We start from the raw sequence: 71,358 nt of genomic DNA on the forward strand, positions 1-71,358 counted from the left end.
GTTCACTGGAGAAAGAATGACAGGCACTTTACGTATTTTACGTGTAAACAAACCAATGACAAAAAAAAACCAACAATAATAGTGCAGATTCAGAATCAGGAACATTACAATTCCCAATTCACAGAAGAAAAAGCCCCGAGGCTCATGGCCACCCAGGTAAGAGTAGCAAACTGACTGTGTGCGGAAGCTGCGATCCGCCTGGATATCGTGCATTTGAATTTCCAGACGCCTATCGACACTTCACGTTTACTGATATCTCCACCCGAGGGTTGACGGTTTTTTTTTAATGTTTATTTATTTTTGAGAGGGGGGGGGGGAGCATGAACAGGGGAGGGGCAGAGAGAGGCAGACACAGAATCTGAAGCAGGCTCCAGGCTCTGAGATGCCAGCACAGAGCCCGATGTGGGGCTCGAATTCACAAATCGCGAGATCATGACCTGAGCTGAAGTCGGACGCTTAACTGACTGAGCCACCCAGGTGCCCCTCAAGGGTTGATGCTTTTTTTTTTTAATTTTTTTTTAATGTTTATTTATTTTTGAGACAGAGAGAGAGACAGAGCATGAACTGGGGAGGGGCAGAGAGAGAGGGAGACACAGAATCGGAAGCAGGCTCCAGGCTCTGAGCTGTCAGCACAGAGCCCGATGCGGGGCTCGAACTCACAGACCGTGAGATCATGACCTGAGCCGAAGTCAGGCGCTCAACCGACTGAGCCACCCAGGTGCCCCTCAAGGGTCGATGCTTTTAACAACTCTGTGTACATATTATCAAACCCAGTCATGGATTTTAAGTGCACACTCATCCAAGTGCACAACCCAGTGATATTTCGTAGATGTTCAGGGTTGTGCAATCACCGTCACCATCCAATTTGAGAACACGTGCATCACCTCAGAAAGGTCCCCTCAGCCCCTGCACAACCACTGCTCCCCCGCCCACCCCCATTGCCTCTCCCCTCCGACCACTAACCTACTTCCTCTCTCTCTCGATGTCCCTGTTCTGCATGATTCATGTAAATGGAATCATAGTATATGTGGTCTTCTGTGACTCACTTCTCTCTGCATCATGGTTTTGAAGCCTATGCCGCTAGCCATGAATCAGTACTCTGTTCCCTCCGTTCCTTTCGATTGCCAAATAATATTCCACGGAGGGACATTCTGTGTCATTCGTACTGAGCATCTAGTTTGTGTCCACTTCGGAGGTATGGCGCTGTGAACCAATGTTCATGTGCGAGTCCTTGTGTAGACATATGGTTTTACTTCTCCTGGATAGATATCCAGCAGCGGAATTGCTGGCTTGTAAGATGCATTTATGTTCTCTAATAAGCAGGGCCAGTATTTTCCAAAATGGCTGCACCAGTCTTTATATTCCTTCCAGCCATGGATGAGGGTTCTGGTTTCTCCACACTTTTACTGACACTTATTCGTCTGTCTTTTCTACGACAGCCATGTGATTTGTTTCATGAATTAACTTGTGAATCTGACGACACCCCACAGACGGGCCGCCATCACTCCCATTTGACAGATGAGAAAACCGAGGCTCGTGAAGAGTAAAGCGACTTGCCCAACGTCCCAAGGCTGGTAAGGAGCAGTGTTAGAGCCTGACCCACATCTCCCTGCCACCGAGACAGGTCTGCCCCTAAGCCCCCTCATCTCCTGCCCTGTATGGCCTGAGGCACCGCCCGGGGCCTTTCTACACCATCCATCCGTTAACCAACACCTACCACGAGCCGGCACTGACGGGGCCTCAAAGAGCTCATACACTCGTACGACATGCTTCCCACACCTAAGCGTCACACTGAGGAAAAAGATCCGGGAGATGTAGCCATCTACCCAGGGATCGGCAAATTTTTCTGCAAGAATGAGATAGTAAGTATTGCCAGCTTTGCGGGCTAGGCGGCCCCGGTTCCAGATATTCCACTCTGCCTTTGTAGGGCACAGACACAGGGTATGTGCATGAATGCACGTGGCCGGGTGCCAGTCCGACCTTGTGAACTAACACAGGCAGCCGGCCAGGGTTGGCCCACAGGCCAACCCCTGATTTATCCGTTGTCACACGGCTAGCAAGCCGATGAGTCAAGACTTGAAGCCGGTCGGCCTGACATTTTGGAGTGTGTGCTCTCTCCGCCCCTTGCTGCCTTGGTACATACCTACCCCCCATACTGACTTCGGGACACTCTTTCCAACTTGGGCGCACAACCGGTCCCCCTCCATAACTGCTCGTGATCGCCTGGCCCTGCTAAGTCCTATGCACACAGTTCGACCACTAGCAGCTTTCTCGGGCCCCAGGCCCACGCAGTGTAACAGGAGCCCAAAGCACTGGCCCAAGACACCTGCTTCAGGCCCCAGCTGCACACTGTGGGCCCTCTCCCAGCCTCCCTGTTCCGATCTATAAAATGGGGCCAGGAATGGGGCCTGCGTCACGGGTCGGTTTTGATCGCTAGATGTCTCAGTGTAGGGGCACCACTTTCCCACGGGGCCTGTCACAAAGTAGGCTCTCGGTAATCGATCGCGACCGGCATGCAGCCCCCCCCTCAAGGAAGTGGAATTACTTTCCTATCTGCACATTTTTCAGTATCTCACTGGGGAGAGCAAAAACTGCATTGCAGTGAAAAGTTCCTACATAATTATTGCTGGCTGCACCGGCTTGTGCCAAATAGTTTTGCAGAAAGCGGAACAGCCCTGAGGACACAGTGTAATATGCAGTAGTAATAATAATGATGATAATAGTAATAATAATAATAATAATAATAGTTCCCATTTATTAGGCACTTAGTAAAGCAACATGCTAAGTGCTTTGCAAACATGCTCCCATAATAGGTAGCATCTGGACAGACTTTTTTTTTTGTTTAGTATTTTTTTAATGTTTATTTATTTTTGAGAGAGAGAGACAGAGCACAAGTGGGGGAGGGGCAGAGAGAGAGGGAGACGCAGAATCCGAAGCAGGCTCCAGGCTCCGAGCCATCAGCACAGAGCCCCGTGTGGGGCTCGAACCCACGGACCGCGAGATCATGACCTGAGCCGAAGTCGGACGCTCAGCCGACTGAGCCACCCAGGCGCCCCTGGACAGCCCTTTTGAGCTGAGAACACATTTTCCTGAGTTCTCACTCACATGTGCCTGCCATCCTTCAAGAGGGTGGCCTCTGTGTCCTCTCTAGGTTACAGACAAGGAAGCTGAGGTGACTCACCTGAGCTGCCATCTAGAAGTGGCCGGGTTGGACCCGTACCCAGAACTCTGAACTCCAGAGCCGGCTCCCTCCCCTCACTGTGCCGAAAGCTTCGCCCTACCCTGGACAGGTCTCCATCCCAGGGTTTCTCCATCCCAGGGTTTCTCCACGCCCTCTCCCTGTGGCTGCAGGAAACACCTACCAGGAGCATTCATGTTCAGTCTCGAGGAATCGCCTCTCCTACAGAGCTGCCTGCTTTAAAAGATCAAGTGGGATGGGCACTTGGGTGGCTCAGTCGGTTAAGCATCCGACTTCAGCTCAGGTCATGATCTTGTGGTTCGTGACTTCAACCCCACCCCACCACACACACCGCCTCCGTTGGTCTCTGTGCTGACAGCTGGGAGCCTGGAGCCTGCTTCGGATTCTGTGTCTCCCTCTCTCTCTGCCCCATCCTCCCCCCCGACTCAAAAATAAATAAATATCAAAAAAAATTTTTTAGTAAAATTAAAGATCAAGGGGAGGGGCAAAGCTTAACCCAACGTAGGGCCCTCCTGTGTTGGGACCACCGAAAGGCACCTGGTGCTGAAGGACCACACCCAAGTCTCCGGTGTCCGTGTGTCCTGTGACTTCCAGCCTCATAGTCCTCTGTGCCCTGACAGTAGAATCCCAGTGTGGCACTTAAAAGGGGAGGTGCCTGAGCAGCCACCCCAGAGCTAGATTGTTCTCATAGGCTTGTGCTCTGGGGAAATCTAAGGACAGCAGATGATTCCCGTCTCCCCAAGCAGCTCCTGCTGGGGTTGGAGAAATCTGTCCTTGTCAGGTCTCCTAGACTTGCTGGAACCAGCCTGCTTTCTCCTGCCGCATGACGGCCTCAGGACAGATGGCCATCCCTGCTCTTCCTCTGTAGGATCTCTGCAGCGTCCATTCCCTCCACTGGATTTCGTCCCTGGTAGCATTTCCAGCATCCTCAGAAGCAGCCTTGTTCTCCCCTGACCACTCTTGCTGGTGGCTGCTTTGGGGGGACACAGGCCAGGCTTGACCACGGAGGTGAGGGCTGATCTCCTCACCTACAAAATGGAAACGGTGGTGCTCTCGGTGTGGCCATGACACTCACAGGCAGTCGATGTGAAGCGGTGTTTAGACAAGGATTGTGACGTGTGGCTTTTCTGGGAACCCTGAAGCTAGGCACCGTGTCCTGCTGCCGTGCCCCCTCGCCAGGTGCCTCCTACTCACGCATTGGATGATATGAACTGTGACTAAATGAAATTATAACCATTTTGCGCTGCTGGTGGGAATGCAAACTGGTGCAGCCGCTCTAGAGAACAGGGTGCAGTTTCCTGAAAACGTTAAAAACAGAACTACCCTACGACCCAGCAATCGCACTCCTAAGAATTTATCCAAAGGATACGAATAAATGCTGATTCAAAGGGGCACATGCACCCCTATCGACAACAGCCAAATTATGCAAAGAGCCCAAATGTCCATCGACTGACAAATGGATAAAGACGATGTGGTACATATATACGATGGAATACTACTTGGCGATGAGAAAGAATGAAATCTTGCCGTTTGCAACAACGTGGATGGAACTGGAGGGTATTATGCTGAGCGAAATAAGTCAGGCAGAGAAAGACAAATATCAAATGAGTGCCCTCATATGTGCAATTTGAGAAACTCAACAGATATACATACGGGAAGGGAAGGAAAAATAAGATAAAAACAGAGAGGGAGGCAGACCATAAGAGACTCTTAAATACAGAGAACAAGCTGCAGGTTGCTGGAGGGGGGCGTGGGGGGAATGGGTTGATGGGTGAATGACATTAAGGAGGGCACTTGTCGGGATGAGCCCTGGGTGGCATATGTAAGAGATGAATCACTGGGCTCTACTCCTGAGGCCAGGACGACGCTGTGTGTTAACTAACTTGCATTTAATTAAAAAATTTAAAACAAGAAACTTTTCGGTTTAAAAATTTAAATTTAAAAAAACATTTAATTTTTAAAAAAGCAGTCTGTGCGGAGAATCCCACGACCCCTCCCCGCCCCCCAAACTGTGTGCAATCTGGTTCTGGCTGTCAGGACTGGGTAGACGTGAACCCATTCCCACGGGGGAGACGTGCGAGGGGATTCGAGGAGGGGAGCACCTGACCCCTGCAGAGCCTCCCGTGGCCTCCACCCAAGCATAGTGTCACTAGACAGAACATGCATTCGTCCCGTGGCTCCCTCCGTCCGGAAGGCCATCTATCTCCTGCCCTCGTGTCCTAGAGCGACAATTATCACTTCTCCGGAGCCCTCCCTGTCTCCCAGGAAGCTCTCCGCACCCCGGCACACGGTTCTGTGCCCCTCACACAGCGCCCCGGCACAGTGTCATGTGAGGGTCGGTCACCTACCACGCCCTCCACTGGGTGGTTACAATAATGACTGACAGCCACCGTTAGATGAGCACTTACTACGCGCCAGGCGCGGTGTGGGCTGATTCACAGCCCTGGGCTCCGGCCACGGCCAGAGCGACCCTGGTATCCCCAGCGGCAAGCCGGGTGCCCGACGCCTCTGTCAAACTCAGCTGGTGTTGGCTGCACACGTGAGTGAGTGAGGGGGAAAGTGAACACACAAATGAATGAAATTACCCAGCCCTGGTCATATCCCAGGCCCGGGGAAGCCCTCCGCGCACGGGTGTGTGACCCCCACCCAGAGAGCCACGGACGGCCCTCTCAGGAGAAAAACAAAGTTATCAGCTGTTGTTTGACAATAATAGGGCCTCCCAGATCCCTCATTTGTTGGGGAGCCAGATGGCAGCCGGAGCCCGGTTCCTGGTCCGTGGCACCTGAGAAAGTGTCCTTCAGCACCTCGGGAAATGGCCTTTCCTCAGATTGCATCATCTCCCCTTCCCCTGGGGGACTTCTTGATCTAATGACCTTGGCGAGCAGGGAGACTTGGGCCAATGCCAGCCTCCGAGACTTTCCTCTCTCCCCCACCCCTGTCTCCTTCCCTCCCCTCTCCCTCCCTCACTCCCTCCCTCCTTCTTTTCTTTTGTTTCCTTCCTTCCCTGTTCCCTCCTGCCCCCTTTCCCCCACCCTTCCAACCCTTTCTTTCTCCCTCACTGAGCAGGTGATAACCAGGCTGCGACGCCCTGGGGCCCCTGGAGGACTGGGACCCACCCCTGCCCTCGGGGTGCCGAGTAAGGAACTTCAGGAAGGCTTCTCAGCGGAGGGGTCCCCACTCTCTGTCCTGACGGGCTGCAAGGACTGTTCTGGGCTGTCACGGCCCCTGCTCAGAGGCCAGCACGCCGCTGCCCGTGACCAGGCTCCTGTCGATGGCCAGCGTTCCATGGCCTCCCTGACTCAGAGGGACCCGGGGCTGTGCCCCAGCGAGCGGGCAGTCGTGCTGTCCTGGTGCCTCTCACCTTGCAAAGTCTGCCTCCCGGCACCCTGCTCTTCTCCACCCAGCGGCCACTCGCAGCCAGCTCCCCTCGGCTCCCTGCCCAGCCCCTGGCTCAGTGCCCAGCCTGCTCCCCACCTCCCAGCCCTCACCGCCCAGCCTGCCTGTCCTCCGTGGCACAAGCCAGCTGCCCACACAACCTTCCCACCACACCAGGGCTCTCGGTGAGCCCCCCTCTGCCTCTGCTGACCCCCCCTCCCTTGGCAGACCTGGAGGGGAGCCCCAACACCGTATGCTCCTTCCTGCACTGAGCCCGCAGCCTTCCCTGAATGAGCCCCCTCGGCACCTCTTCTTCCGCGAACCCCTCCCCAAGGCACACAGGCAGCAGGACGCCAGTAAACCTGGAGGGTGCTAGCTGCTGAGAGGGACAACATCATGGCAGTCCCACCAGCAACAAAGGAGCAGCCAAGTGCCAGGGACGGTGCTAAGCACCTCACATGGGCCCACCCGTGCAACCCCCAAAACCACCCATCAGTGATGGTCTTTGTCACGGGGGAGGAAACAGCTCACTCGGAGTCACTGCTTATGACACACGTCCAGGTATCAACCTCCGAACGCTCTGCACCATTAGACTAGCCCTTCTTAGGTGCCGAGTGCGCTCCACTGCCCCTTGGCCATCTGCCTCCTCCTGGAAGCCTTCCCTGACTTTCGAGGCTGGAGCACCTGCTCCTGTTTTGCATGCACACAGGAAGTCTGCTCTCTGCAGCCCCAGACCCCCCAGACCTATATGCTCTCCAAGCATCCCCTGCAGCCCCTGTATGCAGCATGCCGTAGCTGCTCAGGAAATCCCACGGACCTAACAAAAAGACAGAAGCTCCCCGGGGCTGCGGGCAACGAGCACAAGAGACACCTGATCCCAGGGACCCCACGGGGAAGCTCCAAGGGAGAGCCCTTTGAACAGAGCTTGGGGAGACAAGGAGGGTTCAAACAGAGCCGGGCCGAGGGCAGCCAGCAGCCACACGGGCGTGCACAGTGGTTAGACGCCCCCCCCCAGAGTGTCCCCCAGGCGGTTTAGGGGTGCCACAGGAGGTGGACTGAACCCTCAGAGGAGGTTTGAGGAGGATCCTGAGTGTCGAAACTCTCCCCTCCTCCCCCAAACCCGAGGTCAGAGGTCAGAGACCACAAGCCCACTTTTAGTTGAGCTGCACAGTGCTTTAAAGATATTTCTGAGGGGCCCCCCGGGTGGCTCAGTCGCTTGAGCGTCCGACTTCGGCTCAGGTCATGGTCTCGCAGGTCGTGAGTTCGAGCCCCGCGTCGGGCTCTGTGCTGACAGCTCAGAGCCTGGAGCCTGCTTCGGATTCTGTGTCCCCCTCTCTCTCTGCCTCTCCCCCACTCACGCACACTTGCAGACACTCTCTCAAAATAAATAAACTTTCATTAAAAAATAATAATAATAATAAATCAATTAAAATCTGCACTTTTGCCTTTTCTGAAAAAAAAAATTTAAATGTGGCCACATTGGGGTCCCTCCCTGTCAGCCTCATCAGTCAGCTGCAGCCCCGGGCGGTCCCACTGCCCACCCCCCTCAGGGCCTGGTTCCTCCAGTTCACCACAGTCCCCTGCATTTCCCAGCCTCACCCACAAGCACACCGTGGGGGACCTTCCTTCTTCTTGCATCATTTTGTAAGCAGCATCCCCTGGCCAGCCTCACTGGGGGTCCCTGCCTAGCCCCGAAGACATTTAAATGAACCCAGTCACTAACTTCACCTTGGAGCCGGGGCGGGGCGGGCGGGGGTCCACACTGGAACCCTAACTTGGATGGAATCTGAGGCTGCCTCCCAGACTCCGAGCTCCCCGACCCTGACATGAGTTTGCCTTGCCACGGACAGACTTTAACTACCCCTCGGCCGGGTACATCAGCAGGGCCACCGTCCTCAAAGGACATTTTGCCCGTCCACCCCTGGCCTCTTTTCCCTCCTCCAGCCCACACCACTCTGCCATCTCACTTCTCTCTCTCTCTCCTCTCTCCCTCTCCCCTCCCAGACCCAGAATATTTGGTTGGGTTGAAACTTGGCACCAGAGTCCTGAGCCTTAAGGCAAACATTTGTCCTAGAATTTGCTAGAAGTCACTTGGCTTCTCTTAGCCGGATAATGGCAAAACCAAACAGCCACCCCCTTCCCTGCACCTTGTCAGCACCTCCTCCCACCTCCCCAGCCCCCATGCAGCTTGGCTAATTGGAGGCTCCCGGAATTTCCCCGGGAAAGACACAAGAGCCTCTCCTGACACACAGCCCCACAAAGTCCTGGAAAGCTCAGGAGTCGGTGAGTCACTGGCCAGGCCTGCGGACCACAAGGGGGCCCGCCCATCAGTCACAGAGGTCGATGGGCCCCCACCACCTGCAAAGAGAGCTTCTTTGTGTTACCGGGGGCGGGGGGATCGTTGGAAAGCTTTCCCTTAAAAATTTTTTTTAAACTAAAAGTTAAATAAAATAATTAAAAAAATTTTTTTTTAATTAGAAAGGGAGCCCCTGGATGGCTCAGTCGGTTAAGCATCCACCTTCGGCTCAGGTCATGATCCCACAGTTCATGAGTTCAAGCCCCACGTCAGGCTCTCCACTATCAGCACAGGGCCCGCTTCAGATCCTCTGTCCCCCTCTCTCTGCCCCTGCCCCCCACTCTCTCTCTCCTCTCTCTCAAAAATAAATAAACATTAAAAATTTTTAAGAAAGCTTTCCCATGACCAGTGTGCATTGGCCGAGCTCAGTTCTCGCGGACCCTGGCCGGTGCCTGAGAAGCTGATGGAGGACAGAGGCTACCCACTCCCTCACCAACAAGTTCATTCATGCATCCACTCCCTACTTCTTCATTTACTGCTGCTTAAATTATTCCCTTCCTTTTCTCCTTCACTCGGTCATTCCCTCAGACTTGTACTAGTTTATAAATAGATGCAGATACAGGCGTCGATATAAGTATCAATGCAGAGCCCTTGTCTACTTGCTCATTAATTCACCCGCCATCCACACATCCGCTCGTCTGTTTCCATTCTTCCATCCAATCGTCTGTCCACTTGTTTATGCGTTGACTCATGGTGTGAGTGCAGCCACAGATACGTCCATCCGTCCACTCATCCATTGATGGCTCCATCCACTCGATCACTGCATTCATTCATTAACTCACACACGGGAGGGAAAGGGGAGCTCACAGCACAATAGGAGAAAGAGCGGTGAGGTCGAGGTGTGCAGGGGCAACAGGAGAGCTCCCCCCGAAGGGCAGAGCCCCCGGGGTGTGGGGGACTTACCGGGACAGAGGTGGGATGAGGGGAAACCGTCACTCAGGGTGGTGAGTGGGCACCTGAGTCGGGCAAAGGGAGTCCCCACCCCAGCTGGCAGCTGCCCAATTAGCAACGACAAAGTCAGGAGGCTGGGTGGTGTGGCTAAGGTCACGAAGTCTGGAGCCCCGAGATCCCAGACTCACTTCTGGAACTACCTCTGAGGTGCTGTGGGGCCTTGGGTCACCTACCTAACCTGGGTGAGCCTCCCAAAAAGGCAGGCTCATGACCCTCATACAGTTCTTTTGAGGACTTCATGGCGTAAACAAAGGATGCCCCACAGACACGGGTGTGCTTGGCCCTTGTCCGTGCGCCGGTCGGCCCTCCACCGGAACAGAAGTCCTCTGGAGGTCCAGAATCCACAACTGGCCAGGCCTGGTTCCCTGCTGTCCACCCAGAGCCTAGGTAGGGCTGGGACATGCAGGATGCTCAATAAATATTTGCTGAATGAACAAACGAGCTAGGAAGGGATCTTAAAAATGATCAAGTCCGGGCATTTTCAAACTTGGCTACTTTTGAGGCACCACCAGGCCCACCAGACAAGGTTCAGAGGCACATCTCGCTTGACCCAAGCACCTCACCTCTATTTTTACCTGTTTCCATATGGGGCTTTTCTTGCAAAATTTAATTTGAAAATTTAATTCCCCCCTCTCTCTCTAAAAAAAGTTGAAAACCGATGGTCTAATCGTCTTCTTTTAAAAATAGAAATCAAAATCCAGAGAGAGGAAGCGAGGGCCCACAATCACCCACCGACTTGTGGTGGGGCCCGAAGGAGACCCCAGGCTTGCAGACCCCCCCCCCCCCCCGGCCCCGTCCAAGGAGCCTGCCCTCCATCGCAACGCCCACCTTGCCCCTGGCTTTCCCTCCAGGCTTCAGGGGCCACCTGCCCTCCGTCCCCACCCTGCACAGGACCCTTGTGGTTCCAGACAGAAGTGGAAATCAGGGTGGAAAAGGATATAACCGGGCCGCGTGGAGGAGGGAGGGGAGGGCTCGCCAGGTACACAGCGTCTCCTCAGGTGGAGGACTTAGCTGGAGACTCCACGGGAGAGCAGCTAACTCCATATGGCCGGGGTGCTGGGTTTTGAAACCCTATACATTTTTTTAAATCTATAATTATGTGGCACACACCTAATTAAAATGGACTATAATTGTTGAAATATTTTATTGAAGTCATTTTTTTTTTCCAAACGACAGGTTTAACAGATGATAAAACTTGTCTTGTGGTTAACTCGAGCTGCCAAGATCCCCGGGCAGAGAACAGGGGTGCGGCTGTCCAACGGCGGACAGTCAACCCCATATGAATGCCAGCATTCTTTGCTAAGCGCTCCTTCTGAAGGCTTCTCTCGGGCCCCATGCCAAGCGCTCGGGACGGAGACAAATAGCCTGGGTGGGTGTTTTGTGCACAAAGATGACTGAGGTTTGCTTTAGCTCCATGGAGAAATCCTTTGAAATTGTGCTCCCGGGGAGTGAGCGCAGCTAAGATCAGAGGGAACTGTTTATTCAAAAGCACAAGGAGGGGAGTGTGATCTTTACCCCCCTACCCCAGCCAGCAGCACTATCCTCTAAAAATCCCAGTGACCAATGGGTAACGGGCACTCGGCTCGAGGGCCATGCTGCCTCACTTTTCATCAGGGGAGGGACGGATGCTTCTCAAATAATGCCTCCGACAGCAGCTGCAATTATAGACTGTCTCCCAAGTGCTCCATGTTTTATATGCTTTGTTTCTAAATATTTACCGCCCACTTTATAGATGAGGAAACTGAGTCGTAGATTAACTGAATGGTTTCAGGGCTCACAGCGCAGAAGCGTGGCCCGGGTCCTAACCCCAGCGCTGTCTAACCTGGAAGCCAGTGTTTCTCCACTACTGTGTTCTGACTCAGACCCTGACTCAGAACAGCATCTTCATTATTAAAAAGAAAACTGAATCAGCCTGAAGGAGGGAAGGGCAAGAAAACACACTCCAGGATCCGGGGGCTCCTTTTCCCCGGGTGTTCACTCTGTCTACGGGCAGGGGGGCGGGTGGGCTGGAAGACGATGGGCCCCCCACACATCCATGAGCCCAGAACAAGGGCTGGGCTGGGGACCACAGGACCACGAATGGGTCGTGTGGCCCAGGTCTGATGCTGATCAGAGAGTGAGCAGGAGAAAGCAGGGCCCGCTTTAGGAGCCACACGCTGTTCTCGAGATTGACAATCTGCTCCATCCTGCGTTACTGTCCCAACCCAGCAGCGAGGTGGCTGCTGTCACCCCCAGGTTACAGATGGCAAGTGAGTCAACAGGTGAGTGCGACCTGATGGGGACACCGCTAAAACAAAGCTCCAAAATCACCGGGGGGTGGGGGGGAGCATTTTCATGGAGTTTCTCCCGTTTTTGTGGCTATTTTTTCTTTAAAAAAAAAAAAAAGCGTATTCCTTCTTACTCCTCTTATTAGCTTTGTACTGTGTTTTTGTCTGCTTTCCCTTATTCATATTCACACAACTCATTTTTATTGACCACCTATAATGTCTGAGACCCCGTGTGAGGTGTGGGACTTTCCGCTCACGAAGGCCGGCGGAGGCGGGGGCGGGTGGGGGGAGGGGCGGGCTGTGGGCTTCCAGAATGTCTCTGTGTTCCCTGAGAGAAACCCCAACTCCCGACCCGGGGCTGCGTGTAGATGCAGGGAACAGCGTCAGGTGGGGGCCTGGCTCAGCGCCTGCGAGCCCTCCCCTCCCAGCCAACCCCCCCAACCACTGTGGGGGAGGACAGGGCCCTGAGAGCAGGACTCACTCTGACAGCTGTCGAGGAAGGGGGGTTGTTTGTACAAAGCAGACTGACTGTGTCTAAATCCCTCCCTGGGGCACTGGTTCCAAATGAAAATGTGGCAGGTTTGATCCCTGCCACCCCGCCCCGCAGGACTTTCCCTCCACCCCGTCCTACCCGTCCTGCCCGGTGTTACCACCATGATGAACACTTCCAACTGCTCCTAACCCCCTGGTTACCCAACTGTCCCTCCCCCTCCTCCTTCACTGCCGCCCCACCTGTTGGATCTGTCCATTTCCATTTGGCACAGGGACGCGTGGGCGGTGCCCTGCCCTCCAGCCCTCAACCCCGGGGAGAGCGGCAAGGGGACAATTACTTCCCAGAATTCATTAATCAACCGAGCGCCCAGGCCAGTTGTCTGGTATCATTGCCTCATCAGCCCTGAGAGATAGATGTCTCAGGACGCCCATTGATGAAGAAACTGTAGGTCATGGAGGTCACTGCTCAAGGTGACAAGTGGCCCAGCTAGGGGTGGGGTGGAATTCACACTTGGAGCCGCTTGTCCTATTTACAGTAAGAACGGCTGCCCTTTGGAATGTGCTTCCTGGCCTCTGGACACTCTGCGTGCAGGAGCATCGCACCCAGAGGACCCACAAGGTCTCAGGCACCATCGCCCCACCGTCTGCACTGGGGCAGCAACGCCGGGAGGTGGGACCACTGTGGCCTGAGAGCCCGGCGGGCACTCAGCTGTGAGGTGGGATGGGACGGCTTTGTATCCCTCTCTCTGCCCCCGCTTTGGAGACCCAGGTAAGGAGGAACGGCCGGTGACCTGGCAGCGGGGGCCCTCAGCCTGGCGCTGTGGACGTTTGGGAGCCGGATAGCACATCGTCAGGAGCCGCCGCCCTGCACCCTGCAGCCCAGCAACACCCCAGCCGCCCCCCCCCACCACCTCCTGACCGAAAAGTAGCGACAACCAAAAATGTCGCTGGACATTGCCAACTGGTTCCCATGGAGAGGGCGCAAAATCACTGCCCACCCCCTCCTTGGAAACCACTGCCTTACAGTTTTCTGTTTCCCTTAAAGAAAGGCCATGCCATTTCCCCCAAGGGCATTTAGAAATCTGGAGTAGATAGTGCCCAAAAAGTAAGTTAGTAGCACAGAACATGGCCCAACAAACACTAGCCAAATGTGGCGGTATTATGATGATGATAACGATGATGATGATTCTGTGACCTGTAGGTGAGAGCTCCATCACCAGCTACTGGTGGGTAACGGGACCTCGCAACCCGAGTCCTGTGGCTGCCGCACTGGACACACTGAACAAGTCTGTTTGTCTGTGTTCCCATCTCTAGAATGGGAAGCCCAAAGGATGTGACCCTCAAGGACCGTTTTAAATCTCGCATTTCCAGATTTCCCAGGTTCTGCCATTTTGGAACCAGTGTTTCACACAGCAGCAAAGTACAAGGGCCCTGGGCTCTGTCCACCTGGGCTCAGATCATGGCCCGAGCACTCCCCACCTAGGCAGCCTCCAACAGGCCACTCAATCTCTCCATGTGTCTTTCTCTTCATCTGTGGAACTCAGAGATAATCTCTGCCCCCATATGTTTGTCACAAACATCAACGGAGGGGTGATACATACACTTGAACAGTGCCTGGCCCTTATAATAGCCCCCTAAGAATTAGTTATTACCATCAGAAACACGCTGGCAGTATTTAAAACACATGACCCACAGTCCTGATTACAGATCTTCCAAAGTGAAACTATGCATGCATATTTTTTTTAAGTCTTTCCCAAATGATTCTGAAGTAGTCGGCCATTGGTCTAGAATCTAAGAACCAGTGAAAACTGTATGAAGTTCTCTGATGTTAGGAATGTTTCATTAATGTTTCGAGCATCCATGTGGCGGGGGGCCCGGAGGGGTACAAAGGTAAGAAATGTCCTCTGTCCGCAGGGAGCCACCACCTCATCATGCAAGGTCAACTCATAAGCCAAATGCATAGCCCAAGTAGGCTTCTGTGGCCACGGCCACCAAGAAGTTTGGCATATGTGCTCAGACATGGTAAAGGAGAGAGTGTGACCTACAGGACTGACAGTTTGGGTTATGCTGGTTGTTGACTGCACTAAAGTGTCCAGGAGAAGTGACTTTATCTCATTCAACAAAAGCCACATGGGACCAGTAGAAGGCCTGCAGGTCACTGTTTAGAAGCTCAGAGTATCCATCAGCACCAGTTTACCTGCCCCCTTCTCTGGAGGATGTTTCCCAAGGCCCTACAAAAGGAATAGTCCACTGTGCCACGTTCTAGTAGAGTTTTCCCTTTCCCACATTCAAATTGCATTTGAGTTTGGGTCAATGCCTCCCCAAGAGATTATGAGCCCTTTGAGGGAAGGTACTGGATCTTTTTAATTTAATTTAATTTAATTTAATTTAATTTAATTTAATTTAATTTTGTTTTTGTTTTTATTTATTTACTGGTTGGCTGGTTGGCTGGTTGGTTGTTTGGTTGATATTTCCAACACTGAACATACAACCTGATACAGAGTAGGTGCTGAACAGATGTTAGTTGAATGAGTGAATGAAGGGATGGATCAATGGATGGAAGGATGGATGGATGGATGGATGGATGGATGGCTGGCTGGACGGATGGGTGGATGGACAGATGGATGGATGGATGGATGGTTGGATGGATGGATAATTTGATAAATAAACACATGAATTCCAACTAATTTACAGGGTCTAGGTGAGCACTGTGAGAAGGAACTACAATGCCAATCAAGAGACCTGGGTGCAAGCTGAAGTGACTTCTTGGAGGAGGAGGAGATGTGCCTTGAAGGGTAGACTTGGCTTTGGTGGGCACGGACACAGCGGAGAGGGAGTGAAGGGAACATTTTTCAGCAATCTCATGCACAGAAAGTGAGATCAAAGAACTAGAAGGTGTAGGGAGTTGTTAATTAAGGGTTCAAGAAAAACATAGTTTGACAGTCGCCATGGAAACATGATCTTCATTTGCTATCAGTCACAAAGTCAACATTTTCATAAAATCAACATAATAGTAAGAAGACACACGTTACAGCATCTGGGGGAAAGTCAGTCCTTTGCACTCTGGATTTGGTTATCTCATCCACAGTTTCCTATGAGCATTGAGCAAATGGAGGGCCACGTGTGCAAGAGACAGAGGAGCCCTGTGTGCCAGGGGTGGCCCTGAACTCACTGTTTTGCAGGTGCGTTACGCTAGTGATGCTCCTTCCCGACCTGACAGACCTGGACTCTGACTCATCTTGCTGCCTGACACTAGATAAGTTGGATTCACCTCTGGGCCTCAGTTTCTTCACGCGTATAATGGGAATACAAATCCCTATTCCTCGGGACTCATGGCCCATTGAATCAAACGTAATACAACCATTGACTTTGAAGGCCATTAATCCATTTTGGGTCTCTTTCCCCAGAACGTTCCATTAATGTCCACTCGACTGAGTTCAGAAATCCATCTCCAAAAGTCAGAGGTAACCATGTGTATTAAAACTGCTGGAATTTCCTGTGAACCATTTGTCCCACCCATCCAGGGAACCTGCCTTTGGATTTATCCAAAAGGCAAAATGTGTGCCCAACGATTTCCACCGCAGTGCTGCTCTAACAGTGAAATGCAAATTATGTTGGCGATAGTGAGGTACGTAAGAGAAACACCCATGATATAGAATATTCTGCAGAATGCAAAAGTATGAGGATAAAGCAAAGGCTTTTTAATAACACAGGAAGGTGTGATGTAGATGTCACTAGGAAGCTTCAAACAAAATCCATAATCAATTTCATCTTTGGGTTATTTTCCTTACTATGCAGATTTTTCTTTTGTTCTCTGTAGATGGCATCAAAGCGGAATGCTGGGACTACTTCCTCCTTCAACCCCAGAGCAGACCCAGCTCCCAAGTACCCTGTGATCACAGCTGTGAAGAGCATGCTCTTGGCAGGACGCCACAAGGATGACAAGTGTTGTCCTTGACTTTGTCACACTGACGTGTTGTAACGCCCAGGGACAGTTCAAGGCACTGGGCACCGTGAGCAGCACGTCCACACCCAGCCTCATGCTAGGTGCTGTGGGGAAGTGGGGACAACAGGTGCACGCTGGCCACAAGCGACTCCCACTGCAGTCAGAAGAAGGAGTGATCTGTAGATGCCATCAGCTCTTAGGCGGACCCTCTCTGTGCCCTGCCTCTACCTTGCCTGAGCTTAAGTCTCATCTCGGATGCTTGGATGCAGATCCTTCGATGCGGCAGCCAGGCCAGCTGGCACGACCAGCTGTGTGAGCCCAGGCAAGTGACATGACCTCTCTGTACTTCAGTTTCCTCGTCTGGAAAAGGTGTACGGTGGGTGTATAAAGCTCTTAGAGCACAACCCTTGGCAAATGCTATGTGAGGGCATTTTTTTTTAAGTTTATTTATTTTGAGAGACAGAGATAGTGTGATCAGGGGAAAGGCAGAGAAAGAGGGAGAATCTTAAGCAGGTTCCATGTTGTCAGCACAGAGCCCATGTGGGGCTCGAACTCACGAGACCATGAGATCATGACCTGAGCCAAAATCAAGAGTCAGACACTCAGCTGACCGAGCCACCCAGGCGCCCCAGTGAGAACTTTCTATTAATATAGGTTCAGAGGCAGCTGAAGTAAGATTGTCTGACTTCAAATCACACAATCCTACCACTTGACCCCACTGCCAGATGTCCACAAATAACTGTGAACCAAGTCCCTCAGAAGGGCTGGAAGAGAGGGTCCAATAGGATACTACAATGCCCGCCCCCTGGGGGCGGGGACAACAGGAGTGCTGGAATCTGACAACTTTGGGTTCCACCTCTGCCTCTGTCACTCGTGCTGGTCTAACCCTCCTGCCCCATCCCTCTACACCTCAGCCTCTGTGTCCAGAAGCTGGGGCTAGCTTCCACCCACTCATGGGGAAGTCTCCGTCAGCAATAAGTATGCATCAGACAAAGCCCAAAAATTGTGTTGTTAACCCCACACCAAGAGGCCACAGTTGTCGTGGGGACGATCCCGTGAGAGTATGTGGCACGTGCCCACTTTAGGCATCGCCCAGCAGGTGAAGCTGACTCTCTCAGCTGTGAAACACTCAAAAGAGGAAAGAGCCAAAAACAGTTCCCTGGAGAAGCAGGGGTTCTAGACGGCATTGAAAGAAAACAGGACTTTGGGCCACCAGAGATGAGGGGCTGGGTCCTTCCGATCAGAGGGGCGGCTTGGGCGATGACCATCTCCACAGAGGATCTTCAAATGGTCATATTACAGAGTACCCTGCACATGTCTGGGCTAGAGCAGGTGGTGGGAGAAAAGAGGGAGGGAGGGAAGGAGGAGGGAGTATGGGAAGTGTTTGCGTCCAGCCCTTTTCCCAAAGCCCCATCTGTGGCCAGCGCTATGCTGACACGGCTCCTCCGCTGCCTGACCCCACACAGAAGGTCCCTTGTTCCCCAGCCTGCTCTGCGTGATCTCTGGGGAACATGATTACAAACCTCGACACTCCCATTTCACCCTTTCAAAGGGCACTGTTCCCCCTCAGACGTCTGCTTCCCTCCCCTCTGGGACATAATGCACCCCGCTTGCCATGGGGAGATTTAGTGTCCCCCCCCCCACCACCACCACCACCACCCTGGAAGGAAAAATGTAGTTTGAGATTTTAATTCCTATTCATGTCATTTTACAATAGCTTCATTCATTCCTACTGGCTCTATGATTTTTTGCTTTTTGATTTATGGAGTACATTCGTAATGTATGAATTAGGGAAAGGAAGTGTTCTTAGAAAGGTCCCGGGGAGTGAGCTGCTTCATGTCTGAGGACTGAAATGTAAGTGTCAAGGAAAGAAGAGTGATGTGGGGGGCAAAGAGAGATGTGTTCTGGCCCAAACTGGCCCCCAAAGTGCTGTGTGACTTTGGGCAAAGCACTTAACCTCTCTGGGCTATTATTACACGACTCTGTCTCAAGAGTGGCTTCCCACTCTCATTAAACGGTGTCTTCGTCAACCATCACGGCAGCCCTGTGGGTTAGGCAGTCATTGTCATAGTCAATACGGAGGAGCATCCTTTATGGGAACTGACCCCAGACCCTATCCCCCTCCTAGGCTCCTGCTGGGAAGAGAGCAAGGCTGAGCACCCCACCCCACCCCCACTGCATTGTCCAGCTTCAGCTGCCAGGGCCCCTCATGGGCAGAAGCATAAGTGAAGAAATCCAGTAAGCCTGGGGAGGCCAGCGTTTCGGCCTCATAAAGCCCTTTTCCTAAACAGCTGGCCACAGCTGTCCAGAGCTAAGTCTTACAGTAAATTGGCCCACAGCCCTGAAAACTGAGGGGCTGGGGCATGGGGACCCGGGTGGGGAGAGGGAACAAAGGCCTTCCTCGGAGAATGGAAAGAGGCGGCCAATCCTGCTGCCCACTGGCTCTGAGGCCTTTCCTCTCAAGCCTCAGTTTCCCCAACTGTAAAGCACAGAGAGCCCTTCCCCCGCCATTGCACAGTGATGGTAAGGATGAGACTGTGGACGTCAGACCCCCAGGTCTAGGCCTGGCCAGGGCCGCATTCTCAGTGGGCTCCCCTCCAACGTCCAGCCCAGGCTGTCTCCCCCGCTCCCACTGCTGTAAAACTCATCCCCGCCCTCCCCAGCCAGACCCCCAGGGACATGCGCACCTGTCTCCCCTGTTTCTGTCCACACGGCCGCTCTGTGGAGGGCCACCGAGAGGGCCCTTCAGAAAGGTGAGTGAGTGCTTTTCCCAATTTGCAGCCTGTTGTTTGAGTCTGGCGTCTCCCCTAAACTCCCCCCACAAGTCACAGCACAGGAGCAAGAGCTGGGTGGCTGGTCTAAATGTTCGCAAAGGCCAAGTATCGGGGCGCAGAAGGAACAGACTTAGTCCTTCCTGACGATGGTAGAAAACCATCCGTTTGTGCTGACCCGAGTTCCTCTGATTTAAACGGGCACCTTTGGGGAAGTCGCTAGTCTAATCAGGGTTTTCCCGGTTCCTTTTCTCCAGAAGAGGTCTGAGAGGTTAAGAGGGAGAGGTCGTTCTGGCATCAGGGGAGCCCAGTCCCCGCATCAACCATCCTCGGTGGCCATCGGCCTTGGCCAGCTTCTGCCGTTCTCATAGCCTGTTTCTGAGGTCCGTGGCTGCCTCGCTCTCTTGTTCTCTTTCACAAGGTCCTCCTGGCCTGGGTCTGGGCTCTCTGGGTCCTGCAGCCCTCCATCGGCAGCTGCCCACACCTCAGGGGGCTTGGGTTCCCACCCAAAGCTTCCCAGACAGGTGCCAAGCAGGGGTGCACAAGACCGAGGCCGAGAGATCCCTCGAGAAGCCACTCTGTGCTCTGCAGCCCCAGGGCTTCCTCCCGTGCCGGTCATGGGCACAGAAGCAAGGCACGGTTGTCTCGGCTGGCCCCTCACATTCATCTAGGGCTGTTCTCACACTCCCACCCACTGTCTACCTCTCCCCAAAGAGGCAGAGCATGCTGGGTGCTAAAAGTCAGGCCTTACGACACCACGGGAGAAGGAAGAAATGGCATCGACCACGGTGGCCCTGCAAAGGAGACATTCTCTTATAAAGGAGACATTCTCCGTCATCCAGAAGATGTAATGCCACCCTGAAAGGTAGAGCCATTCGTCCACACTCACACAGTCAACAAATGTGACAACCAGGCATCTCCCCAAACTCTGTTACCTCCTGCCTATGTCATGGACCACTGCACATCCATCATGGTGTCCCCAACGCAGCACAACCCTTCCCTGCGTACTGGGGGGGGGGGGTCCCCCTTCTGCACAGATGCGGGCACTCTGCATACCCCCTATTACATCAGAGTTAGCAGAAAGTGACCCAAATGGAACGGCACACACCCCATGGGCAGAAAATGAGATGTAAAATTCTATTGGTCCCTCTGACAGTTAAAGTAAAATTTTATGTGAGCAATATACTCTCGCTCTGATTACCATGCAGTATAATTTTATTCTGGTTTTTCTGGGCCTGCTGAACCCCCTGCTCTTTTAAGTGTTCAAATGCTCTGCTTGCCAAGATAAATGATTATAATTGACAGGGCATTGTCAATCTATAGCGAAGCCGATTTCATTAAGCATGCCAAGGGCCAGCTCTGGGGGCAGGTAGCTGAGCGGAGAGGGGTTTTGATCTCACCCTCTCCCTGTAGTACAGTCCACACTGGTACCAAAGGCTGGAGGGCAAGAGAACAAAGGAAACGTTATGTCTCTGAATTCAAATCTTTCCCTTTGAAATGAGGCGTCCGGAATGGCCAATAAAACTGTGGAAATGGATTTCTGGCTGCATTTGATGTTAAGCCTTTAGTGTCAAGGGCTAGGTCTATCGGTTGCCTTTTCATTCCCCCCTTTCCATTCTCTTCTCCTTTGGCTCCTCTTGGATCCACCTCCCCGCCCCCCGTCTCTGGGCAGCCTTGTGGGGGCTTGGTCCTTTCATAAATAATGTCTTGCGTTGGTGGATGGGCCGTTAAGTCGCATTTCTGCTTTGACACGAGAGGAGCAAATTAAGTCTTAAAAGAATAGAAACTTGCTCTTGCGTCTGTAATAGGATTCGTCTCGTATAGATTGATGATGACCCAGACGTCTCCCGCCTCAGACTGAAATACTGGGTATCAAGGCATCTCGGGGTACAGGGTCACCCTCCTTTTCCACTGAGCCATCACATCCCACATCCCTGCCATCCCTTTCCACCTGGAGAAGAGGTTTGGAGAGAAAATCCCGGGTTCAGAGCCTCCTCCCTAATCATCTGTGACCGGATATCCGTGACCAGGGACGAGCTTTCATCTTGAGCAGTGAGTCTAGCCCTTGATAGGGAGAGAAGGACATAGCCCGTCGACGGTGACGTCCTTTCTGTCATCAGGCTGAGGGGCATGATGTGAAACAGAGCTCTGAGGATCCAGACCACAGTCCGTTTGGGGAACCCCAGTGGAACAGGTGGGTAGCCCCACCCAGCCTGGTTATATCCTTGAGCCGGATCAAATCATCGACCCCTTTTACGTAGTGGGCTGTGGCTTCTGATAAGAGAGAGGATCAGCGAGGAGAGCAGAATAGCAAATAGGATATGAGATCCAAAAACCAGTCTCCAGTCCTGACGCTGCCCCGACAGGGTGATGTTGGGCTACTAAATTCACCCTGCGGCTCGGATGTCTGTCTGTAAAATAAGGGCAGTCATTCCTCCCCTGTCCTGAGTTCTAAACGGGACAACTCCAGGAGCATTGTTGAAACGCCAGACCATGGAGCTCAAATGAGAGCTCGCATCGTTGCAAGAATATCATATGCGTTAGAGTCAACCCATCTTCATAATAAGTTAACGGGGGAAGCATTGTTTCCTTCCATTCTTGGAGCAAGGAAACTGAGGCAGCTCCTCTTTGGCTTGTAGCAGCCATAGAGCCAGCCAATGGCAGAGCTGCATTCCCAGCAATAGAGCCAGTCAGGAATGCTGGAAACCACCAAGAGCTCTAGATAATAACATATAAAACATCTTCTGAAATGCTTTAAACAGCTGGTAAGACAGCGGGAAGTTAGGTGGGAATCTAAGGGGAAGTGAGAAGGGGAGGAAGGTCTGTGAAGCCACATTTGCCCTGAGGGCAACTGGTATACCTGCAGAACTTGATCTGGCATCTTCAGACCCTCGGAGGGGACAGAGGACAGAGAGAAAAACCTACTCAAGGGGGGGAGTCCAAGAGGAGACCTTCCTTATGAAAAGTCAGAGTCTCAAAGTGGGCTAGGGCAAAGTACATGGAAACAGAGAAAGAGAGAGAGAGAACAAAGCCTTGGTGCTGAGGAAAGTCCTAATTTAGATTGTCAACCAGGGACCTATAATACAGCCCAGCCTCCCTCGCTAACCTCATCTTCCTTTACTGTCTGACACATCATCACCCCCTGAACTACTCTGACACACTTCCCCAGCTCATTGCCCTCCTCTCTCCTGCTGCACCTCCCACTGGCTGAACACTCATTGGCTGGAGTATCCACCAGATACCCCTCTCTACACACATCCCTCCCACCACACACCTCAACTTCACTGCACATCGGCCCCTCCCCATATCCATTAAATCCTTCTAGTCAGACCCCTGAAAGGAAATCAACCTTGTCTGCTTAGGTGTTAGGATATCTATCCGTAAATCAATCAATCTGTCAATCATAGGCACGTCTTCGAGAAATAGCTTGTTCTACATTTTTATGGATTCTAACCGTGTCTGGGAGATAGGGCTGGTCATAGGTGCCAGTGGGGAGGGGACCTCATTGGGGGGCAACTGGCTCCTGGCCCTAGCTTCTGTCTTTGCTGGCCATGGCATGGTGATGGTCCTTTTCTCAGACCCTCTGGTGGTTCTTCTCCTTTCACAGAGAGCTAAGCCTCAGATGCTAGGAAGGGACGGATGGCCTGGCCCATCCCCTGGCTGCTGTGTTGACCTCAGCCAGGCCCAGAGCCCAGAGGCAAGGCCCTGTAGGGTCCTAGTCCCCCAACTCCCAGCCAGCGTGCCATGTACATCACACCGACCATCCCCTCCCTGTCGCTGGACGCGTGGGGCACTCGGTGGGAACCTGAAAGGGATCAGGGCGAGGACGGGAGAAGTGTTTTATGCATCATCCGGGACTAAACATTGTTCTGGGGATTTTTCAAACACCATTTATGATTGGATGGATCTGTAATTTCAATCTTCAAACCGGACCATTTTTTGTTTTTAGCAGGTAACGGTTTGGGGCACCTGGGTGGCTCAGTTGATCGAGCACCCAAGTTCAGCTCAGCTCATGATCTCATGGTTCCTGGGTTCAAGCCCCGTGTCAGGCTCTGGGCTGACAGCTCGGAGCCTGGAGCCTGCTTCCAATTCTGTGTCTCCCTCCCTCTCTCTGCCCCTTCCCCTGCCTGTGCTCTGTCTCTCTCCATCTGTCTCTCTGTCTCTGTCTCTGTCTCTCTCTCAAAAATAAATAAACATTTTTAAATTTTGTTTTAAAAAAGAACATTCAGAGAAGAGAGACCACAGGTCTAGGAAGCCCTGATGGGCTCAGGACCAGGAACACCACATACAAGAAAGCAGGAGTGGAAAGTGGGTTTCAATGACTCTTGGGTGTAGACGCTTATTTGCCCACCCCCCACACACAGAAAAAAAGTGACCAATATCTACTCCCACTAAAAAAAAAAAAAGTTAGGGGGGGTGGATAATCTTTCTTTTAAAAAAAAATAAAAGGGGAAAAACTAAGAATGTTGATATAAGCCAACCAAATGCCACTGCATGTAGTTGGAGGAATAGAAACTATAGATATGTGATTGAAATTTGCAAACACAACTAATAAAACAACTAAAAGTGTGTGTGTGTGTGTGTGTGTGTGTGTGTGTGTGTGTGTGTATAAAATGAGGTGGGGGGGAAAGTATGTGGATGATGGTCCAGATGAACAGATTCTTTATCTCTTACATGACATGGGGTCAGCACATGACCTGTAAACTTGATCAATCAAAAATAGGAGCATTGACACATTTAACATATGTAGACATATGGGGTTTATCACCAAGACAAACAAAAACAATCAAAAAGAGCTAACAGAGGGGCACCCCTGTGGCTCAGTTGGTTAAGCGTCTGACTCTTGTTCTCAGCTGAGGTCATGATCCCAGGGTCTTGGGATCAAGCCCCATGTCAAACTCTGCACTGACAGTGTGGAGCCTGCTTGGGATCCTCTCTCTCTCCCTCTCAATAAATAAATAAACTTTAAAAAAATAGAGTTAACAGAATTTTAAGTGCTGACTCAGGAGTAAAGGACTAACATGAAGGGTTGATGTGATAAAATACTATTACTTTTTATTAGAAATGTGTCTCTGGATTTGGTTTTGCTAATCATATGTAGGGATTTGACAGGTACCTGTAGATATAATTTTTAAGTAAGTTTGACTTCGTGTTGCAGTCACAGGTGGCTTGAGATGGGGATGTGCCAATTGTATTTATGATTCTTGAGATGTCATCAGCTGAATGCTGCTGATGCGTTTGTCACTTTTGTGTAGAAATGATTTTACACTAAAATCTAGATTTCTCTGTTTCACTCTATTCACAGATCACATCCAGAAAGCAAGCTTTACATAGAAAAATAAGTAAATGTGCTGTTTGAAAGCACATTTTGAGGTATGGATATACCCCCATCGAAATCCCACCACTAAGGATTCGTTCACCCATCATTTATTGGGTGTCTATGAAGAACAATGATATTTGCAATGCTGCAGGGGCTGACAGGCTCCATTCCAGTGACACACAGGTTTTCTTTCCCAAAGGGAGAGAGACACAGAGTCTAAGCACCCTTCTGCACACGCACACCCACACCTTGGTTTTAATCCACCGTTTACAGAAAGGACTGAAGCCAGGGTGTCGGGAATTTTAGACACAGCTGTTCCATTTTTGCTAGCTACAGCACCTAGGAAAGTCACCTCTCTGGTCTGGACCTCAGTTCTTTCCAATTACGTTTGAATGACAGAGTTTGGAACAGCTGGATTCTGAAGCGCCCGACCTTGGTACGTTGAGCTAACTGGTCAACCCAACATAGGGGAGGGGAGGGCTGTCTACCGCTGGAGGCAGAAGACGCAGACCGTGTTATTACACAGGACTGTCTGGGCCTCAGAGTGCAACCTGCAGAATGCCCCTGAGGAGTCAGGTGAGGCAATCCCGTGTGGTGGAAAGAAAGAGTGCAGGCCTGGGGGGGCTAGAGACCCAGGGTTTAGTTCCAGCTCTGCCCAAACTTTGCTGGATGATCCCGAACAAGTCATTACAGCCCCATGGCCCTCAGTGTCCTCACCTGGAAGATGAAAAGTTCCAACTAGACAATGCCCGAAGTCCCTTCCAGCTCTAACATGCTCTCATTCCATGATTGCGTGACCACCAAATTCAATTAAAATCGGAGCTTTTGCATCACCCCGTGTGTTGGCGAAGACAAGTTAACACGCCCGTGTGTACATGAAAAAGCCTCCGACGCTGGGTCGCTCAGCTTCTTGTTGTTGTTGGGGGTTTTTTTTGTATCCTTTCCTCAGCTTATCTGCCCGTGATCAAGGGCTGCTTCTCCAATGCAGGTGCTTATCTGCCTGCTGAGGCCAAGGGCACACCTTAGTAACCCAAAGCTTGTGAGGCAACCCAGGCGTTTCTGCCACTGCTAAGCCACCACCTCTGGCTACAACAAGGCGTTGCCTGATAAACAGACTTGCTATATGCATGTCTGCCTGGGAAGCAGCGACACTGCCTGCCAGCCCACTCCTGCCAAGGTCTGCACACAGCCATCTGCAGGGGAGTCTGAGGACAGGGAGACATGGGGGATGGCCAAGATGCCAGGTCTGGGGATAGAATGGGGGGAGGGGGAGATACGGCTTCTGTGGAGGGGGGAGCTTCCTAGGCACCTGGACCCGAGGGCAGGACACAGACCTGCTAGCTGAGGGAGATGGGGTCCTCCTGGAAAACTGAGGCTGGGTTTGATATCAATGCACCAGGGAGAAATGGCCTACAGACCTGGGTGTTTCTACATCCCAGGACGGCTCGTTCTCTCAAGGAAAATTTCCTGGGAGCTGATACTCACCGGGCACACTGAGGACACAGGTGAATCTCTCCATCTGGGTCTCTCCCATCAGAGAGTCCCCCGTCTGGTCGCGAGAAGAAAGGGGCACACAAAGCAAACAATCACGGTATGTTTCATTCCTTCCCGGATCCGGCGAATGTAAAATGAACGCCTACTACGTGCAGGTGCCATTCTCTGTGCTAGGATAATTCAAGCGAACAAGGAAGATGTCTGACGTCTCAAGGCCACCTCACTGACTTTCCTCTGCCTTCTCCCAAAGGGAACGGTCATGGCTGGTGGAGTGCTTGCCGCGGACAGGACACTTGCTGCAATCCCACATTTGTTAGCACCGGTCGCCCCAGCGGTAGTGATCATCACGAGCGATTACAGCCCTCCCTATTTCTCATCTGAGGACACTGAGGTCAGAGGGGCCCGAAACCATCCTGACAGTAGGAGACACTGGCCCCGGGTCTGCTAGTCTCCACAGCCTGGCTTCCTTTTGCCGTGTCGTTCTGCCGCAGCTCAGTCTTCCCAAATCCAGAAATGTCATTCTCCCCGCCCTTGTTCTCAGCCTACTCATGCTCCCCTACCCCACCCCCCTGCCCGTCCCGGGAACAGCATCACGTTCGGTCAGTATTGCAGGGGAGGGGGTGGGGGGGTGTTGTGCTGCAGTGACGACTCTAAACATCCGTGGCTTAAAGCAACACAGATTTACTTCCCGGTGACACTCCGGCCACACGGGTCCACTCGCCGCCATCATTCAGGTGTCCGGGTTGATGGAATGTGCATCCCCAAGCGTTTCCCCGGCCAGCAGGCAGGAGCAGTGGGGGGCGGGGGGGCCCGCCCACCACCTGTGAAGTTGCTCTAGCCCAGAGGTGACATATGTCAGCTCCACTCCCTGCGCATTGGCCAGAACTGGCCACATGGCCACACTGAACCTCAGGAGAGGAGACTGGACACTGGGAGGCAATAGAGACGTCTCCCAATGTCATTCTTCAACCAGGTTTCCAAGCGGGATGCCCTAGTCTTCTGGGATTGCCGATTGCTTTTCCTTCCTTTGTTGGGAAGTAGGGGAAACAGACCTGACTCTGGACTTCCCTCCCTCAACCCTGAACTGCATTCTGTCCTCCACCCTGTGGCTGCCCGCGGATCTCCCTGAGCCACAAATCTCATTGCATTGCTTCCCTGCTCTTAATTCTCTTATGGTCCACTTGCAGCATTCATGATCGAGTCATTCCACCATCTATCTTCCCAGGCTCCCAATTTTCCCACATCCTCCCCATCCTCCGTGCACCGAACCATTCCTGTCCCTGCTTCTTCCCCGATTTTCTGTACCTGCACATCCTCTGGGAGTGGCCTTTTCCCTAGCTCATCTGCAAAACTCCTATTCATACTTCAAAACTCAGCTCACGTGTCACCTCTCGTAGGAAGGCTTTCGCAGCTGCCCCCAGAAGAGTCCAGAATCTCTCTTGCAGCTGCCTGACATTGCATTATCAGCAGTCCACTCCCTTGAGTCAAGCTGATGTTTCTCCACTCAGTCCTCTTTCATAATGGAAAAGTGGGAAGCACCCACAAACAGCAGACCAAGCCCTGAGTTTGACCTCAGGGCTTCCCAGACCTTGCTCCGTAAGCTTAGCAAAGTCACCTCCTGCTTGCGGCTACCCCGGAGTGGATGGGGCAATGGAAGTATCTCTCCCTCTGCATGATCACATTCTGCCAGGGGCTTTGCCTGTCTGAGGACCCGCCTGATCCCAAGGTGACAGAGCTGGGAATGACTTCACCCTTCAGAAGGGAACCCTCCGTGTCCACCCTTTGGGGTGACTGCCCCTAGCATATCCTGAGACGTTACACAAAGGGCGGAATTCCCATGGCAAAACTTACACACACAGCGGGGCGATCTAAGGTGAGAAGCGAGTGGTTGTTCCATCGCAAACAAGCCCCACGATGGGAATAAAAGCTTTTCTCCTTAGACGCCTAGATGTGGGGGAAGCCAGAGCTATGGGAAGGTTTCACATTTGTCCACACAATTCTCAGGCAAATTGCCTTCACCGAGATAAGGAAACCGAGGCACGGATGGTGATGGGACCCCCTCGGGGCCCTCCTGTCATTTCAGATCCCGGGCAGAAACAAGCCACGAGAGCCCTCCACGTTTCTAGGTCTGTCACCCAGAAGCTCATTGAAAGGCAAGCCACGCAGCTTGATGACAACCCAGGAGAGTGCGCGTGGCTGAGAAGTGGCGGGATCGTGCGGAGGAATCCGCTCAGCCACCGAGGGAAATGAGCCGGATCTATATCCGTCCACACAAACAGATCTCCAGAAATACATCGCTGGGGCAAATAGAAGTGGGCTGATAACGGTTCCTCCCAGTAGGATATAGGAGACCGCGTATGTAAATATGTAAATGTTTAATCACGAAAACAGTAATACATAGTTTGGGGGAGATGGGCGTCATTTTAAGTGGATGGGAAGGAAGAACATGAAATTCATAATGACGGCCACTTCTGTGGAAAAGGAAACGGCCCAGGATAGGAATAGTGCTGGGGGGCGGGGAGGCACGCAGCTGTAGATTTATCTGTACGGTCCTTGAAGTTTCTAAAGTGTCCTCATGCATTACTTGCAGAATGGCTCAACTATGTACATAGAAAAATAACTGAAGGAAATATGAAAAAACGTAAGTAGGTAATTCTGGATGGTAGGAAATTGAGGTGACTTTTTTATTTTTTTCAAATTTCAAACAAACAAAAAAAAATACTGTGTAAAAAAGCCTGGCTTCAGATCCCACCTCTGTTGAGATCATAAGAAGCTATGAAGCTCTTGGTTACCTCCTTTCCCCCTGTGCCTCAGCTTCCCCCCGGGTGACCGCAGGCACCGGGTCAGACAGGCAGTCCGGCTGCTCTGGTTCTCAGCACTGTGAGCTCGCGCAGGGGCGGGCCAGATCCCTCCCTAACCAGGTGGTGTTTCCCAGCCGGACGGAAAATAGACCAGATGTTTCATGCAGAAAAATGTATGGATTGTGCACAGACTAGGCAAGAGAGGAAAGAAGACAGACAGAAGAAGAAGCAAGCAACTGAAGATCCATGCGGAGAAGCAGCCGCAGAACCTTGCTGAGACAGGACATAACTCTACCTCTCTCCTACCTGCACACACACACACACACACACACAGGGCAAGGCTGGAGAAGTGATAACTCAGACCTCAAGCCTGTCTCTGCTGAATGGCCTCCAACAAGTTCCACGAGGTCTCAACCCGGAAACCGGTTCAGCCTATGGGCAAGTACCTTCTTCTAGGCTCCCCCGACCGCCTGTAGCTCTGCCTCCCCAGGGTGAACAGCACAGAGCAGGTCGCACTTCCCCATCTAGCAGAATCAAGACAGCGTAAGCCACTCCTGGGTGCCTATGCTCACGCCACCGCACGATCCGCATCCCACCCATCTTGCCACGTGAAACACTCCAAGACAGTCGTAGTCTGATACGATCCCAGTGGCCACCAGCCAGGGAGGAAGGAAAGGAAGCGTGGGCCCCCAGTCCCCAGAATAATGAATATCAGCTCCCTGGCCTGCACGGCTGGCACCGGGCTGAACCCCCACGTGCGTTTTCTCACTGGTCCTCCCGGCTCCAGATGTCCCATGCGGAAAACCAGAGCAAGGAGTGCCCTGTCCCATCCTGCACCTGCCAGGCCAGGCCAGGAACCCGGCCCCCGTTCAAGGCTTTTGGCCCCGGACGAGGTGGCCACATTCACACCGTTGCCATTCAGTACATTCTCAACGTTCTGAGGCAGTAAGCAGCGATCATCCAACCATGAAGATGTTTGGAGGAAGAAGAAAGGGTGCTTCGGGGTCGTCGAGCCAGCGACTGCCATCTCCCGCCTTCAGCATCTGCAGAGGGATTCATGGATGCCCACCTCACAGTGCCCCGGAGAGAAGCAAGCGAGAGAGCGCGGGTGTGAGAGCCCCGGAGCGAGAAGGTGCTGGGCCAACTCCTCCCCCTTCAGGACAGCCCCGAGCACAGTCCACAGTCACAGCTGCCCCAGCCTGTCCTCTCCCGGCGGCTAAGACAGAGCAGTGGGTTCCAACGAGAAGCAAGCTTAGCGCCCCGCCGCCGGCCGCCTCAGGTCTAGTCCTGCCTGCGGAGTTGCAGGATGTGGTCAGCTAGAACAGCAAGACGCGTATGAAAGAGCTTCCCAGAGGCCTTTGCAGCAAAGCCACAAGTTGGGGAGATAATTTGTTGCCTTTGCCCTCTTTTCGCATGCAGACTCTTACGGCTACCAAAAGGAAAAAAAAAAAAAAAGTCATTTTCTTCCAAAATACTCTTCCTGATCATGAAAGGGCAAGCGTGGAAGTTATGAGGCCTGAGAGGCAAGCTGCTGTGCCAGCTTGGAAATCTCACCAGGACACCGGACAGTGTGCATTGAGAAAAGAATCTCAACCCGTTTAGGAGAGCACGAGGCAGTTCTTCGGTAAAGCGTAAATCATCTGGGCAATGGGAAAAACCAGAACAGCTCACCAGGGCTGCTGGGACCTCAAACCCATCCTGCAAACTAGCACTTTGACGGGCTTCGTGGAAATGAATCCAACACATTTTTTAAAGGTCCCTCAAAGCACAGGGGGCTTGGAAATTAACAGAAGGGTGTCGTTTAAAAAAAAAAAAAAAGCACCCCTGGGGCTTTTTACCAAACCCAAATGTTTGCGAAAACAAAAACAAGTAACTATGGTCTGGTAGCCCAGCCATTAACTCTACAGCTCAGAGTGGACTCTGGGCGCCCAGAGGAGGCGCTAACACAACCCGTGGCGCAGCCCTCCCGGTGTGGCCGCCCGTCGACTGAGACGTCGCTCCACGGGGAAGTGGCCCAGACCGCACCTCTCGGTCCCTCCTGCGTGCCAAGCAGGGTGACTCTGGGGAGCAAGCGATCCCCGTGCGGCAGGAGGGCAGGCCTCACCTGTGCGGGCCCCATGCAGCCTCCTCCCCGGGGGGCTTTCCGTCAGCAAGTGAATGCCTTCTCTCCTTCTCCGTCCAGCCTACAGCACCAGGACTCATTTTGTAGCTGGCTCCCAGGGCTCTTGAAAAGTAGCAGAAGTGGGTGGTGGGAATGGGCCCAGGGAAGGCGGGGCCAGAATCACAGTGGCCTCAGGGAGTTCGGACAGTGAGCAGGACCCCTGGCAGGGAGCAGAGACCTTGTATTCAGAGACTAATCCAGAGGGACATGGCGGGGATGAGACCCCACCCTACCCCGCAATCTTACTCCCCCCTGCGCTGTCCACTGTGAGAGCCTGAGGGCTGCATGTAGGTTTACTGAGCAGGCTGTGCTCCTGGGAACCATGTGTCCAGAGGGTGGCAGAGGAAGTGAGGGAAGCAAGACGGGGCAGGGAGGAACTTGAACTGCGATTCGGTAGCACGTGGAGGGTCAGCTGATGCCAGGGAAGCCCCAGACCTGAGCTGGACCGTCAGGGATGCGTCCCATGCAGGCAAAGAGGCTGGGCTCCTGTGCCTGACACTAACCACGCATCTGCCCCTATGAGGGTGGGTGACCTTGGGCAAGGAAGCTTCTTTGGGCCAAGGGCAATAATCCAGAGATGACCTAGCCAACACTCCGGGCACCTGGGCAAACAGCTGAGTGCCCCTGCCCGGAAGCAGGACTGGAACACCTCACGGCTGCATCACCACCGCTTGACGTCTTGCGCTGCCTGGACCATTAGCTTCAGATACTAAGCTCACTCTCCCTGGGAACAGCTGCTCCAGGGTCCTGGCTGGTCTCTTTTCCTGGGAAAACTCCTACGAGGGAGGTTAATAGGACACACCGTAGCCACGGCAGCTGCCCTGGCATCCCGGCCACGTGTAATGCTCACCAGCCCCTTGTTTACCACCCATTCCGCTCCCCTCTCGCTGTTGGCCAGCTCTCTCCCAGCCCAGGTGGCTGGCCTGCAGTGAAACACCCCCTCTCACCAAGACTAAAATGTACCTTCAGGAAGCAAGGGAAGTAGGGCTGGGCAGAGAGAGCTACTGAACTCCGATGAGCCCTGCCCCCATCCTAATTAGGGATCTGACCCTGGCAGAGCTGACCTGCAGGCTTTGAGACTTCAACGTCTTCTGGAATACTCCGCTGATCTTATAATTAAGACTTGGGCCTGATCTACAATGTTCTGCCCTCCAGGAAGACAAGTCTCCTTATATGCTGCCCTCTGGCTCTCACACTTAGCCTTTAATTGGTGCTTAATCACCCTTAGCCTCCAGTTGTCTCTGCAATGCATCGGTTGCCCCCAGCAACAAGCGTCCAATTCCATAATACTTCTAATTACTACCCCCTCCCTCCCCACCTGAGAAATTGCACCTGCCAGGGCAACCCTTCCTCCAATATCCCATCCCATGTCACCACCAGCAAAAGGCTTACCAGTCGCATTGCCGCAGCATGCCCGCGTCTACCCATATGGCACCGACTACCAGTGATGGGCTGTTTATTGCCAGTTGGTCAGCAGGTGATCTGGCTCCAAAATCGTATTCTAGGGTCCATGTCCTAGGACCTCTCCATCAACACTGGTCACCTGATGGACTCCCAAGTAATGGACCCTGGAATGAAATGTACATGTGGGAGGTGTATTGAGGTGAGTTCTCAAGATCCACACCTGTCACAGAGCGAGTGCAAAAGGAGTGAGCAGAGAGGCAAGCTGAAGTCTGATGCAGTCCCAATGAAGGCTTCAGCCAGTCCCATGGGGAGCTCTGAATCTGGGATAACCCATCAGATGCTCTTAAGAGAGAGAAGGATGCCAGGCCTTTGTATCCCCACATGGCACAGTCACTACATATGGGATACCTGCCCCCCCCTCCCCGCAGTGGGGAGGGGAAATTCAGACAAGGCGGCTTCCTTCAGCCAAGAGATTCCCAGAAAGGGACACAGCTCTGAGCCAGCATTGGCCAATAGCCCCAGTAGCCAGGAAATGAGTTCTTTGCTCCTAAAAGGGTTTATATGTCATAAATCACAGCGTCTGCTATGACATCTATGCTCCCCAGGAGATAAGGCAAAATTCATCATGTAGTCACACAAGTAAGTATAGAATTACAAACCCTGTGAGGTGCCATGAAGGCACTGGGAGGTGCGGAAGTGTGCACAGAGCCACAAACGTCCAGCAGCGAGTGTCTCTGACTTCATCTGGAGGGTCAGGAAGGCTTCCAAGGAACAGAATGCATGCTGGGCAATCCCTGAGGAACGAGTATACACGACATCAGTGAAATCAGGAGGGGACAGAGGCAGCCAACAGAGGAGCAGAGAGGCGTGAGCCAAAGTCAAGGTCCAGGAGGGTGGAGGTGTTCTTGAAGAACGATAAGATGGCCCGGGTAGCTGGCCAAGGGGCAAGGGAGACCCTGGCCTGAGGTTGAGGCTGGAGAAAACAAAAGAGACAGAGCGAGATCATAGTCATACAGGTCCTGGGATGCCACGGTGGGGAGTCTGGTCTTTATGTAACGAGCTACTGGGGATTAATTTAAGAGGAGCGTAAGCCGATAGGCATATGGCACACTGGTCACTTTATTCGGGGTCTCCAGAGTATCTGCCACTGCTGACTTCAACACTTAAAAACGTGGATCTGCACTGTGGCCACCAGTGTGTGCTCTGGAAGTGACCTGAGGTGACCTTAAGTAGCCCAGGACATGGTTGGGGGACAGGTCAGTGGGAACACTGGTCGGGCAAGCACCCCGGAGCAAGACCAGAGCATTCCTAGAGCAGCCAAGGGGAGGACAGAGGGGTGATCGCCACTGAGGTCCGGCTTGGGTGGGGCTACGGTTCTGGAAGGATGCACGCAGGCGGAAGAGGGCCTCGGGGCAGCTCATGGGCAGAAATGACCGTGGAGAAATGTCCTGGATGACAAGAGGGCCATGTGGAGTGCCAAGTCCCAGCAAGCGGGTGGATTCCCTAGAGGAAGGAGGAGAAGGCGGTGGGGGCCAGTTCACAGAGCACGTTGCACACCAGGCTTGAGCCACCTGTCCGTCCTTCCCGTCCCTGAGAGCTGAGAGCCATGGCATTAAAGAAGGCCAACTGGGGCATCCTCCCGGACTCTTGTGGTTGGCAGAATAAGGGCCCTAAAGATGCCACATCCTAACCCTCAGAACCTGCGAACACATCACCATAGATGGCAAAAAGGGGCTTTACTGATAGTACTGAGTTAAGGACCTCGAGATGGGGACGTGATGCTGGCTGATCTGGGTGGCCCAACACAGGAGTCAGATTCTGAAAGTGATTTTAAGATGCCGCCTTTGCTGCTGGCTTTGAAGATGGGAAAAGACGCTACAAACCAGAGACCTGGTGGCTTCTAGAAAACAGAGAGGACAAGAAGGCGGATTCTCCCCCTGAGCCTCCCAAAGGGACAACGCCTCGCTGGCACCCTGTTTTAGTCCAACGGGACCCACTTCAGACCTCTGGCTGCCGAGGAGAGGTGAAGGGGGGGGGACACTAGAATTCGGACGGCAGAGAAGGACAGGACTCTCGGTTTCTGGGCGTTCATGCAGAGGACGAGACGAGGAGACTCAGGGGCTGGCCCAGAGGAGGGCTCTGTGCCTATTACAGGCCCTCCACCAGGGTCCCACCTGCGTTCTCCCCTGCAGGTGCAGACCTCTGAAGGCTTCCGGCACCATCAACCTGCGTGGCTCATTCAACCCTCTCAACATCTTCCCTTTGCTGAGCTACGTGCACGCAGGAGCGAAGGAAGTAAAGTACAAGTCCTAAGACAAAACTTTCCCCGCAGGACGTACGAGGGCCCTTGCTGCAAAGTCACGGCCCTTCAGGACGTCAGCAACCTGGTGCTGCGAGCCCTGGCTGTCCCCACCCAGAAGGACAGAGGGAGGGAAGGAGGGCAGGAGCAAAGACTGGTTTTGCCCGGCGAAGCTCCCAGCAGTGGAAAGGCTGAGAGGCAAGGAGGCTACGTGGTGACCATGACCCCAGCCCTTTGCCCAGCATCCCCGGTGCAGGGTCCCTGCTCGTGCACCTCCTCTCTGTTCGGGAAGGGCCTCCCTCCTACGAGGGTTGGCAGCGTCGCTCAGCTGGTGCCACGGCTCTTCAGTAGCCCGTGCCCACGTCGGCTTCCCTGGTGATGTGCCTCCCACTCGCTCTCAAGCCATCCTGACTCGGGCCACAGCGGAGTGACGCGGGCAGCACTGTATCACAGACTTCTCCAGGCGAAACGCGCTCCCCTGCCGTCGGTCATGCCCCCCTGTGTGTGTGACCAGATGTCAGCATCCCTCCCTCCCCCGACCCCGCTAATCGCCTTCCTGTAACTGTCCTCCAATTTGCTTTTCCTTCTGGTGCCCCCGTGCCCCACTCTGAAGTGAGCACAATGCCTGAGGTGTAGGAAGCAGTGCAGGCTTCCTACTCCCTTGATCTAAGCTCTGAACCCCTCGTAACGCAGCCTCAGATCCCATTAGCTTTTTATGAACTGTCGTATCATCCTGTTGACCTATATTGAATAAGATCCCCCAGGCACCTGCCTCGCGATTCTCAAAGCTGCTTCGCCCCATCCTGACCTCGCGCTCTGGTTATATGAACCGACGTGTGGGGCGCTGCATTCATCCACTCTCCGTGGCGCACGGGGTTCTGTGGTCCTAGGTGGTTGCTCTGTCTTCCCTGCTAGGTCCGGCCTCCTCCAGAGCAGCAGCCGTGTCGTGTGCATGTCTGAAAAGACAGACCGGCCATAAAACGTTAGGGGCTTGGTTGCAGCCATTGAGGAACGGGAGAGAAGAGACAGAATGGGGACAAGAAGAGGGGACATCAGGCATGGCTGCAAAGGCGGGAGGAGGTGGGGGGTTGCGGAAGGAATGGAGGAGGGAATGCAGGGAAGGTGTCACACCTGGCCGGGCACGGGTAGGTCTGAGGCATGATGGGAGGAAGCCACGGTGACAGGGGACCTGCCGAAACAGGCTGAGGGCGTCAGGCAGGCTCAGGACCATCAGGCAGAGGTGTCCCCTGAAGTGTCTGGACAGCAGAGCTAGGCAGGGGAGGGGTACAGAGAGCACATGACACGAAGGGGAGGGGTGCTCTGGGCAGCACTGTGGTTCAAGGTGGTGCTGTCTGGTCTGTTCCCTCTCCTGGGAAGGCACCAAGCCTTCTCTCTGATGTAGAGGACATTGGGGGGTCTCTGGGCTGCAAAAGCAGAGGTTTAACCCCAGGAGCCTGGGCTGGGTACCCCCCTCTGTGGGGGCCATGCAATGAAAAGCTACAGAGAGCCCAGGAGCTGGGGAGACTGAGGCCAGGGCTGGTCAAAGAGGGGAAGAAAAAGGACTGGAGAGGTAGATAAGATGGTCTGTGTAAAGCCATCAACGCAGTGCCTAGCGCTCAGCAATTACTCATTAAGTGGTGACAGTGGGGGTGGTGACAGTGCCGGTGACCATGGCAGTGGGTAGAAGGAGGGAAATCAGGAAAAGGAAGCAGAAAGGAAATAAGCTGGTGTCTCCTGAGAGCCTGTCAGGTGCTCCCAGCACTGGCTAGCTGCCTTCACCTCCTTTATTTCCATTGCTCGGCAATTTTAGGAGATGGATAGACTTACCTTCATTCTGCAGATGGGGAAGCCAAGGCATGAAGGGTGAAGACATCGCCCAGCTAAAAATGGGCAGCACAGGAGTCAGGGTCTATGTGATTCTAAAGCTCCTGCCTGCCGGTGAGGGGGAGAGACACAGAAGGGGTGGCATGAACAGCCCCAGGGAACTACACGGCTGGACACAGAATACCCAGATATGGGCTCTGGCCCTGGGGAGCTCCCAAGGGGGCAAAGGGGAGGCAAGAGGTGGTCGGGACCAGGATCCCATCAAATGCAGACCGTGCCACAGTAGACGGTACACAGCATCCTGGGAGCACAGAGGAGATGGTGGGGGGAGGACTTCCTGGAGGAGGTAACGTTTGAGCCGAGCCCGATGTGACGAGCAATCCATTTTTCCAGAAGATGGGGGCACATTTGGCTTAAAGCGGGACTTGAAAATTGGCAACTCTCTGGCAATTTTTCTGCCCTCTGCCCCGCCCCTAATTCACCCACCTTCCCCAGCGGGGTCCAAGTCAACAGTAGACCGCAGGGCTGCTCCAAAGGTACCCACCTTCCTCGGTCTTTGTTCGCCCTTCTATCCAAGAAACCTTCAGTTTCCATCATCTCTGCCGGAGGACATTCAGTCTCTGGCCAGGAAAAGGGCTGCCTTAGCCAAGCCAGCTGCTGGCAAAAGGCCTCCCCCAGAGGACGGAGGGGTTCCTAGCCTGGAGGGAAGGCATACATCGATCGGCAGAGCACAAGAGGAAATAGAATAGTATCTCACCCAAACCAGTTACGTAATTTTTAAAAGGCTGCTCTCAAATAGGAAGAGCATTTATCTATTATGACCATTTTCCATTTTTAGTGGTAATTGAAGTTTTTCATCGGCGGCTCATGCTAAAAGCACCAACACATTGTGATCTTCCCCGCCCGTTCGAATGCAATTAGAGAATTTAATCAAACTCCACAGCAAAAGCCGGGCCAGCCAGGCTATTTTTGAATTTTTCCATCTAGAATCATTTGAGGACTTTTTAATTGTTAGCTGGGTTTATTTATTGAGCTCGGGCTTAAAAGAAAAATAAACAGCAAGGAGGCGAGAAGTGGCTGGAATTGCAAGAGGAACCCAATCCGTGCGATTTTAATCAAGTCTGTCCTTGTTCGCTCCGGTGGTTTTCCTAAATCCCAATGAATTCAACTTCCAAGCGGGTCTCTAAACATCACAGTATTTACATCTTTCATCTATTATGATATTTCAAATAAGATTGTTATAAAATTGCCCCAACTTTGGGCAACTGTAGATCATAAAATAGGAAACATTATTGCATTAAAGGAGAGGAACTGTATCTCATTTAAAACACAGAAGCACATAATTTCATAGATGTATATCTGTAGCTGGATATATATCTATGAACAATGAAATTGCCCCCAAATTAAAAGCCTTCTGGCTATATATTTGTAAACACAATCGGATCGCAATCCAATAAAGGGGCCCTTTTGAATTAATGTGTGTCACATGGTCTTCCTATCATTGCATTTGTAACTTTCCTTTTGAACAGCTCACTGCCTCCTCTTTGTTTCCGTAAAAAGGCAGGAGTTTGTGTGTGGCTTCTTGTTTGCTTTGGCTGATGGTACACGTAACCCTTCCTGTTTTCAAGGCAAGAAGATTGGATCATAATCGTGGAAAAGACCAAAAGAAAGAAAGTCACCCTTTTATACCTGCACTGAGGGAGAATTGCCAGCTAATTTCTCGTAACTTCTGGCATGTAACACTTTGCATTTTAAAAAGAAACTGTCACCTCACTCATTTTTATGCTTCTGATAATGAGAATGGGACTTACATTGTTAACCAGGAAAGTGAAGTGATTTTATATGCGCATTAAAAGGGAGAGACTATTCCTTTAATTTAGCTCATTTAAAACAAAACTTTCCAAGTGACAACCTTTTAGCTCTGATTCACCCATCCTCTGCAGTTCAGTTCTCGTGGGAAAGTCATTCCTGAGACACAGGGTTCAAAAATGAGTGAGTCTTCCTCTTTCACAAACGAAGTCGCCTCCGGGGGGGGGGGGACCGAAATGTCGTGTGAGTTTTATTGCAAGGCATCCCAGAGAGTTCAATGGAAGGAAGCTACACTGAGAGCCAGGAGATCCAGTCACGACCTCTGCTCCGACACATGTGGTGTTTCCAAATGCCTAAGGGCCACACCACCTCAGGCGTCCGAAATCCAACTCAATAAGGCAGAAAGAGGACTCATTGTCTCGTGTGTCACCAAAATCTGTGGTGAATAGATTCAGGCATGGCTGGATCCAGGAGCTTCAGCGAAGCAATGGGAACACAGTCTATCTCCAGCTCTCGGCTCTTTCTCCCCTGTGTTGGCTTTATTCTTGGGATTCCTGTGGTGGTTCTTAGCAGGTCGAGGCTTCTGTCATCCTTGCTGCTGTTATACTCAAAGAAGATCGGGTCCCTCTTTGCACCGGAAAAAAGCCCCAGTGCTCACTCCCATGGACCATCTAGGGTCATAATTCATCCCAGAAATAATCATCAGGGTGCTACAGCAATGGGATGCACAGTGAGCCCGTGTGCAGGTCACGTGCACAATCTTGGACTAGTGGAATGAAGTCAATCCTGCCCAAATGATATGGATGCAGAGAGGGTCTATGACACATCCTCAGATGTGGCAGGGCTCCAGAAAGGGACAAACCACTAACTTCGGAAATAAATTCTGAAGTCCATTCCTAACGTCCTGGTCCCCACACACTCACCTACAAACCAGGATCTTGGTTCAGATTTCCGGCTGGAAGGTTAAACTCCTTTGCAAGTCATTTGAACCTCTGTTCTCCTCATCTGTAAATTAGGTGAGGCACCACCTCTCCCACGGATCGTTCTTGAGGTCGTGCATGTGAAGGTATTTACCAGAATGCAAATAAACAGTGTTCTTTAAATTGCATTTATTTTTTTTAATAAATCATTCTAACGTTTATTTATTTTTGAGACAGAGAGAGACAGAGCGTGAACAGGGGAGGGTCAGAGAGAGGGAGGCACAGAATCCAAAGCAGGCTCCAAGAGCTGAGCTGTCAGCACAGAGCCTGACGCGGGGCTTGAACTCACGGACCGTGAGATCATGACCTGAGCCGAAGTCGGACGCTCCACCGACTGAGCCACCCAGGGGCCCCTTTAAATTGTGTTTAAATTGCACATTATCATTACAGGATACTATGGGAAGTGACTCAGTAGAGGACACCAAATCAGTGTCTAAATGAGTCACGATAGATGCGTTTATTGTAATCATACCTGCCTCCGTGTCTGAAAATCTCCAAGGAAAGGGGTACCAGGGTTTGTGCACTTGTCCTTTACTGTGATGTATGGGCTCCGTCCCCGTTAGATTCAACCTGAATTGTAAAGCACTTCAGATATTCTTGGGGAAATCTGCTGGGATGGGTAAAGTCAATTTACAGCCATGATTAGCATCTGAGTCCAGAGAATGGGTGGCCAGATAGGCAACTCCAATGTTAGAAATTAGCTTTGCCTTTTCTTCCATTGTGATGGCTTTATTTTTTGGTGGGGAATATGGGCTTTATTCAGTGAATACACTTCACATATGAGCATTGTGAAAATATTCCAGCAACACCAAAAAAGTGCAAAAGAGCCAGCGGGGAAAAAATTATCCAAAATTCGACTACTCAAGTGGCCGTGGTCATCAATATTTGGTAAACATCATCCCAGACATTATTCTGTTTAGAGAGAGAGAGAGAAAAGGACAGGTGAAAAAATAAAAGATAGATAAGGGGATAAAAATAGGAACATGTTATGCACACTATCTTTAATATTTAAAAGTACTAAATTCTCTTTGATTTGAATTTAACAGAAGGAAAAAGAAGTTAAAGTAAAATGGGAAGACTTATTTCAGCTACCTAGAATACGGTCTCCTTGCTAAAAGATCCCTTTAAATTACGAAAAGAGATTATAGCACCCACTGATTTGCAGTCATCTTTAAGTTACATTTTAATTTTAGACTATTAACTCCCTGCTATGAAGGAAGAGGAAATTAACACCGTATACTTCCCCCCCTCTCAGTTTTGTACCCGTTGTCTCGCTTTCTACTATTTACATTTTGTTCCGTGAGCAAAATTTCAGTTGGTCCCTCTTAATCCTTTACTGAACGGCAATGTTCCCTGTCTAACCATGATGTCATTATTCCTACATTACTTATTTTAGGGTGTCTTTACGTTGTCTCAATTTAAGGCACAAAATCAATCGGGGGGTTCTTTTGGGGAACGGAGCTGTGTTTATTTCCCCCCAGAGTCTTAGAGGCACTGCACTCTGCAAGTGTGTGTGTGTTTGTCAATATTTCCAAAACCTTTACATCTGAAGGACAAATATAACTTGGCTTAAAATTCACAGAGCACGCCTCTTAATCCTACCTTCACCACTTTGTAGATATTCATTTTCCAGCACTGACTTCAGTTGTGGAAAATTCTAGAATATGCCTTTATGCCTTGAAATTTGCATGTTCTCCTAGAAGCCAATAGGGCTCCTTTCTTACTCCTGAACTTCAGGATTTTCACAGCAGCGTTCATTGGTGCTGCTCATTCCATATCACATTTTCCTTCTGAGAAGCCCATTACTTATTTCGGTAAAGTTTTCTTCAATTATATCATTTAACATTTTTCTGTGTCACCTGTTCTGTGGCCTCTTCCTAATGAGAGACAAGGTTAAGCATGTGTCATATTTCTCTTCTCTGTTTATGTACCATAAAGATATATCCTGAAGATATAATCATTTAATATCCTTATGCTTTGAAAGTGGACGGTGTTTTGGTGGACACAATAATTAGGGGGGCTTAACTGGCATTTGGGGGACGAGGGTTAAAAATCTCAACATCTTTCAACACACAGAGACTTGTCCCATGACTAATGTCCCGCTCAAAATGCCAATAGGGCTCTATTAGAATTAATGTCTTAGATGATGCTTTCTGCAATGATGATTCTAATTTTTAAAGACTCTAACGAGACTTTAATTTGTGTTGCATTTTTCTTTTCCACAGCAGGTTTTCTTCTGGAGTTCCGCTCACTTTTTATCCTTTCATGTTGTTTTAAAATTTCCCCTTTGGGCTCTACCTTCAAAAATCATACTTTCGATCATATTAATATTTGTACATTTATTGATTTGTCATTATTTTTATTAATAGTATGTGTCTAAATTTTGCCACTATTTTCTTTGGACAATTAATGCTATATAGTCCTTTTATCTGCCTTTTGGTGGGGGAATTCTTTTCCTCGATGTTTATTGTTATTTTATTTTTTTCCAGTATGATAGGTCACAGGCCGGTTCCTCTATGTACCTTTTTGGATTGGATGGAGCTCGTCATGTGCTGACCTGGGCCAAGGGGAGAGAGTAATGAACTGGGACATCACATGGACACAGACTGCTGTGCAGAACTCCTCTGTTCTTCCACGTGATTTTGTTTACCCTGAGGTAGGTCTCTACCTCATATCTGGTCTTTACCCTGCCAGGAAAGAGGCTTTCCTTTACCATGGGAGGCCTCTGCATTTGATCTGGAATTTCCTGCATTTCTGTGTTCCTCCACATTGCTTTAAACCCACACTTTCCTAAACCAGGAGTTTTGGTCCGGGGCACCAAAAATAGCATGCTGGTTTGGGCTCTTCTGTACCCCTCCCCCACCCATCACTCCACAATGCCCAACCAAGTCTGCATAGGGACATCACCTGCCCATGCCCTAGATGGTACTGTGATAATCAGTGGGCCATTGGATATACCTTTTACCCCTGGGTCACTTACTCAGGGACATATGCATCCTGCTCAAGGTCCAAGGAGGTGGATGCCAGCTCTGGACCCCCTCCTGGTGTCCTGCTCTTCACAGGTTTTGGAAGATACACGTTATGTCCCATGGCTTGGGGCTGAGACTTTTCCTTGTTTTTAAGAAAGTGAAAAGTTGTTTCATTTTATCCTTTGTTGTCTGGGATACGTCTCCAGGGACAGTAATAGAGAAAAATGTCCTACACCAGCTTTGTTAAAAGCCTGGCTTGAGTCCTGTGTAGAAAAAGAAGGGTTCCCGGTTTCAAAGGGTCTTTGTGATCTTAGACCCATTTTCCCAGATGCATGACCTCAATCCTCAGTTTCTTCACTTTATCTCAGATTTATCTGTAAAATAGGAACAGTCACTCTTCCTAAACCTCACCGAGTTGTTCTAAGAAGGAAATAAATGAATTCATGGAAAGGGCTCAGCACAGCCCGTGACGGCCAGCAAGCACTCGGTAATATCTCCTACTATCGTTACGATTATCCTCACCACAAGTCCACTATCACTGTCAATGTCACCGTCCTCCTGTGGCCGATGTGCAAACCGAGATTCAGGTTAAGTGACTGTCCCAAGCTTTCACAGAAAATAAGAGGCAAGCTAGCTTTCAAAACCCACACCTAGGCTCTACCAATTTCTTCACCCAACACTTTCAGATTCCCTAGAACTTTGAATCAAAATGTACCCATTTCATGGATGAGGGAAAGCAAAAGCTGAGCTGCCTGAGTGAGTCACAGACTCAGGACTGGAACATTGACCTTCCGCAATCTGGCGCACAAGGAAACAGGCAAATGCACTCGTTGATTTATGCCCAGAATGTGACCTGACGGAGAGAGAGAGGACAGAGAGAGAGAGGAAAGGGGAAGGGACAGGAAGGAAAGTGGGTCCCACCCACCGGTGCGACCCCAGGCGAGTCCTTTCACGTGTCTGAGATCAAATGCCTCATATGGAAAACGAGGGTAATAACTGCATTGTAAATGTCACGCAAACAGTCTTGTAAAACAGAACTCACTCCTTTACCGCAGTTTTGTTTCAAAAAATTGGTATTCCATCAGTATGTGCCTCTGCAAGGTCATCTCTCCCTCTCAGATCTATCTACTTATCTGTCTAAACATCGGGAGAATGTAAACAAAACATACTCCTGTGTATTTTTCCGCGTGGCAAGGATACAGGCGATTTTAATTTTCTCTACGCCTTTCTAAATTTTCAAACTTTCCCGTAAAGAAAAGAACATGTGTTATTTATATTACCAAGGAAAACGCAAGTCTTACAAAAACATTGATTCTGCAGGGTTGTTGTAGGATGACTGAGACAATGAGGGAACGCGAGGGCGACAGGGTTCTGCAGACACGGGTTCGTTTCCCTCGCGCTGGCCTGTGACCCCAGCGCGCTCCTGCCTTCTGCCCGTTTCCGCACCAGCTGACCGGGACCGTGTGGATTCCTGCTCGGCCTGAGGGTTGAACGGGATTCCTCGCTTAAATGTCTCACACGAGGCCAGGCACACGGTACGCGCCCCCCCCCCCCCCCCCCCATGCCAGCTCCTTTGCCTTTGCCGAAAATTCCAGCTGGATCATCTTCGGGACGCGCGGGCCAAAATTGCGGCCAAGAATTCCTGAACAATACTGTTTATTTATACAGTAGGAAGATTGAAATCGTTATGCCTTGACTGGCAGGAGCTATTTATAGGCCCTGTTCCCAGCGAGCTGTTGGGAGCAGGGCACTCCTCGACAAATTTACCAACCCCCCCGGCCTGGCCGTAAAACTGCACGGGGATCTGTGTGGGCCTTGGTCTCCCGACCACATGAAAGCGGAATCCCTTCCCCATTCCATTAAGCTCAAATCATTGCCTGCAGTAAACAGAGCATGAGAGGGCAGGGGCCTGCAAACCTTCCAAAACGGAGGGGGCGGAGCCAAGCCGAGGGAGCCAACGCCAACGGCCTTCCGCTCAGCGCCACGTGTGGAGTCCAAAGGGGGGCAGCCGTGGATTCCATCGGCGCCCGGGATCCCGACGAGGCCCGGCTCTCTGTGAGCCCTTCAGCGTCGCCCCCGGGGGGTTGACGGAGCACAGCCCTGGAGGGAACACCGTGGGTGTGAACGGATACGATTGGGGCGGCCAGAGGCAGCGAAAGGGCCCGCGGGCTGGAGGAGTCGGGGAGGGCGCAGGTGGAAAGCCTGGAACCGGGAGCTGCTCGGTCAGAGCGGGAGGACCGTGAACAGGCGCTGGGACCTCATCGCGGAACCCACCGGGGACACCGGCGCACGTTAGACGCTCGGTTGATGCTGCCTGGCCGGAGAGTGATATACTTTGGGCAAAATTAGGGTGGAAGGGGGTCTCCGGAAGACAGGAAGTTGTAGCTTTATTTCTCTCCTCGAACTTGAGGTCTCCCCAGGGTGCCGAGCTGCACGAGGCCACACTGGGGCCAGAGCCGGGAGGGATCGGGGCCCACACAAGTCCCTGCTGCCTCCAGGCCAACTGAAGACTTTTCCAGAGTGCCCGCGAGGCCCCACGTGGAGCCTGTACTCTGCAAAAACCTTGGCCTATTTTTCAAAGTCAGGGCATTATGAAAAACCTGGACTGTTTCTTTGACTTTCTTCCTTTCTTCTTTCCTTTTCCTTTCTTTCTTTTTCTTTCTTTCTTTCTTTCTTTCTTTCTTTCTTTCTCTTTCTTTTTTTTTTTCTTTCTCTTTTTCTTTCTTTTTCTTTCTTTTCTTTCTTTCTTTTTTCTTTCTTTTTCTTTCTTTTTCTTTCCTTTCTTTTCTCTTTCCTTTCTTTTCTTTCTTTTCCTTTTCCTTTCTTTTTCTTCCTTTCTTTTCTTTTTCTTTCCTTTCTTTTCTTTCTTTTCCTTTTCTTCCTTTTTCTTTCCTTTCTTTTTCTTTCTTCCTTTCTTTTTCTTTCTTTTTCTTTTTCTCTTTCTTTCCTTCTTTTCCTTCTCTTTCCTTCTTTTCCTTTTCTTCCTTTCTTTTTTCTTTCTTTTTCTTTCCTTTCTTTCTTTTTCTTCCTTTTTCTTTCTTTCCCTCTTTTCCTTTTCTTTATTCTCCTTCTCTTTCCTTCTTTTCCTTTTCTTTCTTTTCCTTCTCTTTCTTTCTTCTCTTCCTTCCTCCTTCCTTCCTTCCTTCTTTATTTTATTCTTTCTTTTAACTGATCCTTAAGTTCAACATGCATTTGCATTCAAGGGAAACCCAGACCACATGTTTTTAATCCATCAACCCTTAAATCATCAAATGTCGTAGGCCAATGGTGTGCAGGCCAACAGGAACAGCAGAGCCTTTTAAAGACGTTCCTCTCTCTAGCAATCAGGAAGTAGCCTTTTTCCAAGAGGAAACCAGATTTTGACGCCAAAGGGGCTGCCATCCTCAGCTCCAGGCTCAGCACTCTGGAAAGCCAGGCAGGTTCGGAACTCAGCACGAGTGTGATTGAAATCGTGGAGCAGAAGGTATTTGGGGTCTGAGAGGCTGTTTTTTCTCCTGTCCCCACCCCCCACCCCCGTTCTGCTGAAGACCTGAAGGAGAAAGGCAGGAAAAGGGAGAGGAGGGTCCACTCCCCTAAGGAGACAGGACCAGTGAGTGGGGACCCCACTGGCAAATAAAGGCAAAGCAGATCCTCATTTCACATGTGTGACCTGTGGTGGGCCGTGGGGCCACTCAGTCTTCGCGTCATCCTCAGGCAAGTGGAAACCAGTGTGGGCTCCAGAAGACCGTGGTGAGGAGACACTGTTCAATAGAAGGGAAATAAAATGAAATAAGGTGAAACAAAGAGAAGTGCGTGTAAATGCACATCAGGAAACACACCTGGCCAGACAGAACTCCATTCGCTTTTGCCTACACTCAGAGCCAAGTTTTGCCCAGGTAGTCACAGTACCTCTGTTCCACATACCCACCCACCCGCTCTCTGGCTCGCTGGCTGGGACATGGGCAGGGATTGCACAACCAGGCCTCCGTGGGGCAAACCGATAGAGACGGAAAGCCACCCGCGGCACAATAGAATCTGTCGTGTAATGACCATAACTGCCAGTATCCACAACCAGAGCTCCTCGCTAAGAAACAGTAACAACAGCCGATAATGGTCTGTCCCCATCCACCTCAGGTTCATCTTGTGGACCTCTTGCCTTGAGCCCCATTCTGTCATTTCCCCAGGGCGGAGGTCCGCTTGTGTGCCACAATAACACATGTGCCCCCTACCACCCGTGGCCTGAGATAGACGGATCCCAGCTCCCGATCTTGCCCATGGACCCTTGCTGGGGAGAACCACGTTCAGTTAGAGTAGAGGTCTCCATGTGCACTATTCACGCACCCCCCAGTCCACAGCCCCCTGTCCCCAGCAGCCGCAAAAGTCTGGGACAGCCTGTCCCTACTAAGTAACGTGCAGTCTGAAAATACTGACCCTGGAGTCAGACTATTTCGGTTTGATTCCCGGCTCTCATCTGAGCTGTGTGAGCTTGATCAGGTTACTTTGCATCTCTGTGCTTCAAAACCCACCCACCGTAAAACTGGATACCGATCGTCCCCACTTAATGATGGCTTTGAAAATTAAATTAGTTAGTGCATGCAAAGTGCGGAGAACAGTTCCCAGCAGATAGTGCCCCCCAAGTGGGCTTGCTAGCATGGTCAACATCATTATGGGCTCAGAGTGACAAAAATCTGTGGGCACAAAACAAGCACATAGCACAGAGGAAGCTGTGTCTTCCCCCTGCTGTTCCTTTCCCTACCCCCCCACCACCAGCAGCAACTCCAATGGTCCAGGGAAGCCTGCAATCATGGAATCTGAATGCTAGGAGGGGGTGAGGTCGGGTGATCCTGTCCAAATACTGCCTTTGGGATATTTCGCCTCTTTTTTCTTGTTAGCTCCCAACAACAGGTGAGTCTCCAGTGCTTTGAAATCTCCTAAGAAGATTTTTCCCATGTATGTCAACAGCCCATCTCCCCAGAGCTGGTGATGCAGAGAGAACATGTTCTCAACCACCTGGACCACCCACAACCAGCGTCCTTGACCAAGAGGCCCCTCCCATCTGCTAATTGGGGCTTGGAGAGACGGCCTGAGCAAGGTGGGTGGGGTAGGTGAGCAAGAAAGGGAAGAAGATGGAGAAATAAAAGGGGAGTCGGGCCAAGAGGCACTGCAAAACTTGATCTTTTAGTTCTGCTGTCCTGTCCAGAAATGAATCATCACTATCTGGTGAAAAGATGTTTGAAGATCCTGGAAGAAATTCTGTGTTAAAAATAACAGGCCTTATAGCCAGAGGAAAGGATGTGCAACCCTATATCGCGGGGACAAGAATTGTCCCCTAGCATCAGAGATCAGAGCCAGCCATGGGTACCTCACCGGAACCGAAACTCTTCCTGCCTTCAAAATCTTTTGGAAAAAATTAGAAAGTGTTGCAACGGGCCTTGTGTTGGGAGCCATGTGTCACTCTGACAGTCGGGAACAGCTCTGACCAGAGAAAGAGACGTGAGGGCAATTAGTGTGGATCCCGTCTTTCCTGTTGCTGCGGCAAGGGTGAGCACAAGTGCGGACTGGCCGGCTCATTTGTGTAGAGATAACAATCACCTCCTCCTCTCGCCCTGTCCTCACGCAACAGGGCAGGTCTCAGCATCAGGGTGAGCCTGCGGGCAACGGCTGGTCGGGCGGCCCAGCTGGTCAGCAGGAAGTAGGAGATGCAGCCCAAGCGAACCCCAAGTCCACGCGCACCCATTTGGGGTGCAGCAGTTTGCAGGGGGGTGGGGGTGGAGGGTGCGCCACGGTCCCCCCCGGGCCTCGGGCCTCTGGGAACTCATTGGGGAAATGAGGACAGGGATGTGCCCCTGTGCAGAGGTGTCACAAGGGACAGAGTCTACCCCAGCCCTAGGCCCGAGGCAGGAACTGAAACAAATATGTGTTCAGCTGAGACTGGGGAGGTCCCTCCTCAGCACCTTAGAGCCCTGTCCACCAGAGTCCATGCCACCTGCTGGTCTGGAAGACAGTGGGGGGAGGGGAGGGGAGGGGAGGAAGGAAGAGGAGGGGAGGGAAAGAGAGGGGAGGAGAGCTGGAAAACTCCAAAACTTTCCAGGGGTTGGAAAACCAACAAAAGACAAGTGGTCACACACGTTGGGGGGCTGGGGGGTCGGACAAAGCCCCATGTGATGCTGCACAGCAGACCTTTCTCCACGTCCTTCAGGTGCTGGCTTGCTTCTTAAATCTGCAAAAGGAGACGGCATCTTCACTGCCCAGTGGAGCACTCCACCCACACACACATCCTTCAAGGCACACACTGAAAGGTACTATCGCACAGCCCTGGGTGCACCGACTGTGGCCCCTGCCCACCTACTGGGCGAACCTCGACCCCAGAGGGGCAGGAGACAGCCTGCTCCTGTTGTCCGGCGGACCCAACATGCAGTCCTGACTGGGCCGCTTCGAGCTGGGCCATCCTGAACATTCAGGCTGCGTCACTGTGGATAAGATGTCCGTCTTCTCTCTGTGCCTCCATTTACTCACCAGAAAAGATGGAATGATAAAACCCTGCCCCTGGGGAGGCCTAGGAGGGGAAAAGTTGAGCTCGTGGACATGAATGTAAGCATCGAGCCTGCCCCCTTACACCAACCATCCCCTCTGAGAGCCTCCCCATGTGCCTCTGCGGTCCGTGGAAGGGTGCCGGCCACTTCCCCAGGACTCACACCTTGTTTCCTGAAAGACCAAGGCAGGTCTGGACCTGGTAAACCAAATCTGGCTTCTTCATCTATCCAATGGGCCACGGTTATGAAAGAGGACAGGAAATGAGGGCTCAGTCTGTCAGCTTCAGAGAATCAAAGTGGGGTGGGGGAAATCGGCCTTTTCTGACAGGTGGTCCCATCCCACCGGGAGGCAACTTTTTCTGGGTACCCCTCCGCCCACAGAATGGTCACTCTGAGGCCAGGCCTGGGAGGCCAATCAAGGACAGAGACAGCCACGGGTGAGGAGATAAATGAGAAGGGAAGGTGATCTCACCAACACAAATGGATGACCCATCCATCAATCCAGACGCAAGGCCAGGATTTATGACAAAGTCTTTTCTCCCCACCCGGAAAATCTTCCATGTGTTAGAATTGGGCATTGTCATCAAAGCCCTCCTGATGGAACCAGAAACAAGTTCAGCCCTGAGCAGCATGGTCTCACTCACACACACAGCAAGATCTACCCTCACGAGACCATTTCGCTGTGGGGACAGCCACTCCAAGCCCTGCAGGTGACCCGTGTGAGGCCCCAAAGGGCAATGGGAAAAAAAATAATAACAGGGAGTTCAAATCCAAGCTCCACAGCTGAGAAGCCAATGCCTGAGATTGCTCACCTTCGTGAAGGTGTTTTCAGCTTGACGTGAGGTAAGTCCAGGAGCGCCCAGCATGGCCGCCTCCCCACCCCTCCCCCACCCCCAGTTTGGATGCCAAGGGCTCAAACCAGGCTCTGAGCCTCCCAGGGAAGCTTGATGGGCCCCATCAAAGTGCTTGGCAAACCACTTAGGCGTTTCCAGGAAAAAAAGGGAGCCCAGCTTGAGGCCATGGAAAGCACGGTCCCCAATGTTGAGTCAGCCTTGAGTCATGAGCTAAAAACACGCTTTTGCCAATTACAGCTCTCGGCAGCCATAATTAATCCAGGGCTGATGAAAACTGTGTTTTTCACTCAACAGAGGAGGGAATTTCAGGTAATTAGGCATACCCTCATGTATCGGTAATTTGCCTCTTCACATGAGCTCTGACCGCCATGTCCAGGCCTTACCTTCAAAAAAAAAAAAAAAAAAAAACTTACACCAACATTAACCAACAAGATATGTCTGATTTCAAAAGATTACCCTTCGTCCTTAAGTACTCTGAGTGCAAAATGCTAAATACACAAGCCCTTAATTGGTTTTTTTCCAACCCACCTATGTGAGCCTCTCTCTCTAAGAGAGCCGCTGCTCATGGGCTATGCAGCCACGTTGAACTTGCAGATGATTCTGCTCAGAGCTGATCCCAGAGCAACACACTCTGTGGGCAAAAAAGGTGGACACGTTGTGTTTGGATCCATCATTCATTCAGTCATTTGTTCACCTCACCCCTACAGGGAGCCTGCTATGCACTGGGCTCTGGGCTCCATAAGGAGCTGGAAACCCAACTCGAGAAATTGCAACTCGAGATGGTGGTAGCCTCCGAGACCAAACACTTCCTTGTACAGGTGGGACTCCCAAGGCCTAGACCTGCTCGAGTTCACCAGCCAGTTGATGGCACAACAAGGAAGTGAAGCTGGGTCTGTGCCTCCCAGTGAGCCCAGGAGCTCACAGAAATCCCAGCCGTGCCGCCCCCTCTGCTGGGCGGTGAAGGCAGCCCCTCCAGCTTCCCCTGGGTACACAGAGATCACCAGATGTGTCTCAAGGTAGGCCAGGTGGCTACTTACAGAACTAGGTCTTTCCCCCCAGGCCCTGCCCACCTACAAGACACTCCCAGGAGAGGCTCCCGGGCTCCCATGACTCAGGTGGCTCTCCCAGGACAGTGCCATTCTCACAGCACGTTGGTGTTGCAATGCCCAGTTGGATGAGGCAAGTGGGACGTGTGTTATCTGCTCAACATTTCCAGAGAGCCCAGGGGAAATTGCCGAAAGCCAGAATTCCTAATGGCTGAGGCCCAGCACCCCCAGGACCCCACCCCTGACTTTCTCCAACATCGAAACCCCCTTTCCTCTTCTTTTAATTTAACAACCTCTACAGAGAAATGGAAATAGAAATCGCAGTCTACACTGGCTGAGCACCAGCATCTGGGGAGTCAGGGGAAGAGGGGGTGTTGTGGCCCCATTTTACACAGAAGGAAACCAGGGGTTTCACCTTGGGAATCCCTTAGAGTCACCCAAGGACTGAAGGCAACTCTGGGTTTGCACCCAAAGGACACCCTAACAATCACAGTGTTACTACCACTGACAACCTGTGGGCACGCACTTGTGCTGGCACCGTGCTCTGCCCCAATGGGAACAACTCACCCAATCCTCACAGACCACACGGAGAGAGGAGCAGAGCTCAAACCCGGGCTCTGACGTATAGGGACGCCTCACTGCTGGGTGGCACCACCACATCCAGTCCCAAGCCGGGAGGGCAGGGCTGCAAGCTGGGCGTGTCACTTCTCCTCTAGGAACCCCACATTTCCACCTGTGAAATGAGACCAGGACGCCTCCCTCAGGCTACAGGAGCTGAGAGTACACGGTGAGCATTCGAGGCTGCTCTTTTGGTCTCCACCTCCAAACCCACATCTTGTTGGTCCACACGTTCTTGGACCTGGATTGGTACATCAGTTCCACAGACACAACGAACAACAGCTCTTCCGTGAAGGCAAACACCGTGCTGTGAGCCCACAGGCAGGTGGGCGAGCCGGCCAGCCCCTCCCCTGCGCTGGGCCCGTGGCTCTCTCCTGTGACCAGGGCCCCAGGTAAGAAGGATCACGCATGTCCCTTCTGCTTTTATCACGCTATGGCTCTAAAATTTCAAAAGTTGTTCTTAAGTTACTTATTTCCTGATTCAATAGGCCAGAGGCATAAATGTATTCACCTCCTCCTTCCCAAAAAATGACATCAGGATAGGGCACCTGGGTGGCCTAGTCGACTGAGCATCTGACTCTTGATTTCGGATCAGGTCGTGATCCCCGAATTCTGGATCAAGCCTTACATCAGGATCTACACTGAGTATGGAACCTGCTTACGATTCTTTCTCTGTATAAAACTGAAAAAAAAGACAGCAGGAAATCTTTTACTGATCACCTATATGATATGCCTGAAAAATACTCAATGTGTCTTGAACAAATTGATTCATTCACTTCTCTAATTTATGCATTCCCTCACAAATAAGTGAGGCTATGAGTGGATGAATGGACAGACAGATGGACCGACAGATGGACAGATGGATGCATGGGCAGACAGATGGATGGACAGACAGATGAACAGATGGGTGGACGGATGGGTGGATGGATGGATGGATGGATGGATGGATGGATGGACAGGTGGACGGATGGACGGATGGATGGATGGACAGGTGGACGATGGACGGATGGATGGATGGGTGGACAGACGGACCAACAGACAGATAGATGGACGAATGGATGGATGGATGGATGGATGGATGGATGGACAGATGGATGGATGGATGGACAGACGGACCAACAGACAGATGGATGGATGGATGGATGGATGGATGGATGGATGGATGGACAGGTGGACGGATGGACGGATGGACGGATGGATGGATGGATGGATGGATGGACAGACCAACAGACAGATAGATGGATGGGTGGATGGATGGATGGATGGATGGACAGACGGATGGATGCATGGACGGATGGATGGATGGTTGGACAGATGGATGGATGGATGGATGGATGGACAGACGGATGTCGTATGCTCAGAGCATGGTACTCTGACAGAGGTGCACCCTGCATCAGCCACATGATCCCTAGGTGGCATTCCCAAAACCACAGGGCACCACCTCTGGCTCTTGCCCTTGAGTACATCTATGAAGGTGTCTGAACTTTCATTTCTTTTTTACTAAAATGGAGCCTCTAATGCCTATTTGAACCAGGTAGTTGTGCAGATTCAAAGAGCGTGCCTAGCCTGTAAATACATAGTAACCACCACCATTATTGTTTATTTTTTCCTAAATCGCTGTAATTCACAGCAGAGTGATGAGTGCATGTCCGAGAAGGCAGCACTTGAGCACAGTCTGCTTCGGATGGGACTCATAAGTGTGGCTGCAGGAGTAGGGGCCTTCCAGGATGGGGGATGGACAAATGGAGGTGAGGAATCGGGGGTCAGGACAGGAGAGGCTGCGTCCTCAGTCCCTCCACCCAGGGGAACAAGGAAGGCTCAGGCCACCGCGTGCTTGCCTGCCTGGCCGAGAGGAGCAGCTGGAACAGGAGATGTTTACCCCTTGGTAGGAAGTGGACAGCCCGATCGGACAGAGATGTGAATCCCAAGGTGAGAAGGTGGCATTACCTTGTTAGGCAGGGCAGCCATGAAGGATTTTGACTAGGAAAGTACTAGAGAAAACAGCCTTTATGAAGATACATTTCACAGTGGCATGAGCAAAAGATTTGAGGCCTGGAGAGAGGAGGAAGGTGCGGGATTCCAGGTCAGAGAAGAAAGGAACACAGAAGCCATGGACGTAGGACGAATGCCTGGATGAAAAAGCGATTGTGGACGTGAACCCAACAGGCCAGCTGTGGGGCAGCGGGGAGGAGACCACTGAGCACCAAGGCCAGGTTCAGGGCTGGCCACGGAGGAGCTGGTTGGGAGGCAGATGCTGAGCTCAGGACGGGCACATGTTTTGAGCCACAGGTGCGTCCTCACTACTAGCAGAAATGTGGGACAGTAGCCCCAGATGGAGATCAAGGCTGGAGATGGTGGGGTATGCCATGTGTCCACACCCAGAGCAGGGAGTTGGCATCATCCGCACTCCTGGAGCAGAGCTCAGGACAGCCCAGGGATGGGGAGAGACGGGGTAAGGGAAGCCACCAGGCCAAGTCACGTCAACCTTGACTTGGACACAAACCAGCCTTTCCTTCCACCTCTAAAATAATCTTCATTTCACAACAGAAATGACGTGTGTGCGTGTGTTATGTACTACTTTTGAGACCCTCTGGAGACCTCACGGTCTGGTTGCGAAAAAAAGGGACATCTTTACTTTCCTTCATAGCGGGGGCTTCTCAGCCTTGGCAATGCTGATGGTTTGGACCAGATCATTCTTTGTGGCGAGTTGTGGTGTCCTGGGCACCTGCAGGGCATTGAGCACGCTCCCTACCCCTCAACAAGATGCCAGGAACTACCCCTTCCCCAAGCGTGACAACCAAGAAAGTCTCTGGACATTGCCAAACGTCTCCTAGGGGGACGAGATCACACTGGTCGTATATTAAGGGACATTTTCAAACTCGGGCCCTCGAACTTCACATCTAACACACGTAAGAGTTTTAAGAAACAGGAATATCACAGTAATCACAGCGAGGGCATTGCTGTCAGACCCCAGGACAGAGCTGTTCTGCGCTCCCCTGCCGTGAGGCCCTTGGCGAGTGCCTGCAACTTTCTCCTGCCCCGGGGGGTGTTCATCTGTAGGATGGGAAGGTGGAGAAGCAAACGTCGCACGAGAGGGGATGCCACCCACACAGTCAGTGGGGAAGGCACGAGGCCTTCCCAGGAGGGTCTGGGCCACAGAGCTGCTACCGTTTTGTAGCCAGAGTCCCCAGTGACTCAGCTGGCAGGGATGCCACGGCTTACAAAAGCGGGTGGATCCGGGTGAAGCAAGAACTGAAACCTTTAGGAGAGAGGCAGGGAGGCGATCTGAGCCCTTGACTGACTGACGGAGGAGCCTCACTTTCCAGAAATCTGCATTCCCCTGAACAGTCGCACCACACGTGTTAAGGGAGCCTAGGGGCCTCAGTATTCCTGGGTCTGGCTTGTCTGGAGGCAGCCAGCAGGGAGGGTCCAAGGGCCGGTGAGCTTCCAGGCCATTCCACAGAGCTCAGCCAGGCCCCACGAGGCCTCAGGCGGGCGGCCGTCCTGGCCGTCACAGCCCTTCTTGGGAAATTGCTTGGTCAAGAGCACATTGTCCAAGGCAGGTATTTTCAGGCCGATGGGAGTGGGTGTTGGCAGGAAGGAGCTGGCCAGCAAGGGAGTCATAGGATTGCAAAACAAGGAGGCGCCTCAGCAACCGTCCACTTGGCTAGTGGCAAAGCTCAGGCCTGGAGATGGCTCGGAATCCCAGGGACACCCGAGAGCTCACGTCACGACCACTCCTCCAATGAGGAAACAGAGACCCGAGAGGCAGAGTTACTCCCCTGAGAGCTCAACCGGTGAGCGATGCATTTAGGATTTACACTCACATCGGGGCGTCTGGGGGGTGCCGTTGGTTAAGCATCTGACTCTTGATCTCCGCTCAGGTCATGATCTCATGGTGTGTGGGTTCGAGCCCCCCATCGGGGTCTGTGCTGATGGCATGGAGCCTGCATGGGATTCTGTTTCTCCTTCTCTTTGCGCCTCCCCAGCTTGTGCTCTCTCTCTCTCTCCCTCTCAAAATAAATAAATAAGCTTTAAAAACGTAAAAAAAAAAAAAAAAAAAGATTTGCACTCACGTCTTCTTGACTTGCAACCTGGTACCAGTTCCCTGGCACCTCTTTCCACCTGGCTTCATGGAGAGGATTGGCTGGAGCCGTCCCGTGAGCTCTCGCTGAGTGCCGGGCTAAAGCTTGTCTGACAATAAGCCCAACCGTGTAATCCCAGCTGACATCTGACCACCTTCCGCTGGGCGCAAGGGAAAAAGGCACTTGGTTGTATGGCCAGTGGGTCCGGTGGAGACGCGAGGCACATTAGAGTCATTAAAAATCATTAGGATGGTTGGGCTCTGAGGTCAGAAAAGCAGGATAAACACACTCCGGAGGAACGAGTTCTGCCTTTCCCCGCAGCTGCTCCCACTCATCCAAGCCCAGCACCCAGACAGCCAGGCTCCCAAGAACCTGCCCCTGGGCTCCTGGGCAGTGCTGCAGGCCCCCCAGGGAACGTCTTCAAAAGCACTTTGGAGATCTGCTTGGTTTTCCATTGTCTGCTACAAACAGACCACCCAAAGGGCCACCCAAAGCAACGTCCTTGGGTCAGCTTCCTGCGGGGAGCCCCCGAGGCCACTTTCCCACCTGCCTCGCCCAGAAGCAGAAGGAGAGATGCACTCTCAAGGCTGTCACCACAACCGTCAGTCACCGAAGGGCAGGGGGACCACGTCTCAGGAACGTGGCTGCTCCCGTTCGCTCATGGCACCAAAACGCCTTGCACCTTGTGCGCGAGATCTTTAATCCTCCCCAACAGCCCTGCAAGGGGAATATCACCCTGATTATGCAAAGGGCCCACCGGAGGGCTGCGGCGTGGTGATGACTTGCCCAAGGTCACCGTTAGTAAATTGCAGGGATCTACACACCTGAGCTTACGGCTCCCACAGCCCCAAGCCCCTCTCTCCACCAGCCCTCACACGGAGTAGGTGTTGACTACTTGGTTGCAGAGGAAGTGAAGGAGTGAGTGAAGGAATCGAACACACTTGAGAACTTAAATTGTTTGATTTGCATTTTCAGAAAGGAGTGCATCCGTGCGGCTGTGAGGAGGCAAACAGACTGTTGATTAAATCGTCTTCTGGATTTTTTGAACTCAGTGAAAACAATCTCTAAATAATTTTGTGACTTTTGGCCCATTCTTAACACAACAAAAACATTTTAGTTAAAGTTGATTCCTAAGCCAACTTTTCTTTCCTAAGAGATGGGGAAGTAATGTTCACTGAGCATATACTATGGGTACACGCCACACTCCCTACATCCACACGCTCGAACTTCACAGTAACCCTGCAAACGGCATGGTTACCAATTTCCAGAGGAGGAGACTGAGGGTCAGAGTGGTTACGTGACTCACCTGAGAGCACACAGCTCGGCGGAGCCAGGGAGGTCAAAGGCCAGAACTGGGAGTCCACACCTGACCCCCAACCCTGCCCGCAAACAACCTTTCGCGCCAGCCAAGCTTTCTCTCCTAACCTGGCAACTTGCAGACGGGACTTTTCCGGCATCACCCCTCGGCCAGTGGGCCTTCTACATATGTGCTCAGGATACCTGAGAAGCCGAGACACCCGAAATAAACAGAACCAAAGAGTCTCGAAACAAGCCATTTGGTCTTCAGCATCGGGAACGTGTAGTGTTATGAAAAGACAGCCTCTTGTGGTTTTAGCATCGACTACTGAATGGCAGGTGGAGGGTGGGGAGGAGATCTAAAACTTTGTGGTATTTAGGGCTGCTGTAGCCAGCCTCGCCTCTCCCAACAAAGGGGCCTTCTGCCACAGAGAAGTTTCCAGCGGAGGAAGGGAGACCCAAACACTCAGCTCTTGCGGGGGAGGTGGGGGAAGGGGGTCTGTCTGTCTTGATTCTGTGCACCCAAGCACAACCACCCCCATGAACCCGATCCGGGAGATCCCGACCCTGTCCCGCCCCCCACTCCTGCCCCGGGACCTCCAAAGGCCACCTTCCCAGACACCAGCCCCCGAGGCCAGCCCCATGGCCTGTCAGGGGTGTCCTCGGAGGCTGCTGGGACCTGACTACTCCCTCCTAGGCAGTGGGAGTCGCTGAGCCAACTCCCGGCCCTGGAACCGGGCAGACAATCCCCTGTGTCTTGCCACCTTCCTACCTTGGCTGCCAGGAGCCGGCCCAGTCTCAGAGATGCTGAATAGGCCATTTGTTGTGAGATCAAAGGGCCACCTGTGGGCGCCTCACTGCTTGGAACGGGCCCAGGCCACGTCCTGCCAGACCCCAGGCTTTCCCACCTTGGCCAGGACATCTCTCCACGCCTACCTCCTACTCACGTTTCCCTTTCTAACAACGTCTAACCACCTCCCTCGGGTGCCATGTTCTCGCGGGTCTCCATGCTTCCCCGTGCACTGTTCCCACTGGGTATGCCCTTCCTTGCCTTCTGTGCCCAGATAAGGCTTAGGTACCATCTGAGGCAAAATTCCTTCCCCGGCCCCTCAGGGCGGTTAGGGCACGCTCCACCATCACCACCAGGTGCCCCCGGGCTTGCCAGGCAGGGCACTCCCGGAGGGCCCCCGGTCAGCGAGTAGTCCCCAGAGCCCTGGGCACAGCCGCCGTGTGATTGGCGTCAAATGCTAACGGACAGAATTGGGAGGCAGAGAACCCTTCCAGCACGTTCTCCTCAAACCAGACAGAGGCGGTAAAGAAGGAGTGAATGGGCACGACCAGGAACAGATTTACATACAGCGTTTAAAAGGCAACTCCACCTTGAGGCGCCGGGGGGCTCAGTCGGTTAAGCGTCCACTCTCTCGGGCCATGAGTTCAAGCCCCACGTCGGGCTCTGCACTGACAGCGTGGAGCCTGCTTGGGATTCTCTCTCCCTCTGTCTCTGCTCCTCCTCCTCTCGCTCTCTCTCTCTCTCTCTCTCTCTCTCTCTCTGTCTCTCTCTCTGAAAATAAACATTTAAACATTTTTTAACATAAATGAGTGAATGAATGAATGAATGAATAAATAAATAAATTTTTAAAATGCAACCGCATCCTGACGCCGCCCTCCCGCCCGGTCCCGGCCACGGTCTTCCTGGCGAGGACCACTACTCACTGCGCTGCTGTGCGTGTCCTCTGGTCCGTCCACGCCAAAAGCACGTCATCGTTCAGCACGCCCATCTGGTCACGTCACACACCCCCAGTGAAAGCACACCAGTGTCCCTCCCCGGCACTTTTGAGAAACACACAGACCCTCCGTCCTCTGGCCCGAAAATCTGGGCTCCAGCGATCCTGGATCCCCTCTTTTTGGAGCTGAGGCATTTGGCTTTTCCTACTTTTCTCTCTTCTTTCTCCCTTTTTCTCCTGAGTCTCTGATGCCTTCCCATGATGTCCCTGAGCCATTGGCAGTCGCAACAAGCCGGGCCTCACCCTTTCATAACCGCCAGATGGGGAGAGAGTGTGGACAGGTGGTGAGTGGGCATTTGGCCTGGGATGACCGGGGTTTTGGATGGTTTCTTCTGCCCATCTCACCCCACTCTGGCCCCCACACTCTCCATACCAGCCACAAAGCCCTCTTTTAGTCCTGCCTGCCACGGGCCCTTTGCATGTGCTGTTCACTCCTCGTGGGATATTTCTGTTCAACTTTGCTTTCTTACCTTCCAAGCGTTGCACATGGCCTTTCCTAGCAGGAAAAGACCTCACTTTTACCGGCATCCCTGGCTCTTACTTGCTTGATAAATGACTGATTCTCTCACTGGACTGTACATTCCATGGGGACAGCATTTGAACAGTCTACCTATGACATGAGGCACATAGCATTGTGTAATGCCCACATGGGCATGAATTGCCACTCTACCTTGCAGACCATCTCTGTGGAGTTAACTCTCAGAGATTCCAGAAGGCTTTAATGCACTGATCATCCCCATGTCTGTCTGCCTCTTTCACCTGTGGTTTCCCGGGGGCAGTGAGCATGACCTATCCACCTGCTCCCCCGCAGCCCAGAGCATCGAGTCTCACCCGCTGGAGATGCTCCCTGAACTTGAACTGAGAAAGCAGCGGCTACTGTGCCAAAGGCGTCCACACAACCCTGATGTTCCTTTCTTGTGCTTTGCCCAGACCTGGCCCTTTCTGCCTCGTTTCATTTTTCCCTGGGCTGCCAACACCTTTCCTACCCCAGCTCTCCCTGCCCCGGCTTTCTCTGAAAGGGATAATCCCAGCTGAGTCGGAAGTGAACTGTGGCTAGTCCGACCCCGAAGGAATGGAGACCCACTTGCCCGCTTGGGAAATATGTGTTTGCCTTGTGGCAGAGGGGAAAGCCTCTTTGGATGAGTCATTTCCCTTCACGCCGCCTCCCGCTGGCCCCCTAGCCTGCACCCCACAAGATGAAGGGCATAGTTTTAGGAAGGAGACATCCCGTCACCTTTCAAATCCCATCTCAAAAGCCGCCTGCTCCTGGAAGTACTTTGGGACCCCTGGGCTGCCCGCCCACCCGGTGTAGCACCCCTGCTTGCTTCCTGCTCCATCGCGTTTGACTCCGGGCTCTCCTGGGCCAATGGAGCCCCTGGTCTTTATTCTGTGCCCTGCCCCGGGCTGGAACTGTAGACACAAAGAGGTGGCTATGACCGGTGTCCTCCAGTAGCTGATGATTCACGAGAAGTCAGGCCACCGCCCCTTACCACACAGCGTGATGGGAGTTCTAATGGTCTTGCCGCCAGGCAGAGAAAGCCGAGAAGCACTGAACGAGTCCAGGAGGGACACACAGGTTGGACAACAATTCTCGGAGGAAGTAACGTCTAAGGAGGGTTTTGAAGGGTGCGTAGGAGTCTGTGGCGCTAGCAAGAAGGTAAAACGCAGACCCAAGGAAGGTCCAGGCCAATGCCCGAGACACAGAGTGTTGACAGAGCCCATGTGCGCTGTCCACTTCAGTCGGGTCTTCTCCCTGCCATCCCTGTCCCCTGCCAGAGTACAAGCTTCGGGTCCCCAGGGTCCATATACATCCCTGCGTGCCCTTACAGCAACTTACAGTGTGTGACACTTAAGAGACGCTCACTCAACATCCGCTTTCACCAGCGGTCGCTTGACACGCTGGGGTTGGCAAAGCACCGGTGATGACGGTGGCGACGGGCACGTTTTCCCCGCCCTGAGCCCAGTGACCCGGTCACGCGCTAAGCACGCCGTATGCGCCACTCACCCGACACCAGGCGACGCGACGACAGGCGAGGTAGGTACCCATCCTTATTCTGCCGGTGAAGAAACCGGGGGTCTGACGTGTGACGCTACCCCTCTACCCCAGTTTCCATCTCACGGTTCGGCAAACCGAGGCCACGTGCCTCAGTCAAGAACAGTTGATTCAGGAACCCCCCCCCAAAGACCTGGTTTAGCAGACGGTGTTTCCAACTGAAGAGGGAAGGACACACGCTCGTTTCTCCCCTCAAGACCCTGTCACGGGGCATCGCCAGGAACCGAGTGGCCGACCTGCCTCTCCTTCCCCTTCCAGCCAGCTCGCTCCCCTGGGGCTGCTGAGGCTGAGCGGGGCTCCCCCTGCCAAGGTCCCAACCGCCAGGAAGGGCCTGGCACCCACTCGCCCAGTCCCCACACTGCCCTGCCCTGGGGATGCCACCTGCCAGCCGGCTGCCAGGCGCCCCGTGAGGGGAGAACAAAGGAATCAACGTCGGTCCCCACCCCACCCTCGGTCCCCGCCAGGCCTCAGCTCCATGGGCCTGGGCTCAAACTCGGAGGCTGAGAGAGCCGCTCACCTTCCCGTGCCTCAGTTTCCACATCAGTGAAAGGAAAGAAAACCCCAGGGACCCTCCCCAGAGGCCGGGAAGGTGAAGGGAAGGGAGCTGAATTAAGCCAGCCCAGCTGTGTGACAGGTTCGGGGTGGAGGGGGGGGCACCTTAAAAACGCAGATTCCCAGCCAGTCTGGCTCATCTGCGCATGCGGCCCAGGGAGCTATTTTTTTTTTTAAGTGTATTTATTTATTTTGGGAGAGAAGAGGCAGTGCGTGGGAGGGGCAGAGAGAGAGAGAGAGGGAGAGAGAGAATCCCAAGCAGGCTCTGCACTGTCAGCACAGAGCCGGAGGCAGGGCTCGAACTCAAGAAGTGAGATCACCACCTGAGCGGAAACCAAGAGTCCGACGCTCAACCGACCGAGCCACCCCTGCGCCCCTAGGAAGCGCTAGTTTGAATGGAGTCTCCAGGGGATTCTGAGGGGCCCCAGGTGGGAGGCACCGAGGTCACGGGCACAAAAGAACTGGCAGCAACAACACCGGACAACCCACCCGTGTCAGTCCTCAGGCTCGGCCGGCCTTAGCCCGTTCTCCGGCGGGGGCCTCCTCCCCCTCCCCCACATCCCATCGGGGAATGGATTCTGTTCTCTGGCCAGAACCTCAGACCTTCCACCCCCGCGGTGGCCGCTGGGATCGTGACCCTCATGAAGTCCTCGCCTAGACCGGTGCAGTAACCCCTAGCAGCTCCCCCACCGCCCCCACCCCCGGTCCTTCCATCCCGCCACGTTCCCCTTCCCAAAACACGGCCCTGCCCGCATCGCCCGCTTGGGGGCGCGCTCACGTCCTGTGGCGTGGGACTTGCACCAGCAAGGAGCTGAAGCGGAGCTTCCCCAGCCAGCCTTGGCGCTGAGCTGCAGGCCCAGGGCCGCCACCGGCCGCAGAGGCCCGCCTCCTCCCTCCGCTCCTGCTCGCCACCTGCCACCAACCGGAACCTGCCCGCCCCTCAAGGCCGTCTCAGAGGCCACGCCCTCTAGGAACTGCCCCTTGGTCACTTACGGGCACTGGGTACAAGCCGGAGCCTGCCCGGACATCTATCTCTCCGAGGTACAGTCTTCCCCGTGAGCCCGGGAGGCTGCGGTGACAGACGAGCCGCCCGCCCCCCCCCCCCAGATCCCTCCCTGGGACCCTCCACAGGTGGCTGCGCCCCAGGACCCCCACAAGTGGCTGCCCCCCCGGGACCCCCTTCCCACCTTGGCACGCGCTGGGTGCTGCTACCCTTAGGCTTTTCCCCTCCTCCCTGTTTACGCCTTTGCAAGATGCCGCATCTGTCCACCCCCCTCAAGTGACCCGCTTTGAGGGTGCCCCATTTCCTTCCAGCGCCTAAGGGATACACATCCTGTATCAAAACGGCCTTGTCAAACGGGCCACCTGAAATGTCCTGTCTCTCCAGGGCACATAACGTCATTTCTCCATCTAGCTCCTGGGCCAGCACCACCTCCCCAGAGAAATAGTTTCCGAGGCCCCTGAGAAGGCCTGCTGTGACCTCAGCTTCTGAAGAGGCCAGAAGCCCCCCGCCACCCCGCCCCCGGTCTGAAAGCAAGAAAGCAGCATTGCCCCACTGTACTGGGGACACTGGACCTATACCCTAGAGACTAGGGACTTGTGAGGGTCCCCAGTGCGATGCTAACCTCTAGAAGACACTTCTGCAGACCCCTCGAGTCAGGAGGAGCCCACAGGGGAGATAGAAGAGTGAAAAGGGCAGAGGTAAGAATGTCCCTGATGTATCCTCAGGCCCCTGTGGGCAGACAGACACCTGAGGGGCTAGTCTCCCTTCCCCCCCCCCCCCACCACCTACCCACTCAGCACCTCAAGGGAGCCGTGAGAAATGTGAATGTTTCCAGAGCTCGCCAGGTGATTCTGATAAGCAGCCGGCCTGGGTGAATAAATGACTTGAAATTCCTACCAACCCAGGGCATACAGTTCTATGATCTAAGAATAATCAGATTCAAAGAGGACTCCAAGTTCCGATTCCACTCTGGACCTTGGAATAGCCCAGAGAAATTTTGACGGGAGCACGTCATAACCACCTAAAACCTTCTCTTTGGTTTTCTCAGCCTCTCTGCACTCAGAAGATGCTTGCCCCAAACTCAGACTTCATAAAGATCAAAAGATCCCTGCGTTCGGGTTCCAAAGACGCACAGACCTTAATTGCGACACCCAACCTATCTCGGGTATAATTCCATTTAAGTTCTATGAAACAATAAATACATGTTTGAATTAGTCCCAATATTTATTGGGGTTTAGCAAGAACCCACACTGGTGTATATCTCTGGGTTTTATCTGCATGTCCCTTATAGAGTTATTAAAACACCAAAATATAATTTTAATAATCAGTGGCATTTTAATTAACATACCATAATGATTCCCATTCAATTGGACTCCTCAGATTCAGAAAGTAATTACTCATTCACGACACTTAATTTGAAGTGTTACCACAGATTTGTATCTCCTGAAGCCACAAGAAGTTAGATCATAATATTTCTTGTTGGAACTTATAGAGCGAGTTCACTTCAGAGAGAGAACGAAGACCGGGTTCCAAGGGAGGAGGGGAAACACTGGAAAGAGCCGGGAACCAGCTGGGTGGCCTCAGAGGAAGATGAGTGTGGTCTCGGGAGTGAGAACACCACCCTGCTTTCACCAGCGCATCAGATTTCGGCAGCACGGCCCCGCATGCTCCCCTGACCGATGTCCAGAGGTCCCCAGTGTTGAACACTTCCGGGGAAGGAGAGCTCATTACCACAGAAAGAAAGGCGGCCTGTGCAACCTTGGAAAGTCACCTTTCCTCTCCAAACCTCCATTTTCCCACCTGCCAAATGGGAGGAATGGGGTCTGCTCAGCCCGCCTTCTTGCTGCCACGAGTCCCCGTGAGCAGCTGGCCGACAGCCTGTTATCACAGACTGAGACCTATGCAGACACTGGAAGTGTCGAGGATTCACACTGGAAACGTTCTGGTGCCACAACTCCCAAGGACATTGGCAGAGGCGCCAGGGCGTGAGGTCCGTGGAGGGAAGCAGACCCTGGTGGCTGGGGCACCTCTGGATGTCAGGCCACGGACAAGACTGCCTTCAGGACCCCTGGCTGCCTCCAGCCTCCCTGCCACACCCCACCTCAGAGGCAGCTCCCGCTGGCCCCCTATGGCACCCATCTTGACCATGGCCCAGTGTCAGGGAACATGGTGGCTCCAGGTGCAGAGTGAATGAGAGCTGAGCCTCCGGCCTTTCCAAGCAGGGGGCACACCAGAGCTAAGAGAGAGAGAGCCTGCTTCCCGGTGTGGCCCGAAAAACACGCAGCATGTGCGAAGGAGAGCTGGACAGGGGCGGCTACTGCAGGAGGGCTCAGGATAGACAGCAGGCAGTCGGGTCAACCCACGTCCCTCCATCTCCAAGAAGATGACTTTTTTTGTAAATTTTTTAAATGTTTTTATTTATTTTTGAAGGCGAGAGAGAGAGCACGAGCGGGGGAGGGGCAGAGAGAGAGGGAGACACAGAATCCGAAGCAGGCTCCAGGCTCTGAGCTGTCAGCCCGGAGCCCGACGCGGGGCTCGAACTCACAGACCACGAGATCATGACCTGAGCCGAAGTCAGACGCTGAACCGAATGAGCCACCCCGGCGCCCCAGGAAGATGACTATTTTAAATGAGATAGATATCACTCCACCTGCACAAAAAGTATCCCCACACTGACCACTTGGGGCCAAGGTCCAGAGAGACACCTTAGTCGCTTCCGAGCGGTGTGTCTCCACCTGGAACATTCGGCCGTATCTGGGAGATGTCTGGTTATTACCCCTCGAGGGCATCACGGGCATCTACTGGTGAAGGCAGCAGTGCTGTTCCACACCCTGCAAACCACAGAACAAATACTTATCCGTCCAAAAGGTCAAGGGTGCTGAGACGGAGAAGCCCCAGTCTGTAGTGGCACAGATAATGGCAGAGTTAGACTAATCCCCGAGCCGTCTGCCTCCCGAGATCGTCGGAAGACACACGGCGCATCCCAAGGCCAGACGTGGAAGGCGTTGCAAACACCAAGGCTCTCCCTCCGTGGTGGAACTTCTAGCCCGGCGCATACTTAAAGCCGTGTAAATCCGGGCAGTATCTTGCACGGCTTCAGGCTTCGAGGCTGTCTGTTGGTGCAGACCTCCGGCCACCGTGGGTTCAACATTCCCTAGAGAGCTGCCATGCTGAACCCTTTTGCAGTGGAACTTGGCTTCCCCTAGTTTTGACCCCCACAAAGAAGACAAGCCCCGTATGTTCAGCCAACTCTCCTTGCGTTCAAATCCGCACTTGAACGTACATGAAAAGGCCAGCCCCTGGGAGGCTCTCAGGAAGTGGACGTCCCGTGAATTCCAGCAGGTGAATCCGACCATGAGGCACGAGAACATTCTATACCGTTTATTGTCAAGGGCTGGCCCAAAACCAGGTGCCTCGGGGCACACATTTTTATGTTCTTCCCAGTTTTGAAGGGCCCAAGGAAGGAAAATAAACAGAGTCGTTAAGAACTGATTGTCGTTTCACTCACTGAAAGAGTTCTCCCCCTGCAGACCCACAGGGTACACGGCAGTGGCTGGGGCTCTGGTGTGGGTAGGAGAGCCCTCGATTACGGCAAGTGAGGAGACTGGGGCACAGAGAGAAAGCATTTCCTCCAGGTGCTCAGTGGGCTGCATGGTCCCCTGACTCTTAGGACATTCCAGAGCAAAACTACTCTGATGCAAGGTGCACCCTAATGTATTCTTTTTGTTTGATTATTTATTTCTTTTGGGAGAGAGAAAGAGCATGCGTGGGGGAGGGGCAGAGAGAGAGAGGGAGACAGAGAATCGTAAGTGGGTTCTGCGTTGTCAATGCAGAGCCCGACGCGGGGCTCAAACCCACGAACCGTGAGATAACGATCTGAGCCAAAACCAAGACTCAGACGCTTAACTGACCGAGCCACCCAGGTGTCCCCATTAATGTATTCTTATAGGAATTTTTTGTGGCCCAAAGAATTAATAATATCATGGCCAGTTAATGTCTCTAACTGAAGGGAGAGAAGGGAGTGGAGGTAAGTGTCAATTATTCCCTTTTCACAGCAATTTCAAGGACACATTCCAGAATAATGATGCTAAAAGGACCTCAAAGGGTGTCCAACCCACCCCCCACTCACCCATCCTGCAGCCAAAAAGAGTGACATCAAGAATGGTAAAGTTTCTTGAGCAGATACATAGTCATGGTCAAATGCCAGGTGCCCCAAAAGGAAATATTCACGTGGGTAAACACAAGGAAGGTGACAGAGGGAGGGAAGGGCCGAGAGTACACAGAACCAAAGCAGAGACACAGAGCACTGGCTGGGGAAATCCCCCCATCACCCAAGGAAAGGATCAATAGACAGTACGACGAGCAAAATGATGGCAGGCAAGAAACCTCTATCACGGTGACACAGTATGTGTGTGACAGGGATTCCAGACAGCCCGGGTCAGACAGAGAGTCAGAACTAACTTGAGGACCAAGAGAAACAATTTCCCTGAGATGAATATCTATCTTTCTTTGTGTTGTTTTCACGTCGTAAATATTAGACAAAATTAAAGAGCCCAAGACGTTAAGTGACTCTTTTTTCAGTCTGAAGGATGGAAAAAAAAAAAAAAAGTACCAGCATCCACATTAACATAACAATGAGTTGGCACCAGAACTTTCCTCCACATTCCCAAATAACGGAACACATCAGACCATTCTCCTCAGTTAAGGGGGTCGCAAGCCAAGAATCAACCCCTGCCAAGAAACCACTCACTGCAGAAGCAAGGAAGGGGAATTTCCAAACAGCAAGGATGCTGAGGCTATATCCCTCAGTGTCTCTGGAGGAGAAAACACAAATGCCCTTCAAAGAAATTTTCTAGATAACTAAAATCTCTGTCAAGATGGCCAAGAGCTATGAATAACGGGGATGTTGAAGAGAAACTAAATATTTAGCTTTGATGGGGGAAACCAAGGCAGGAGGAAATGGCAGGTAGAACTCCATGTCCTTATAACCTGCAGCCTCAAGTGGCAGACCCTTGAGGCCAGCAGAGTAAGGTGTCTCCAGAACTCCCACTGTGTTAATGCTAATGCTTTGCTAGAGGGAAAAACAACCTTAGCTTGACAAGAGCTAGGCCTCCAGGATCTGGGGAGTCTCCTTTAGCACATGAAAATCTCATTGGAAACTTCCCCTGGACTTTACCTTCGCCCCCAACTCCCACGTATGTCACCAATCTCTCCTCAGGGTCTGAGGAAGCTCTTCCTGCCCATGGGTCCTGTGCCAGCGCTTGAATAAAATCACCTTTTTGCACCGAAGACGTCTTCAAGAATCCTTTCTTGGCCGTGGACCCCCATGAACCCCACCTTCACCCCAGAACTTCATCAGCCTCACTGGTGAACAAGGAAATGCAAATTAAAATCAGCGGGCCTCCTGTTTTCCGATGAAGTGGCTGTAAATTACTTGTTCGCTATAGAGTCAACGTTATTTATCCCTCGCCTCTGAGGCCGATATGTTTTCCAACTGAGAAATGTTCAGATTCTAGAAAGGAACTTTGTCGCACAGGGAAGCCATGAGCAATCCTCCTAGCTGTGGTCTGAAGGCTTGTCTCCCGCAGAGTGGCGAGCCCCTCTCGCCACGTGGGGGTGCAAGGAGAGGTCAGCATCCCAGACCCCCACCCAACCGGGCGGGTACCCTGACCTCAGACCCCCATCCTCCACAGCCGAGAGGAAGCAAGGTTTGTTGTTCGGCCCAGACTTTGACTGCTTGTGTGTTTTGTGGGTTCTCCACCTAAGTTCTCTCTTGGAGAAATCAGGTGGGTTGAAGCGTGACCGCCAGGGTTGCTCAAATAAGTAAAAATCGCCATGGGTGGTGTGGGGGGGAGAATGATCAGAAAGCATAGCTTCCTGTTGCGGACGGAATTACAGACGAAATGGCTTGGAACTTGAGCTGAGCTGAGGACATGTTGCCATTCCCCTGCCTGGAGGACGAGGAAAAGGCCACCTGGGAGGAAACCAGCCACGGGCACCCTGTGCCAAGAGGACAGAAATCTCCGTCATGGTTTCTGCGAATCTAGTTCCTTCTACAGAACACAAAAACCGGACTTGGCTTTGATGGTACACAGAAACCCACAACTTTGCCATCGAGGCATGAAAGATACTGACTTTCTGGTAGCAGAAGGCGTTAGTTCATCACCACTGGTTTATCCTCAAGATAAAAGAAAAATCTCCTCCCCTCCCACCCCCCAGTCAAGCTAATCTTGCTAGTGATAGATCACCATCTGTCACACACTGTCCTCCTGTGCAGTGGTCACTCCTGCGGTCAGGATGAAGCATCGGCCACACCAGCTCTTGCCTCAGTGGACCACTGGGTGCAGGACAGTTTCCTCTATGCTCTTATAAAATATCCCACACAAAATAAATAATTCTAAATCCAGGGGCGCCTGGGTGGCTCCGTCAGCTGAGCGTCCGACTTCAGCTCAGGTCATGATCGCGGTTTGTAGGTTCGAGCCCCGCGTCGGGCTCTGTGCTGACAGCTCGGAGCCCGGAGCCTGCTTCGGATCCTGTGTCTCCCTCTCTCTCTGCCCCTCCCCTGCTTGCACTCAGTCTCTCTCTCTCTCACTCTCCAAAATAAATAAACATTAAATAATTCTAAATCCTGCCCCCTACACACTCATACATCCCCTTAGAGCCTTGGGGAGCAGTGGAAAGGGAATTGTTTGCAGATTTGCGGAGACTTTGAGACTGTGCTTCAAGGAGTGAGGGCTAAATAGTGCCTTTCAGACACGCAAAGGCTGAAAGAATTGAGCACCAGCAGACCTGCACTTAGGAGGATTGTTAAAAGAAATTCCTTGCGCACAAGGAAAAGGATACTAAATGAAAATCCGGATCCACACAAAGGAATGGGGAGCGCCAGAAAGGGTAACTCCGTGGATAAATATAAAGACGTTTTTCCTATTCAAAACTCTCTCAAAGATAATTGACTGCTTAAAGGAGACATAAAAATGTGTTGTGAGGTTTCTAGCACGAGAAGAAGTGCAGTGTGTAACAACAATTGCACAAAGGCCAGGAGAACACTGCTGCAGGTTTCTTGCACCGTACGTGAAACGGAACAGTGTCCCTGGAAGGCCGTGATAAATTAAAGACGCATATTAAAAACCCTAAAGCAGCAATGAAAATAACTCAACAAAAAGTTAAAGCTCATATACCAATAAAGGAGACAAAATCGAATGACAATCAAAATACACCATCCAAAGGAGGGGAAAGAAAACAATGAATACATGAGACCAAGAGAACACCAAAAGCAAGATGGTAGGTTTAGACACAACCATATCAGTAGTGGCATTAAAATTAATGATCTAAACAGCACAAGTAAAAGGCAGAATTTGGGGGCACGTGGGCGGCTCAGTCGGTTAAGCGTCTGCCTCCGACTCAGGTCACGATCTCATGGTTCATGGGTTCGAGCCCCATGTTGGGCTCTGTGCAGACAGCTCAGAGCCTGGAGCCTGCTTCGGATTCTGTGTCTCCCTCTCTCTCTGTTCCTCCCCCCTCACGCTCTTTCCCTCTCTCTCTGTCTCAAAAAATAAATAAAAATTAAAAAAAAATTTTAAAAAAGAAAATCTCAACAGCTGCTTTTCAATAATCGACAGAACCAAGTGGACAGAAAATCATTAATAGTACCTGAACACTACTAGCCAACTTGACCTAATTGACGTTTACAGAGCACTTTACCCAACAATAGCAGAAAATACATGAAACGGTCCCCAGAATAGAACATATTGTGGGCCATCAAACAAGTCTCAACAACCCAGATCCTAAAAGTACGGTCACTGACCACAACGGACTTAAATTGAAAGCCAGTAACACAAAGATATCTAGAGAATTTATAAGAATTTGGCAATTTAATAACGTACATCTAATAACTCATGGGTCAGAGGAGAAATCAAAAGGAACATTAGAATGTAGTATAAACTGAATGAAAATGAAAACAATCAAAATTTGTAGGATGCTGTTAGATAGCACTCAGGATGAAATGTCTAACTTTATTTTATTTTTTATAAAATTTTTTTTTAATGTTTATTTATTTTTGAGACAGAGAGAGACAGAGCATAAACGGGGGAGGGTCAGAGAGAGAGGGAGACACAGAATCTGAAACAGGCTCCAGGCTCTGAGCGGTCAGCACAGAGCCTGACACGGGGCTGGAGCTCACGGACCGCGAGATCATGAGCCGAAGTAGGCCGCTTAACCGACTGAGCCACCCAGGCGCCCCAAAATGTCTAACTTTAAATGCCTGTATTAGAGAAGAAGAAAGTTCTCAACTCAATAATCTCAGCTTCTGCCATAAAAAAAATACTTGAAAAAGAACAAATAAACCAAAATTAAGTAGACAAAAAAGGATATAAAAACAATCAGAGGAGAAATCAAAGAAATAGAAAACCAATAGAAAAAAAAATGTATAAAACCAAAAATTGTTCTTCAAAAAGATCCATACAGTGGCTCATACGAGACTCTAGCCAGACTGATTAGGGAAAACAGAGAAACAAATCAGCAATATCAGAGATCAGAGCAATGATATCACTACAGACTCTGCACATATTAAAAATATAGTTAGGAAACATAATTTAAAAATCTTATTCCAGGGTGCCTGGGTGGCTCAGTCAGTTGAGCATCCTACTTTGGCTCAGGTCATGATCTCGCAGTTTGTGGGTTCGAGTCCCACATCAGTCTCTGTGCTGACAGCTCGGAGCCTGGAGCCTGCTTCGGATTCTGTGTCTCCCTCTCTCTCTGCCCCTCTACCCGACTCTGTCTCTCCCTGTCTGTGTGTGTGTGTGTGTGTGTGTCTGTGTGTGTGTGTCTCAAAAGTAAACATTAAAAAAATTTTTAATATAAAAATATTTATGCCAACAGAATCAATAATTTAGATGAAATGGACAAACTACAAACTCACACAAGAAGAAATAAATTCCCCAAATGGCACTTTAACTAGTAAAGACATTGAAATTGTAGTCAAAAACTTCCCCAATAGAAATCACCAGATCCAGATGGCTATACTTGTGAATCCTATTTGAACATTTCAGAAGGCGATAATATTAAACTCTCCCAGAAAATAGAAAAGGAAGGAACATTTCTCAGTGCATTCTATAAAGCCAGCACAATCCTGATACCAA

The 71,358-nt window shown here is 52.0% G+C and overlaps 2 long non-coding RNA genes across 3 annotated transcripts; both read right to left on the reverse strand.

Annotated features, from left to right (window-relative positions):
* Window positions 1-36,774: 36,774 nt before the first annotated feature.
* On the reverse strand, window positions 36,775-43,940 carry LOC113601441 (uncharacterized). The gene is made up of 4 exons (XR_008299647.1): window positions 42,430-43,940; window positions 41,972-42,136; window positions 41,052-41,326; window positions 36,775-40,361 (listed from the first exon to the last, which is right to left on the reverse strand). It is a non-coding gene; the product is annotated as an uncharacterized LOC113601441 (long non-coding RNA).
* A 38-nt stretch (window positions 43,941-43,978) lies between these two features.
* LOC128316118 (uncharacterized) lies at window positions 43,979-58,364 on the reverse strand. 2 transcript variants are annotated; one of them, XR_008299645.1, is made up of 4 exons: window positions 58,209-58,364; window positions 51,398-51,563; window positions 50,108-50,167; window positions 43,979-48,617 (listed from the first exon to the last, which is right to left on the reverse strand). It is a non-coding gene; the product is annotated as an uncharacterized LOC128316118 (long non-coding RNA). The 2 variants fall into 2 exon arrangements; XR_008299646.1 differs by lacking the exon at window positions 58,209-58,364 and adding an exon at window positions 55,525-57,302.
* Between the last annotated feature and the right edge of the window lie 12,994 nt (window positions 58,365-71,358).

Source organism: Acinonyx jubatus, chromosome B3 (genome assembly GCF_027475565.1).
Source record: "Acinonyx jubatus isolate Ajub_Pintada_27869175 chromosome B3, VMU_Ajub_asm_v1.0, whole genome shotgun sequence".
NCBI classification, from domain to species: domain Eukaryota; kingdom Metazoa; phylum Chordata; class Mammalia; order Carnivora; family Felidae; genus Acinonyx; species Acinonyx jubatus.